This window comes from Carassius gibelio, chromosome B3 (genome assembly GCF_023724105.1).
Source record: "Carassius gibelio isolate Cgi1373 ecotype wild population from Czech Republic chromosome B3, carGib1.2-hapl.c, whole genome shotgun sequence".
Classification (NCBI taxonomy): domain Eukaryota; kingdom Metazoa; phylum Chordata; class Actinopteri; order Cypriniformes; family Cyprinidae; genus Carassius; species Carassius gibelio.
Window position 1 is genome coordinate 27,784,005 of NC_068398.1, and position 72,089 is coordinate 27,856,093.

Genomic DNA, 72,089 nt, shown 5'->3' on the forward strand with positions numbered 1-72,089 from the left:
CCTGAGGCGTTCCCCATAGCGTCGTTGACGTATTGTCTCGTTCCCTGTTCTCAGGGAACCAAGGTTACATTTGTAACCTGAGACGTTTGCTTGTATGTTATTAATATAAAAAGTTCATTACAAATGTAAACAGCTCAAACAAATTGCATGAAGCATGTGAAGCAGGAGAAGAAAGATTAACACTATTCAGCAATAATAAAAATGATGTGTCATTTTTGCTTGGTATGATTGAATTGGATCATCGAAGATCAGTAACAAACACATGGGTTAATAAAATGGGATTAAATACTTAATAATATTTGTGTTATTTAACAAATTTAACTATCACAGGTTTGTATAATATTCTGTATCATTTTCACTGTATTCATTCTGAGAAATTCTGAATCTGTTCTAGTGCAGGTGAGAAGACTAAATACATGTTCACATTGTTGCGCTAAGAATTTTGAAAAAGTACTTTAGGTCTTGGTAAACACCTGTTAGCAAATTAAAAAAAAACTTTACCATCCAGAAACAAATATTTTACCACAATGTATATTTTAGTCAAAAATTGCATTTCATTTATTTTACACACTTATGTGCATCGGCACAGATTCAGTGCAGTCTGTGTTTAGAAGCCACTCACTTTCTGCCAGGATGGGCCATTATGAAAATTGGAAATGCTTTCTAACATGTAGGTCTCAAATGCTGTATTTGTCAAAGAATTTCAAGTTCATTTATTCATAAAGCACATTTAAAAACAAACACAAGATTGACCAAAGTGTTGAACATTAAAATCAAACCATAAGCACATAAAACAGAAAGAATAAAACATACGAATTTAAAACCAAAGGAATGATAGATAAACAAGACCATAATACAATATAAAAAGAATGGGATTTTAATAGGCCAGATCAAACAAGTGTGTTTTTAAAAGTGACTTAAAAATGGATCAAGAAAGTGCCACTCTAATCCAAAAGTGGCAGATTGTTCCATAATTGAGGCCCAACGGCAGAAAAAGCTTGATCTCCTCTACATTTTTGTCTGGACTGAGGAAGTAAAATGAGATTCTGGTTACTGGATCTTAGACTAGTGGGAGTATAAAATGAGAGATAACTAGGGGCTTAGTTATATAAAGATTTATACATCAGTAAGAGAACTTTAAAATCAGTTCAATTATTTAAAAATTCAATTATGGGGGTGATGTGGTCATTTGTGACCATTTTAATGACACATTTGTAAAACCTAGCAGCAGCATTTCAGGAGAGTAGTTTTTGACTTTTAAATATTGCAATATAGTGAGTTGCAATAAAATAATCTTGAAGTAATAGAAGTGTGGACAGCCATCTGTAACGTTGGACCATTTAAAAAGTGTTTGACTCTAGACAGCAAGGGGAGTTGGTAAAACTGCAACCAATTAAAGAAGAGATATGTTTGTCCAATTTTAATGACTCATCAAGAAGGACACCCAGATCTCCCACATGAGAAGATCTGAAGGCCGATAAGCTTCCCAGATCTAGAATTCATTCATTTAAGGGTAAAACATTTTGAGTTAGCCAGACTTTGAACATGTCTTATGACCTTAAAAGTGAAAGTTGTGACTTTTGGGGTTCAGTGCCTTTCTCAAGGGCACATCAGCTATGGGTATCAAGGGAGGGGAGAGCACTGTTCATCCACTGCCCACACCCACAACTCCTGCCGGGATTGAGACTTGAACCTTCAACTTTCGGATTACAAATCTGGCTCTCTAACCATTAGGCCACAGCTGCCCCTGTAATACTTAGTAAGGTACGAAGTCTTAATAGGAGATTAAGATTTCTCTTAACAGGAGACACCCCATGCCTTCTTATAATGGAAGGAAGCATGTACAGAGAAAGAAAGGAGGGTACCAATATCGAGCCTTGAGGTAGGCCACTGGTGAGAGAAGCAACAGAGGAAGAGAAGTCACCTAGTTTGACAAAAGAATTTCTGTCAGATAAAAATAATTCAAACCACTTAAGGACAGTACCTTTTAAGTTCACGTCTGATTCTAATACACAGTAGGTATCAAAATAAAGTGGTCCACAGTGTCAAATGCTGCTGATAAATCTTAGAGATCCAGGACCACAGAATAACCAGTGTTGGTAGCATAATGTAAGTATAATGTATAACTCTCTGACAAGGGCTGTTTCAGTACTATGAGCAGATTTAAAACCAAATTGAAAAATGTCAATTAAGATTTAGAAAGAACTGCAGTTGGTTAAACACTTTTTTTTTAAAGCCTTGTCCCTTGAAAGAGTGTCAAGGATTAGGGGTGAAAATGTTCCCCGAAGAATTGGGACACCCCCAGAGGTGGGTAGTAACGAGTTACATTTACATCATTACATTTACTTAAGTAATTTTTTAGGGTAACTAATACTTTTTGGAGTATATTTAAAGATGGGTACTTTTAGTCTTACTTGATTAAATTTTTTGGGAAAAATATGTACTTTTACTTCGTTACTGTGAGCAACGCTCCTCTTGTTACTTTATCTTAATTTCAGAAGTTCACACTTACATATAATTAACTGAAGTATTATAATGCATATATTATCCGGGGAAGGGGCTCCGAGCTCGGGAATGGCCCGAACCTAGAGTACCCCCCGTATATAAAAGTGTAAAATGAACTCTAGTGGAGGAGATGGGGTGGAGGGGGATGCTGATAAACCGTCAATGGAGACAGGTAGGCTGATTCAGCTGTATTTATACCCTAAGGTTGATTATCTTAAGTGGTTCCACCTGTGCTAATTAGGCTAAGTATCTGACGTGCTTCTCCCGGACCTTGTTATGAAACTACATTTCACGAGTTCACACTTACATATAATTAACTGAAGTATTATAATGCATATTTGGCGTGCTGTCCGGGGAAGGGGCTACGAGCTCGGGAATGGCCCGAACCTAGAGTACTCCCAAAAAGCTAAAAAGCAGAGGACAGCCACCGAACTAAAACCCCCCCCCCAAATGAGTGCCGCGTTTGGTGGGCTGGCATCTCGAGAAAGGGTCTGAATGTTTGTCCAGTGGGCCCATGATGGCGGCTCACTGTACCTGGACTGACAGGACCTGCTGGCCTGGAACGGGGAGCAATTGTAATTTGGAGTGACCGATCAGGCGAGTTTGTGCCTTTCTCCTCTGTGAGACCATTGCTCGCTAGACAGAAAGAGAAAACAGGAAAGAGGAAAATGAGAGCTTGACCGGGAGATTTTCCACAAACTGCGTTCACTGTGAGGCCCTATGCTCACTGGACGGAAGAGAAAAAATAAGTGCTCTACCAGGAAAGTTCTCACTGCGTCCGGTGTGAGACCCAATACTCGCTGGATGAAAGAGAAAACATAAGTGCTCTACCAGGAAAATTCTCGCTGCGTCCGCTGTGAGACCAAATGCTCGCTGGACAGGAAGAGAACACGAGAAAGAGGGAAATGAGAGCTTGACCGGGAGATTTTCTCACACTGCGTCTACTGTGAGACCCAATGCTCGCTGGACCGAAGAAAAAACGTAAGTGCTCTACCAGGAAAGTTCTCACTGCGTCCGTCTTGAGACCAAATGCTCGCTGGACAGAAAGAGAAAACGGGAAAGAGGAAAATGAGAGCTTGACCGGGAGATTTTCTCACAGTGCGTCCGCTGTGAGACCCAATGCTTGCTGGACGAAAGAGAAAATGTAAGTGCTCTACTGGGAAAGTTCTCGCTGTGTCCGCTGTGAGACCAAATGCTCGCTGCACAGAAAGAGAAAACAGGAAAAGGAGAAAATGAGAGCTTGACCTGGGAGATTTTCTCACACTGCGTCCGCTGTGAGACCCAATGCTTGCTGGACGAAAGAGAAAATGTAAGTGCTCTACTGGGAAAGTTCTCGCTGCGTCCGCTGTGAGACCAAATGCTCGCTGCACAGAAAGAGAAAACAGGAAAGAGGAAAATGAGAGCTTGACTGGGAGATTTTATCACGCTGCGTCCGCTGTGAGACCCAATGCTCACTGGACAAAAGAGAAAATGTAAGTGCTCTGCTGGGAAAGTTTTCGCTGCGAGACCAAATGTGGGTTTATTTATATTATATATATATATATATATATATATATATATATATATATATATATATATATATATATATATATATATATATATATATGTATATTATATGCTCCTGGGAGCAGGCACTGCTGTGGCAGTGAGGAGATACAGAAAAGGCTCCTGTGGGAGCAGACACTGCTGCGACAGTCAGGAGGTACAGGAAAGGCTCCTGCGGAAGCAGACACTGCTGCGGCAGTGAGGAGGTACAGGAAAGGCTACTTGCTTCGGCTGCTGTAGATGTTGGCTGCGGGAAGAGTAAAAAGGGTTAGTAACATATGATGGGGCAAGCTAAAAATGGAAGGGTAGCGTACTGTGTTACCAGCTTAGCAATTGGTTGCCTGATTTGACAATTTCTCAAGCCTTGTCCACATTATTATGTTACTGTTGGAAAAGCATCTTTCCTCTCGTTTGGCCTCCGGGCTCTTAGGCGGTCTCCAGGGCGGATACGTTTGGAAGGCTGTTTTCACGTTGTAGTATGGACTGTGGCAACAGAGGCTTTTGGAAATGATGAAGCATGTTTAGTCTTGCAAAACATTGTACCGAAAGACATGATTATAGCAGTAACGTACCAGTCACCCCCCATTTTTGGCATGGAGACAGAAATTACATACCCCAAAAAAAATGTTTCTGCTCATGATTCTTTCTGACTAGATACATGATCAACATTTGTCCACGAGCTGACACTTCTACGTTTTACCGTTCAGGAATAGGAATCGTATTCCTGACATAATTTACTAAATAACTGTCACTGAAAAGATGTTTTATCGAAATATTGGTCAAATATCGAAGCCAGAGTCTTTAGACTTTCAACTGATGCACGGTTTATCCAGATCAAATAAGAGTGATGTTTAACGTGCTGTGGAAGTGAAACGATAATAAACTGGGGCCGTTGGCGATGCTTGCAAGCAAATGGGTTAATAGCAGTTATGTGCTATTCGCTTCTAAGTGGTTTCTAAAAATATTTACTTGCTTGTTTTTCGTATTACGGTCCTGAAAAGGTGACAGTAATTTTACTCCCACTTGCTATCCTGCGTCAAAACACGAGGGCAGATGAGTTTTAGATGAATTTTGAGTGATCACGCCTGTGAATGGAGAAATAGGTCCCTAAATAATTTGGTCCTGCCAGAAAACTTGCATGGAAATAAAAATGTAAAATTAAATTAAGCATTTAGCCGATGGTTTTATCTGGCAACTTTTTTTAATTTTTATCATGGAACTTATGTCTGTATAAATTCAATGAGGTTTAAATGTGCACGGTAAGGCAAATGTAATGTCTTGGACATTTCAGTGTGGAAATAGTGCCTTTGCTTCATGGTTAATAGTGGCATCATCATCCGACGGAACTAAATTTGTATCTGTAGTCCAAATCTATGCGCACTCCACACTCCAGATCAGCAGGTGGCGGTAATGCATCTTTACGCTGGTTTTCCAAACCACCACAAAACACTAGTAGAAGAAGACGGAACTGCGTCATGACGTCATTTAACAAACTTTAGCCGCGAACCTGCTTTTAGATGCAACACTTTGGATGCCAACTGCCGTAAAAATCCAATGAAGAAGAACCTGCTTTTAGCGTCTTCGCCTGAAAATGTGTTGGTTAACGTTGCGCGGTCTGCGCCGCTAGAGGAAGCGGCCTCAAACTGCCACTCGGCCGGAATGCCGGTGTCATGAGAAATCGATTTCTCATCACACCAGGGTGAAAGGCTGAGCCACGGCGGGAAGTGAGAGGCTTGCTGCGGGGAGAACTTGGGTGGTTGGATTCCAGCTCGAGGAGAGCTCGGTCTCGGGCGGCACGATCATTGTGTCGAGCGAGGCGAGCTCGGAGCTTGCACGGTCTATTGGCCACGACTTGTGGCTTGGTGAGGAGAGCAGCTGTCGCGATGACGCTTAATGCTGCTCAATGGCCGTGTTTGACTGGGTAGGAAAAATCGCAGGTCCAGCAAAAGCAGCAGGTCTTATAAATCCCCGGTGTAGCTCTCTTCGCTGGTACGAAAAGTGGGTCTGTGGTAAGGTGACAGACGAAGCGAACCAGCATGCTGATAAACCGTCAATGGAGACAGGTAGGCTGATTCAGCTGTATTTATACCTTAAGGTTGATGATCTTAAATGGTTCCACCTGTGCTAATTAGGCTAAGTATCTGACGTGATTCTCCCGAACCTTGTTATGAAACTACATGTAATAAATGTTATAAATGCTTCAGTTTATTCCAAATGCCCCGTCTACTTTTCTCTGGACAATGAGTGATGCCCATTCATGAATGATTAATTCTTTTGAGTCAATTCTGTTCAAAGGCTTGATCAAACCAATTGGCAAACGAGTGAATTGGTTCATGAATCAGTTTGAATGATTTGTTCAGTATCCTGCCGCACGCGCTGAGCATCTGAAGCGGTTCACTCAGAGTTGTAACGTTTAAGAACATCAGCAGCATTGAAAACGTGGCTATGGAACTGCACTGAATTGAAAGCAAATCTGCAAAGGCTATTGTGGCGAGTGGGGCGGGGCCGAGAGGCGTGGGAACGAGGAGTGAGGCTAGGTGTAGTGATTGGAGATGAGCTACACCTGCGCCCCACCGCCAGTATCGAGTCCCACGTAGGAGATGGAAGGATCTAAAACTGGAGTGACGACCGTGAAGGACGAGAGAGGACCAGGCCTGGGACATTATTTTATGTTTTGGCTTTTATTTGTGCGCGTCAGTCGCCGTGAGGGGCTGACGCGCTGTTTTGTGTTTATTTTGAATAATTAAAGTTTCATTTTGATTGTGTGCCGGTTCCCGCCTCCTTCTTCCCGATGAGTATGGAGTTTTTAATATCGTTACAGTGGTGCCGAAGCCCGGGAGAAGGAGGGACGCGCTGCTGAAGATCCCTCGCTGCTGTGGTGAATCCGCGGTGCCCTCGAGCAGGCGAGGTATGTGCTGCCAGGGACGCTCGAGGCGGTGGGCTGGAGCGAGTTGCCGGGGACGGGCGAGCTCGCTGCCGGCCGCCCATGATATGGAGGGGCGGCTGCCGTCCGTGAGGGAGCGGAGGAGTCGGCGCCGTTCGCCAGGGGGCCGGAGCCTGCTGCCTCCGCGATTGAGTCCGGAGGGGCAGGGAACGGGGGACTCCTGCCGCTGCCCAAAATCGGAGGAGCCGTCGCCGTCCATCGGGCGGCGGAGGAGTGTCGTGCCGTCCGCCGAGGGCCGTCCAGTGCCACCGCCAGGCACCGCGGAGGAGATCACCCAGCCGGTGGAGGGCCGAGCAGCAGTGCGTCTGGGAACCCGAATTATTATTATTTTTTTTTCTCTCCCCTCTCTCGTCCTTGTCGCTCCTCCTTCCATCTCCTTTTCTCTCGCCTCGTCTGTCCTACCCCCAGGTTCCTGCAGGTCCCCGTGAGCGGTCGAAGAGAGGACCAGGCCTGGGACATTTTTTTATGTTTTGGCTTTTATTTGTGCGCGTCAGTCGCCGTGAGGGGCTGACGCGCTGTTTTGTGTTTATTTTGAATAATTAAAGTTTCATTTTGATTGTGTGCCAGTTCCCGCCTCCTTCTTCGTATTTTAATATCGTTACAGCTATTTTTTGCTTGCGATGGAGATCCTTATTAGATGAACACCGCATGTGCTGTCTACTGTTTTACAGGTAATAACTTGGGCTACATTCGATTACAGTACACAATTACACTGTAACATTAGTTTGTTGTATGTGTTTGGCTTATAACAGAGGGGGAGTCAAGTTGAATGCAGCTTCCAAAAGACAAAAAATAGCGATTAAGTTTTATTAATTTAATACAATCACACCGGTGCGAGTAGTCATATCATCAGCTGCCAAATTCAGATCTGTGATCGCTTGCTGGCGCTGAGCCAGAGTTTTTACAGCGCTGCGCATTATAACCAATCACACAAGATTCTGTTGAGCTTTTGAATGCAATGCCCAATCAGAAGCGTTCAGATGAACCATTGCTAAAATGCCGGTGCTTCCCATAGACAGTAAAAGAAATGGACACAGCAACCCAATCGGATTCAACGGAGACAAGTGAAGTCAATTAGAAGCACTTACTTCCTGGGGGTCGGGCGTACTACGCAGACTCAAACTGAGCTTGATGACTTAGATGTCACGTGAGCAACGTGTAAATCCTCTATCCACTGTGCCAAGAGAAATCTGAATCACCCACCGAATATCCCAGAGAAGGCGAGTGTGAACAGGAGCTAATTTTGGTAAATATTCTGATTAATTATCTCCCTTGACTTTATGCCTCCACGTCCCCCCGATAGCTTTATAGACAGTAAAAGATTGTCTGTGAGCTTCTCCTCCTGTCCATACGGTAATTTCTCTACTGTGCGACACAGAGTCGCTGGTTATGACGCACTAGTTAGCCAATTTTTTTTCCCAAAAACTGCTTCTATGGGACCATAACGTAAGATACAAGGTAATGGAGCCTTTTATACATTTCCGTGTTTCTTTAGAAATAATAAAGTTATTCGCTGTCAAAGTGACGGCAAAATGAATGGGAGTCAATGGAATGCTTACAGCAGGTGGGTGTCCGTTAGCCAATGGCGCCCAGGGGTGCTTCAAAAAATATGAAACCCTGCCCCCCTGGTGCTTCTTTCACTCTCGCTTACAGGAGACCTCTTTCTGGCAAATTCTCTCGTCAGAAACAACAAAGTACAGATGTGTGTATGAATCTATAATTAAGATGTTGATTTCACAGTGTTAACAGTTTCAGTGATTTTAATGGGAGTTTCTGAGAGTGAGTGAACTCTAGATTGTGAGTGAAAATGATCTTTGATAATGTAAATGTTATTTGCTCTCTTTCTGAACATTGAAAGATTAGTAGCAATTTTTATATCACATTAACTTTCAATGTTAAATTCACATCAGTCGTATTAAAAAATATGTTATGGCATAACACCTATATCTGTTACTTAAGTAAACAGACAGGGTTTTATAATAAATTAAATAAATTGGAGTAAAGGCTGATGAAATATATACATTTATACACACACACATACATTACATACATTTTATCTATATATCTAAATAAAAATAGGCTCAGTATATATGACCCAAAGTAACTAGTAACTAACTACTTGAGTAGATTTTTTTTATCCGATACTCTTTTACTCTTACTCAAGTAACTATTCAGACTAGTACTTTTACTTTTACTTGAGTAAATATTTCTAGAAGTACTTTTACTTTTACTTGAGTACAGTTTTTGGGTACTTTACCCACCTCTGGACACCACTACTATATACGTTATCATAAGTCATCTAGCTTCTACAATACACACATATACTGGTGTGCATTAAAGTCTTTAATTACCGTTCTATATTAATGCTCTGCTTACTGACACAAACACATACACATACACACACACATACACAACATGACACACATATATTGGAGATTGCGCAGCTCACACATCCAGGAGAAAAGAAACTAGTCAATACTGACCAAAAACTTTTATTAATAACAGTTTTTACTAAATTGCTACATTATATTTTCCAGGAACAAGAGTATAAAATCATTGTTTTTTTAAGTAAACACTCTAAAAAGGGAAACGCATAGATGCGCATACACTCAACTTTGATCCCTCTCTCTCGAATTGGCAATATTTAAAAAAAAGTGGTGGGGGGACTAGCGCCCCTCAATGTCTACCATAGCCCATTAACGCCCTTATCAGACATGAAAATATGTTGTGGCACTATCATGCAGTCTATAACGATACAGTATGACGTTAGCAAATATAAGAGTTTTTTGCTAACATTTCTTTGAGTAAATATGAACTTATATGAGGGACTGTCTGGCCCGTCCCCTACCCATACCCCTACAACCAAAAGAAACCCCTACCCCTTCATGTGAACCCACGAAACGGAGGGGAAGGGGAAAGGGGTAGAATTGGGGGTAGAAAGGGCTAAGGGGTAGAACTGAAATTGGGCCTTTGGGTCTCAAATTAGAGATTTTATCAATTAAGTGTTTCAAGCATCCACATAGAGCATCGGAAGCAACAGTCACTGTGTTAACAAAAGGAGTAACAACAGAATTAATAACTGAAAACAGAACTTTAGGAGTATAGGGTTTTGAAAAAATAATTAAAATCATAAAAATAAGTAGCCTTAGCAGACTAAGCAGCAGACTAAAAAGCTGATAAACTGTCTTTAAACAACTGAAATTAAATAGATAATTTATCCTTCTTCCGTTTGTGCTTGGCCTTTCTACAAGCTTGTCGTAAGAGTTGAATATCAGAATTTTGCTACTGAAACAACAAACAGTGCAAGTTGTTAGAAGCACTTACTAGAAAAACATTCTTAATGCAAACTTTGGTCATGCAGCTCACTTTCTGTCCTCCGCCGTTAGCATTATCCATTAGGTGACATGACTGGCAGATGTTTTGTGATTACGGTATTTTTCAGACTACAAGTTGCACCTGAGTATAATTCCCATCAGTCCAGAAATACATCATGACGAGGAAAAAAACATATAAAGGTTGCACTGGACTATAGGTCACATTTATTTAGAACCAAGAACCAAGAGAAAACATTACCGTCTACAGCTGCGAGAGGCCGCTCTATGCTGCTCTGTGTAGGCTACAGGAGCAATGAGCAGCACATAGAGTGCCCTCTCACGACTGTAGAGGGTAATGTTATCACTTGGTTGTTTTCTGTTGGTTCATGTCAAATTAATTTTGTTAAATAAGTCGCACCTGACTATAAGTTGCAGGACCAGCCAAACTATGAAAAAAGTGTGACTTATAGTCAAGAAAATACGGTAATCGATAATCAGATTTGATTGATTGTTTACTAATTATTACTAATCAGTACTTGATATAGTTAAGATAGTTCTTAAAGAAATGGTGAGCCAGTTTTTGCTCTTTTTCAATTGGTCCTTGATTCCTATAAATGTCATATTCATCCTGTGCCCGATGTGTCTGGTGACCAACAGAAAGGCCTTTACAAGAAGCAACCATCAGCTTGCCAACTCCATCAATGAAGAACTCTGAAGTCAGTGGTGATCATTCAAAGATGAGACATGGAAACAAAGAATGAATGGACATGGGAAGACATTAGAAGAATGAAATGTGCTTGGAATCAATCAATGAAGATGGTACACTTACCGGTGTGAGCGACTCTTTTGAGGAACGGATCAAAGCCAACCCTTCGTACAGCATCAGTCCTAGCTAAGAAATAATTCACAACACCATCCACTAGAAAGCAGCCATCATAACCTGGAAGTGGTTGATGAAACTCTCTAATACGTCTTAGGCAGCCGCCGTCATTCTCATCTCCCTCGTCATACTCCAGAACAAAGTAGAACTGGTCCCCTGAAACCTCACCACCAAGCTAATCACAGAAAACAAACTTTTACAACAAGTATATATTGCTAAAAGACTTTTCTCTAGTTCGTAAAAGAATATCCATTCATACTTACAACATCTAGTTCCGGAAGCGCTTCCATAATCTCCACAAATCTCTCGATCCGTGTCTCACTCAAGAACTCAAAGTCGTCATCAACCCACAGGAAGTATTTAGTTGTGAGTTGAGATACAGCCAGATTTCTGCCTGCAAACCAGCCCTGAGAAGATACCAAAATCATCAGCAGTGATAAATTACCAGGTCATCAACACTTGGTGTCCACAGGTCAATTTACAGCGAACTAGCAAACAGCAACAGACATGTTTGTGGAGTTTTGTCAGATCAGTTTGTTCCCTCTGTTGGTGCATGATATAAAGAGCTGACAGTAGGCACTAATTTTCGCCTATTGAACATGTGTAAGTGATGACATGTTTACCTGTGCAGGAGGCATGATGTAGTGCTCAATGTTGTTTCCAGGCACATTTTCAGGTTTCAGGCTGTCATCCGCAACAATGATCTTGATCTTTGGGTAAAATTTCCTGATACTCTGGATAAGGACACCCAGCTCCTTATACCTCAGAAAGGTCTTGGTTATTATGGTCACTTGTGAGTTGATATCTGAGAGACAAAAGAGTTCCTTGGTTTAACTGTGCACAAATTTGAACTATGTTTTACTCAGGACAATTTCACTTGTTAAACTTACATATCACATTACATTTATGTAAGCATATCCAGTGTCATAATCTTTTTTTTTTTTTTGTGGTGGTCTCACCTGTAAGAGCCAATTTTACGTTTCAATAATTTGTATGGTATTGTTTCTTGGAGTGTTGATTTTAAGCATAAACTGAATATATCATATTTGTATCTTTCTTTCTGAGGTAGTTCTGTTTTTTCCTGTGTTTATTTTATATATATTTATATATATATTTCAATACTGTTCCTATTCCTATGTTTTCTGATGTACAGGCTAATTTCTGTTCTGTTTCTTTAATGGTTACGCCCACTTGGGCGGAAGATTGAACTGGGTAGTTGTTCGTGTATAGGAAATGAGGGAGAAACAGTTTTCTTACCGTTTTCGTCTGTCATAAAAAAAATAACTCTTGTTTAAACGTTCAAGGTAACAACAGTTAAAGGTTTAACAGGTGAAACCATAGGAAAGGCTGCAGGAGCCATGCATCAGGATTTTGTATAGTTTTGTAATTTTGTGTTTGGATTAAACTTGCACTTTTTTGATTGACTTCTGTGACGAGTAAGAAGCTTTTTTCCTGTTCCAGTGAAGTTAACATAGGACTTTGCACCTACATTTAAAGTAAGAAAACTTCTCTTTTTCGTTTGAAGCGAGCAATATTTTTGTTTTTAACGAGAAGATTATCGAGTGATTCACGCAACATCAAAGACCATAACGTTACTTGGATATTAACGGACTATCGCGGGATTCTCGGCTGAGATTCTCCGATGCCATTTGGATTACATACACTACGGATTTTGCTGATCGGACTTTAGTGAGCTTTCACAACTTTTTCGGAAGTTTTGGGGATATTATTGGACTTTGAATATTGCTGAACTTTGCTGCGTCATGGTCCCGCCATGTTTGCGTTTCCACACAGCATCGCAAGAGGGCGATCTCATCTGCTTTCGTGATGAACGCAATGCGCGCTTTGAACACGAACATTGATTACTATGGAAACAGAGGAATTGAACGCGGCCTCTAAAAGAGTGCCGAAGATGACTGTTAAAGCACAAGAGGAACGGCTTCATCACTTGTTGGGAACTAGAAGAGACAAGCTGGGACATTTAACAAGGCAAATGAGAGAAATTGAAGCTTTGCTTGAGGACTCTGGTAATGTTGACACTGTGTATGATTGCATAAATGGTGAGTTTGCACAGTCCTTTGCTGCATTCCAAGACATTAATTATGCAACCAGAGAACTTATGTCAGATGATGAGGCATATTTAGATCAGTTACATTGGTTCGAACCGAAGTCTCAAGCAGTTAAGCACTTTGTAGACAAGGTTAAAGACTGGGTTGAAAAAGTAAAACTCCAATCCAAGGAGGCAGAGCAATGTGATGCAGAGGTTGAATGTAATGACAGTGCCTCAATGGTTATATCTTCTTCACAACTGCCTCTCTTTCCAAAAAATTCTCGTAGTCAGGTGGCTTCAGGTGTTTCATCTACAGCTTCTTCTAGGCTGAAAATTGAAACTGAAAGGGCAGAGCTGTTGGCACGAGCTAATGCGTTATTACAGAAACAAGAGCTTGAGAGAGAGGAAACTGAGCTCAAAGCAAAGAGGGAAAATTTAGAGCTCCAAACTGCTATTGCTGCGGCTGAAGCCAAACTTCAGGTTTTGTCTATGTATGAACCAGCTCGTAGTGTTTCTGATGCATCTGGTAATGCAGCTAGGGCTGCCACTATTGCAGAAACCCTTAAAGCTACACCTAATCAAGTAGTACGGCCAAAAACATTTTCTCGTGAGCTAGCACCTAATACTGATTCAGTTCCAAGAGACAGTGATGTGCATCATGATTTTGCTAAATCACAACCAACAAGGTCAGATGTGAGAATTCCTTCACATGTTGATACAGGAGGCTTGTTCAACATAATGCAACGTCAAAATGACATTGCTGAGATTTTCATAAAACAGCAGTCTTTATCTACTCTTCCGCCTATAGATATTCCAGTGTTTAGTGGAGACCCACTGGATTTCACATTCTTTATTCGAGCCTTTGAACATGGAGTAGAGAATAAGACAACAAATAACAAAGACAGATTGTACTTCTTAGAGCAGTTCACCAAGGGGCAACCAAAGGTTCTGGTACGCAGCTGTCAACACATGCCTTCTGAAAGGGGCTACAAAGAGGCTAAAAGACTACTCTACCAACATTTTGGCAATGATTACACAATCGCCACTGCCTATACAGAAAAGGCATTGAACTGGCCAGCTTTAAGGCCTGAGGATAATAAAGCCTTAAATGAGTTTGCTCTTTTCCTTACTGGTTGTTGCAACACCATTGACAGTGTGGAATATGTTGAGGAAATGGACAGTCCAAGCAACATGCGTGCAATTGTATCCAAGCTTCCTTTCAAACTGAGAGAAAAATGGAGAGCAGTTGCCTGTGAGCTTCAAGAAAGGACTGGCTTGAGAGCAAGATTCCGTGACTTGGTTAGTTTTGTAGACAAGCAGGCAAAGATTGTTTCGCATCCACTGTTTGGCAATATTCAGGATAACACGATGGCAAAAGACAATCTCAAATTCAAAACAAACAGATCAAGTAACTTGCAAGTGAAAGAAAGGAAAACCACATTTGCAACAAGTGTGACACCTGTTCCAGAACCCAAAAAACAAAGAACAAAGGAAAAGGATGTAGCAAAAGCAAGCCATGAAACCCTCTGCTTATGCTGTAATAAAAAACATGGATTGGACGTTTGCAGCATTCTGAAGCATAAACCACACAAAGAAAAACTTGACTTTCTGAAATCTAAAGGCTTGTGCTATGGTTGTTTATTACCAGGTCACATGAGTAAAGGTTGTATGCAAAGACTAACTTGTCAAAAATGCTCATTAAAGCATCCGACCATTCTTCATCTCCCAGAAAGGAAGCCAGTGCTTCCAAAATCTCAAGATGGAGATAGCTCCTTAACTGTCACTGACACTGTCATCAGCGAAACTTGTGGCTGCACTGGGGCTGGTCATTTGGTGTGCTCTTTAGCCATAGTACCAGTTAGAGTTAAGTCCAAAAAAAGCAATCAGGAAGTTTTGACTTACGCCTTCTTGGACCCAGGAAGTTCTGCGACATTTTGTACAGAACAGCTAATGAAGGAATTAAAACTAACTGGCAGGAAAACAAACATCCTACTGCGTACTATGGGACAGGAAAGGTCTGTTAGTACACATGTTTGCACCGAACTGGAAATAAGTGGACTGAACGAGAATAATTTTGTGGATCTCCCTCAGGTGTTCTCTCAAAAAGAGATTCCAGTTAAAGGAGAAAACATTCCGCAACAGAAGGATGTTAAGAAATGGAAATATCTTGAAGAGGTGCATCTTCCTCAGATCGATGCCGGTATTGGCTTACTAATCGGAACAAATGTACCTAAGATTCTTGAGCCATGGAAGGTCATCAACAGTAGAGGAGATGGGCCTTATGCTGTCAAGACCATCCTGGGCTGGATTATAAATGGACCTTTGGAGAGAGAGAACATCCAAACTAACAGAAACACAGGATGGACACAGGTGATGGCAAACAGGATTTCAGTGGTAACTTTGGAGAACCTAATCCAACAGCAAATGAGGTATGATTTTCCTGAATGTGAACAAGCTGAAAATTTGGAAATGTCCATTGAGGATAGACAGTTTATGAAGTCTGTATCACAGTCCATAGAGCTTGTAGATGGGCATTACTGCATTGACCTTCCTTTGAAAAAAAAGGATGTAATGTTTCCCAACAACTATGTTGTAGCTTCTCTGCGTTCACAATTTCTAAAAAGAAAATTCAAAAGAAATTCAGCTTTCTACATGGACTATTGTAGTTTCATGGAGGACATGCTACTCAAAGGTCATGCTGAGAAAATCCCTGCAAGTGAAATTGAAGGAACCCTTGGCAGAATCTGGTACATCCCACACCACGGGGTGTATCACCCACAAAAACACAAACTTCGAGTGGTGTTTGACTGCGCAGCTACCTACCAAGGAAAATCACTCAACTCGCAACTGTTGCAAGGACCCAACTTGAATAATTCTCTTATTGGTGTTCTGGCGAGATTCAGACATAAGCCGATTGCCCTTGCAGCAGACGTAGAAGGGATGTTTCATCAGGTCAGAGTTCCTGCTAAAGATAAAGATCTGTTAAGATTCCTTTGGTGGCCTAAAGGGGACACTGCACAGGAAGTGGAGGAATACAGAATGAGTGTCCACTTATTTGGTGCTACATCCTCCCCAAGTTGTGCAATCTACGCTTTGCAAAGGTGTGCAAAGGACAACAGTGCACAGCATAGATCAGAGGTAATTCAGACAGTCCTTAGGAATTTCTATGTGGATGACTGTTTGACGTCTGTGGCTACTGAACAGCAGGGTATTGCTCTAATGCATGACTTAAGGGAGATGTGTGCATCAGGAGGATTTAATTTGACCAAGTGGATGTCCAACAGTCGCACTGTACTTGCATCCATAAGTGAGGAGAGCAAAGCTAAGACCGTGAAGGATTTGGACCTGGAGAAAGACAAGTTACCATTGGAAAGAGCTCTAGGGGTTCAGTGGTGTGTTGAGACAGACACTTTGCAGTTCAAAGTAACCCTACAGGAAAAGCCTCTGACAAGGAGAGGTATATTGTCCATGGTCAGCTCCATTTATGATCCCCTTGGAATACTTTCTCCAGTTATTCTTCCTGCAAAGCAAATACTGCAGGAGCTTTGTAGAACAAAACATGACTGGGATGACAAGATTCCAGAAACTCTCAGACATCAGTGGAATCTGTGGCTGGCTAGTCTTCAGAACTTGAATGACTTTCAGGTTGAAAGATGCATGAAGCCACTTAACTTTGGTGAAATCACCTCAGCGCAGCTGCATCATTTTGCAGATGCCAGTGAGCTGGGGTTTGGCACAGTGTCTTACTTGCTCATGGAGAATCACAGAGGTAACCAACATTGTGCATTTGTTATGGGTAAAGCAAGGGTTGCTACAGTAAAAACAGTTACCGTGCCACGTCTTGAGCTTACTGCAGCTACAATGGCTGCTAGAATGGACAATATGCTGAAATCTGAATTGGACTTGATTCTTCAGGAGTCTGTATTTTGGACAGACAGTACTTCAGTCCTGAAATATCTCAACAACGAAAGCACACGGTTCCGTACATTTGTGGCCAACAGGGTAACTGCAATCAGAGAGCTCTCAAAGGTGTCGCAATGGAGGTATGTGAATTCTTCTTCCAACCCGGCCGACATTGCCTCAAGAGGACTTACTGTAGATGCTTTCCTTAAAGCAAATTCATGGCTCACAGGTCCATCCTTTCTGACAAAGCCAGTATCAGAGTGGCCAAAAATGCCTAGTCACACCCTTAAGTTATCTGTTAATGATTTGGAAGTTAAGGAAGTCTGCGTAAATGCAGTGAGTGCAGATAATTCTGACTATACTTCTCAGTTCTTTTCACACTACTCAGATTGGTACCGTTTGAAAAGAGCCATTGCATGGTTCCTCAAGTTTAAAAGCACTTTGAAGACGCTAATGGAAAAAAGAAATGAGCTGTGCCACAGTCTAAGAGACAATCTAGCAGTGAATTCTGAACTTCAAAACTTCAAATCTTCACTGTCAGGGGTTACATTGACTGTAAGTGACCTTGAAAAAGCTGAGGAAGAGATCATTCGCTACAGCCAAACAATCATGTTTCCAGAGGAAATCAAAGCCCTCCAGCAAGGTAAAACTGTAAAACACAGCAGCGCTCTCTACAAGTTGTCACCAGTTTTGCAAGACAAAATTCTAAGAGTAGGTGGCAGACTAAGCAGGTCATCTATGCCTGAGGAGGCCAAGCATCCTGCTATTTTAGCAAAGGACCATCCTGTTTCACATCTGATCTTAAGATCAATTCATGCAGATGTGGGTCATAGCGGCCGTAATCACATGTTGTCAAAGTTACGGGAAAAATACTGGATTCCAAAAGCACAAACGGCCATCAGAAAAATCCTATCTCAATGCACAATTTGTAAACGCCAGCGCGGCACTACAGGCAAACAATTCATGGCTGACCTTCCCCGTGACAGGCTTTTGCCAGATGAACCCCCATTCACAAATGTAGGCATTGATTATTTTGGCCCATTTGAAATCAAAAGAGGAAGGACATTGATTAAAAGATATGGGGTAATCTTTACTTGCCTGACGTTAAGAGCTGTTCACATTGAGGTCGCCAGCTCTTTAGATACAGACTCGTGCATTCATGCACTAAGGAGATTTGTTTCTAGAAGGGGTCAGGTTAAAACAATCAAGTCCGACAATGGGACAAATTTCATTGGGGCAGAAAGGGAGTTGCAAAAGGCCATACAAAGTTTAAATAATGACAGAATTCAAACCACAATGCTTGCAAAAGGTGTACAGTGGATTTTCAATGCTCCAACTGCATCCCACCATGGAGGAGTTTGGGAACGTCAAATACGGACTGTCAGAAAAATTCTCAACTCCATTGTAAAACAGCAGTCTCTTGATGAAGAAAGTCTTCAAACACTCTTATGTGAGGTGGAAGCAATAATCAATAGTCGTCCCATCACTAAGGTGTCCAATGACCCAAACGATTTGGAGGCCCTTACTCCAAATCATTTGCTGCTGTTGAAAGTAAAGCCGTCCATGTCTCCTGGGGTTTTTGACAAAGCAGACCTGTATTCCAGACGTAGGTGGCGCCAAGTTCAGTATATGGCTGACATATTTTGGAAGCGCTGGATCAAAGAATACTTACCAGACCTGCAAGAAAGACAAAAGTGGCAAAGCCTAGTACAAAATCTCAAGCCTGGGGACGTTGTATTGGTTGCTGATGATTCCGCACCACGAAACTCTTGGGTAATGGGACGTGTGCTACAATCATTCACAGACAACAAAGGTCTTGTGCGGCAGGCCCGAGTGAAAACAAGCACAAACATTCTTTTACGTCCTGTTACTAAGCTTTGTTTACTTTTAGAGGCAGACTTATAGTCTCCTATCTGTTATGGGTTTATCACCTAAATTCAGGTTAACATCTTAGTGGGAAAAAAAAAAAAAATTTGGTGATTCTGTTGAAACTATTTGGTATCTTTCTTTTATGTAATTTGTTTGGCTCTTTAGTATAAATAGGTTGTTAATTGTTTCGTTAAACACAAAGACAATTAGGGGCTGGTGTGTAAGAGCCAATTTTACGTTTCAATAATTTGTATGGTATTGTTTCTTGGAGTGTTGATTTTAAGCATAAACTGAATATATCATATTTGTATCTTTCTTTCTGAGGTAGTTCTGTTTTTTCCTGTGTTTATTTTATATATATTTATATATATATTTCAATACTGTTCCTATTCCTATGTTTTCTGATGTACAGGCTAATTTCTGTTCTGTTTCTTTAATGGTTACGCCCACTTGGGCGGAAGATTGAACTGGGTAGTTGTTCGTGTATAGGAAATAAGGGAGAAACAGTTTTCTTACCGTTTTCGTCTGTCATAAAAAAAAATAACTCTTGTTTAAACGTTCAAGGTAACAACAGTTAAAGGTTTAACAGGTGAAACCATAGGAAAGGCTACAGGAGCCATGCATCAGGATTTTGTATAGTTTTGTAATTTTGTGTTTGGATTAAACTTGCGCTTTTTTGATTGACTTCTGTGACGAGTAAGAAGCTTTTTTCCTGTTCCAGTGAAGTTAACATAGGACTTTGCACCTACATCACCTTTTCCTGGGTCATACAAAACAGGAACTGACGGTCTCCTGATCATGATTGGAAATATGGCCTTGTGGTCCTCAAAAGTGAAATAAACTAAGGAAAGAAGATAAAACTAATATTTACAGATATCTAAATGAGCCTTTATTAAAAAGAAATTCAAAGAACAGCAGACATTATGCTATGTTATCACTCCTCTCTTCTGGGATTATTAGCCCACACACTGCATTAGCGGTGGGGATTTGTCAGTGACTTTTCTTCACAAATTTATCCCAATATACGGCAAAAGTATCTATCTTTATGAGTGAATCAACTAATCATTCACTCAACAGATTCGATCAAAACACAAATTCAGTCAAGAATGAATCATCACCACTAATTAACTTGCTCAGAGAGAGGAGATATGGTTTAATCTGCTGTGGCTTTGTCAGAGGATAAAGAATAGACCGAATAATGCATAGGACAGCAATATTGTGTGTAAAAGGTGAGTAACAATATTAAGTTTTGTTTACTGAATGGTTATAAAAGCAAAATCACACCAACAATCCTGTTTCGGTTTCTTGCTAGCATGATATCCTGTGAGTGTTTTGTCTCGTTTTCTCATTAGACTACTGTGTGATCATCATTGCTAGGAAAGGTTTTGGTTTAAATTGTGTTTGTCTTACCCTGGTAAATACGTGCTGAAAGTAGCGCTTGGTTTCGCGGGACTGCCCATTTTCAATCTGCTAAATAGTGAGGCATGGCCAGCTGACATCAATCACAGGTAATCAGGCAAATACAAAAGCGGTAGGTTTCACCGCGGCAGCGGTCGTGGCAACCCTCGTGTGAAGACCGAGTGTAAAGACAATAGACTCTGCGCGACTCCACCGAACAAGGACACCGACACGGCACTTGATTATTGCACCCCCCCCCCCTTTCTTTACTTTTTGTATAACTTGTTCTCAAATATATCTTACACTTGTAGTCACTATGTGCTTTCAGATCTCTACTATCACTACTAACACTCGAAGAGCACGCTACGTACATCGCAGGAAGGCCTGTCTGACAAACCTACAGTCTGTCCCTCTGACCTCTACTACTACGCTCTCTATTCCAGTTGGTCGCCATGAGAGGGCGCTCTATGCTGCTCATTGCTCCTGTTGTGACACTCGAGTATGGATGACAGGAGACAAAAGCAAGTAAACAGAGTTTATTAGACAAGATGAGATGATGGAAGGTCGGAGAATGACGCAGGAACCACGATGGCAGCACAGACTGGTGAGTAGACGAGTTGAATGCGCTGATGACGATGACGGTGGTGATAAATCCAAATGCGGTGATAATAATCCGTGCGTGAAGGTAAAGGTCCAACAGAAACCAGACAGGAGACAAAGCAAAGCAGGAACACACGAATCAGACATCAGCCACGAATCTACAAACAACGATCTGACAAACAGGAGACGAAAGATAGGGCATTAAATAGGCAGTTGGAATGAGTAGCACCTGCCACTGATCAGACGATCAGCGGCAACACCCACATGAAACAATCAACATGACGTAACATGAATACAGCTGGAGACGTGCATTCATGAACCGTGAAACCTGTAGCCTACACAGAGCAGTTGAAACTGCCAGTCTGCAGTTAACAAAGCAGACTTAATTTCATCTATTGCTTCTCATTCCGGTCTCAACCTCATGGCACTGACTGAGACTTGGATCACACCTGAAGATACTGCCACCCCTGCAGCCCTCTCCACTAATTTCACTTGTTCCCACACTCCTCGTACCACTGGGAGGGGTGGAGGTACGGGTCTCCTTATATCAAAAGAATGGAAATTTGATCTTCAGCCATTACCTACAGGTACTGGTTCATTTGAATCACATGCCATTACTGTAACCCACCCTGTTAAAATATACTTTGTGGTGATTTATCGTCCCCCAGGTCAATTGGGAAAGTTCTTGGAGGAGTTGGATGTGCTGCTATCAAACTTTCCTGAAGATGGTACTCCTCTGGTACTGCTTGGTGACTTCAACATCCACCTAGATAAACCCCAGGCTGCTGACTTCAAAACTCTGCTCGCCTCATTTGATCTCAAGCTAGTGTCTACTACAGTGACTCACAAATCAGGCAACCAACTGGACCTCATCTACATGCGCTGTTGCTCTGTATACAACTCTTCAGTTGCTCCACTGCACACCTCAGACCACTTCCTCATTACTGCTAACCTAGCACTTACTCCTGAAGCGCCTCACACTCCAACGCAGGTCACCTTTCGACAGAACCTATGCTCACTCTCTCCATCTCGCCTATCTTCTGTGGTTTCATCCGCACTTCCTGCACTCTCTCAGTTTTCAGTTCTGGACCCGAGCAGTGCTACGGACACTCTGTGCTCCACTTTAACATCTTGCTTGGACAACTTTTGCCCACTGTTGACTAGACCAGCACGCACCGCCCCATCTGCCCCTTGGCTGTCCAAGGTTCTCCGTGAACATCGCTCTAAACTCAGGGCTGCAGAGAGGAAATGGCAGAAATCAAGAAACTCTAACGACCTCAGGGTGTATCAGTCTCTCCTCTCTTCCTTCTCTGCAAATGTCTTCACGGCTAAAACATCCTACTACCACAACAAAATTAACAGCTGTTGTGACGCTCAGACACTCTTCAAGACTTTCTCTTCTCTTCTTAATCCGCCACCACCACCTCCTCCTTACAGCGGACTCTTACAGCGAGCTACTTTGCAGTTTTCTTCACAAATAAGACAAGAACCATCAGTGACCAATTCTCCACACCGCAGACTGAGGAAATCTTCAAAATGACAGACACACTCTCTGTCTCCTCCTTCTCCCCACTCTCAGAGATGGACGTCTCCAAACTTCTGTCCAATCATCCTACTACTTGTCCACTTGATCCGATCCCCACTCACCTCCTTCAAGCGATTTCTTCTTCAGTCATACCTTCGCTTACTCACATTATCAACTCCTCTCTTCACTCTGGAACATTTCCCTCAGCATTCAAGCAGGCTCGGGTAAGCCCACTGCTCAAGAAACCATCTCTAAATCCAGTGCTTCTTGAAAACTACAGACCGGTATCCCTTCTTCCATTCATTGCAAAGACACTTGAGCGAGCGGTGTTCAACCAGCTTTCTATGTTCCTTGTACAGAACAACCTCCTTGACAGCAACCAATCTGGCTTCAAAAGTGGCCACTCAACTGAGACTGCTCTGCTCTCGGTTACTGAAGCCCTGCGACTAGCAAGAGCAGCTTCAAAATCCTCAGTACTCATCTTACTGGACCTGTCTGCTGCTTTTGACACTGTTAATCACCAGATTCTCCTTTCCACCATCAGAAAGACGGGCATCTCTGGAACTGCACTCCTGTGGGTTAAGTCCTAACTCTCTGACAGATCCTTCAGTGTGTCTTGGAGGGGTGATGTTTCAAATCACACTACCTTACTACTAGGGTTCCTCAAGGCTCAGTACATTGGCCACTTCTCTTCTCCATCTACATGACGTCATTAGGATCTGTCATTCAGAAGCATGGCTTTTCTTATCACTGCTACGCTGATGACACCCAACTCTACTTCTCATTCCAGCCAGATGACCCGACAGTAGCTGCTCGCATTTCAGCCTGTCTGAGTGACATTTCTAGCTAGATGAATGACCATGACCTTCAGCTTAACCTTACGAAGACAGAACTCCTGGTGATTCCAGCTAACCCATTGCTTCATCACAACTTCTCTATACAGTTGGGCTCATCAACCATTACTCCTTCGAGGACAGCCAGAAACCTAGGAGTTGTGATGGATCATCAGTTAAGCTTCACAGACCACATTGCTACAATGACCCGGTCCTGCAGGTTTGCCTTATACAACATTAGGAAGATTAGACCCTTCCTGTCAGAGCAAGCCACCCAACTTCGTGTCCAAGCTCTTGTTCTCTCCAGACTGTACTATTGTAATGCTCTCCTGGTGGGCCTTCCTGCATGTACGTTCAAGCCTCTGCTATTGGTCCAGAATGCAGCAGCGAGGGTTGTCTTCAATGAGACAAAAAAAGCTCATGTTACTCCTCTCCTCATCAGGTTACACTGGCTACCAGTAGACGCTCGCATCAAATTCAAGGTACTGATGCTTGCCTACAAGACGACCACTGGCACGGCACCAACATACCTAAACTCACTGGTTAAATCTTATGTGCCCTCCAGAAGTTTGCACTCTGCAAGTGAACGACGCCTTGTGGTGCCATCCCAAAGAAGTTCAAAATCACTCTCACGGACCTTTCCTGGACTGTGCCCAGCTGGTGGAATGACCTCCCAATCTCAATTCGTACAGCTGAGTCTTAACTCATTTTCAAGAAACATCTAAAGACTCATCTTTTTTGTTTTTCTAAAACATTGAAGCAACTGGCTAGCATGAATCTTGTAACTTGAGTGTTAATCCTGCCTCTTCACTGTGTATTTGAGCAACACATAGTACATATTGTAAGTCTAAGTGTCTTTCCTGTACAAATAGCCTTTACCCAGGTCTGATGTTCTGATGTGGTAGATGGTGCTGGTGTAGGTCACTCTGGACAGCAGATCGTTGAGTTGTGTGAGGTTGCTGGATGAGATGGTCAGTTCACTCTGACCCTGTCCCTCCACCTGATCTCCATCCAGAAGATCCTCCACTGAGAGCACTCCACTCTTCACACTCAAAGACACCTGCAGACATCACTGTGTTAATGCAAATTAAGTACTTTAAATTCACATCTAGAACAGAATTTTATGGTGAAAACAGCATTTTAGAGTGCATCTATTGTGAATGAGTAACTCATACACTTCAAAAGAGAATTGGCTTAGAAACTATTTTCACCCAGAAATAGCTAATTTCATAAATTATTACATCATTTCTGTAATACTGAATTAAACATGAAATTTTGAATTTGAAAAAGTAAAATAATATTTTCTTGTAAATACTGTTTATTTTATTTACAAGTTAAATAAAATAAATAAATAAAAATGTTTCTTCTTACAGTGTATTAGGGCTTTAACCTATAATTGTCCTTAAAAAAAAAAAAAAAAAAAAGATGCACAAATGGCATTGTTTGCTTAACCTTGTACAACTCCCTGTTGTTTGTTGTTAAACCTCTCCCTTGTGTTTGAAGAGCAAGACCTGAAATGATGATATAAAAACACAGTTAACTGTTTCAAATTCACTGATCAGAGGAAAATATACTTTTGTAACATTTTTAATATTCTAAGCAACATATAAGCTGAGGTTTTGCTCCATTTACAAGGAATGTAAGTTAACCTGGTATCAAACTTTTCTTCAGAGGAGCTACCCTGAAACCTGTGATTGGATATTGGAGAGGAGAGTTGGCTGGGGCAATAATAATATCTGTGTTTGTCTTCCTCCTGAAAAAATGACATGAAAAATACCACAATGTTGGAAAAATGGTATAAATGGCTCCAAGAATGTCTAATGAAAGAATAATCATTGGAAATTTCAACTGCAACCCTTGCTTAGAGAAAATATAATGGAGCAAGTCAATCCTCAATGAGAGGTGTAACAACAAAGATACACAGATAAAAGTCAAAATGCTCTAAAAAAAATCAAATGTGCATTTAAAGTTACATTCATGACAAATGGTAACATGACGTAGGATTGGGTTGTGTTAACAGGACTGTGGGCAAGATGAAGAAAAATCCAGTTAAACCTGAGTTGATATTGCTTGTATTCATTCGCTCTGTGTTCAAGTATGTTATCCATTTCATGTGGCACAACTTTCCTCGTGAGTTTAGCTTCTTTACAAGAAACATTTGGCCCAATGAGTTCTGTCAAACTTGACAAACATATAAATATCACAGGTTAGGCAGAGCAGCTAAACTGGATCCTCTTAAGATTAATTAGCAAAATGTAAATAATACTTACCTTGAGATATTATATTGTTCAGGACTTAAGCTGTTTAACAGAATAAAGTAAGCAGATGTAATAACATTGCTTGGTAAATAGTAAGAGAAAGGAAGGTTAAGGTACAGAATCATTGTAAATATATAATGTAACACAAATAGAAGAAACTGAAAAGTTAATACAGATGAGTGTTTCTTCAAATTGACATTTTACGAGGCACTTCAGATCAATGCTGCACTGTTTTTGCATAAATCAAGTCTGTTTAGCTTCAATCATGCTGCGCAATTTAGTGCATGCATGACAGCTTACAGTTCATTCTGCATCCATAGCTCTTAGCAATAAACAAATCACTGCTATAAATGCTGGCTATCTTTTAGTGGGCTGACAGGTTTTGCCCCCCCATAAAAAAAAAAAAAATTATAGATATAGATTAATACTTTTTTAAAAATTCTATATGACCACACTGGTGTGATTAGAACGTTCAGTGCAACATATTCTGCATTCAAGCTTTGGCTGGCGTTGAGCTAGAGACATATGTTTTTACGGTGCTGTGCACTGTAACCAATCACACGATTCTGCTGAGCTTATCAATGCTATGGTCAATCAGAGCAAAAGGGTCCCCACTACAGGGCCCGGCTGCAGACTTTCACTTGCATTCTCGTGCCTTGTCCAAATACCAACACTTGCGGGGTGCTTCTCAATATCCCTCTTTGTTTCCTCACTTCTCTTTCCTCCTTCCTACGACCCAGAAACTGATAAAGCTCAGCCATCTTGTAGGACACCTAATAATTTAATCCCAAATAGATTTGCATAAGCAGGGTAAGAGTTAGGGAAGTGTACATAAAACTGTAAGCTGTAAACTGTACGAAAAGCTTTGTAAAGGTGTATCCCGAATTTCAAGCATAAGAAAAAATTGTTTCCAGCAGTTTACTGACACCCATAAGTGTAATTAATGTATTGTGAAACTGCAGCTTCATGTTAAAGCAAAATAAATATGATCTGCATTCTTCCATTTTTCTGTCATAATACTTATGGCACGTCGTTTTCGCTAAAATACGGTCAAAAGTACTGCAAGCTTGTGAACAGTGATTTGCAAGCGAAAACAACAGTTTAAAGAATTGCAAAACGGATTGACTGTCTAGAACCAATCTTTATGTTTAAAAAAACGAACTGTTTCAAATGTCTAAATTACGTGTTGTGCATGTGGGGCAAAAAGTTCCCAAAATAAACAATATGTACAGCTCCGTCTTTCTTTTCTCTGCGCTTACAATTTTGACATGATTCTCTCACTGAGTTCCACGTGGTATGGAGGTGATCAGTTTGTGGCACTGCTGAGGTGGTCTGGAAGCCAAGGTTTCTTTAACACTGGCCTTCAGCTCATCTGCATTGTTTGGTCTCTTGTTTCTCATTGTCCTCTTGAAAAACCCCATAGATTCTCTCTGGGGTTCAGGTCTAGTGAGTTTGCTTGCCAGTCAAGCACACCAACACCATGGTCATTTAACTTTTAACCTGCCCACACTGCTTTTGGCCACCTCCACCCTTCCTCCAGACTCTAGGACCTTGGTTTGCAAATGAAATTAAAAACTTGCTCTTATCTGAAAAGAGGACTTTGGACCATTGGGCAACAGTCTAGTTCTTCTTCTCCTTAGCCCAGGTAAGATGCCTCAGGAGTGGATTAACAAGGGGAATACGACAACTGTGTGTGGTTCTCTTGGTTGGTTGTGCATCTTTTTTTCTCCACACTTTTTACTTCCACTCAACTTTCTGTTAACATGCTTGAATACAGCACTCTGTGAACAGCCAGTTTCTTTAACACTGAATGTTTGTGGCTTACACTCCTTGTAAAGGGTGTCAAGGATTGTCTTTTGGACAACTGTCAGATCAGCAGTCTTCCCCATGATTGTGTAGCCTAGTGAACCAAACTGAGAGACCATTTTGAAAGCTCAGGAAACCTATGCAGGTGTTTTGAGTTGATTAGCTGATTGACATGTCACCATATTCTAATTTGTTGAGATAGTGAATTGGTGGGTTTTTGTTAAATGTGAGCCAAATAATCACAATTAAAAGAATCAAAGACTTAAATTACTTCAGTCTGTGCTCATTGAATTTATGTAATACCCGAGTTTCACAATTTGAGTTGAATTACCAAAACAAAATGAACTTTTTCATGACATCCTAATTCACTGAGAAGCACTATATATTCACTTCAATTCACTTATATGACAAAAATAAATTGCCTGTGGTGTTCCTCTTTTTTTTAAGATACTTTGAAAAAAGCTGGTGCTAAATGAATAAATGTAAATATTTTGTTATGTCATTTTAGGTAAATCCCTCTTTTTTTCAATGAACAGCCTACACAGAATATTACAACAGCTGTGTTAATAACAGGAGACCCATTTGGTGAGAGCAGCACTGCAGTCTTTCCTGGTGGTGAGGAGCTACTTGCTGATGAACCCGCCCACATGAGTCCACTTTACTATGAGTGCCTGTGTTCTTTTCAGCATTATACAGAAAAGCAATTAAAAGTGCACTATTTTTCTACTGTATCTGTTAGGCATTCAGGAGGATATCATGGCCCATTTTCACAAGACGGTCAGCGGTCATCAGCATCATAAATCATCAAAATTTTAGTATATTTTAATTTTTAAAAATTATGTCACATTTGTATCAAATTTTAAAAATCTAGTTAATGCTAATTCAAAGCTGTTTTTAATGCAGCATCTTTGGGAGGGATACTAAATTTGACATCATTCTCTCTTTTGACTGCTGTTATCAGTCTCTGTTAAAATTTTCCTTTGATTAAGTCATGAAAAATCTATCGTAGATTTTTTATTTTGCTATTTGAGCAAATGAGAATGCAAAAATATATATTTGTGGTACTCTTCCATTCACTGCTCTCGAAGTTTACCCAACTATGACGACTTCTGCTGCTGAGAAACACAGAAATGTGAAAAGGGTTTTGTCACAGTGTCTGGTCTGTGTTTCCCTGGGTGTTCACTAGTGGTCTCACTTCCCCATAGGCACCCCACTGCAGGCACTACATTTCCCACAAAGCCTTGTCCCTTCATCACAGTTAATTGCATACCTGTTAATTGCACTCAGCTGTCACCACTTTCATTGGCTTCACCCATCTATATAAACTGGTCTGTTTTCTATCTCTGTCATGGAGTCCTTGTTTTCCGTCACCCGGCTTTCTCGTGTTTCCTGTGTTTTTCTTGGTTCTTGTTTATTGTTTTGGACTGATTCTATGGTTATGACCTTTTTGCCTGTTCTGGATATTGATTTTTGGATTACCCATTAAGCACTGCTATTGGATCTCTCGTTTCGTGTGTGCATTCGTGACAGGTTTAAGCTACATACAGCTATCTTGAGGCTTATCAATTTCTAAAAATATCCTGTGTGAATTTTCCCAATCAGTGACCTCTATTTAAAACAGGAAAGAAAATGTACTATTGATTGCACTATACATACAATTTTAATTGAATGTTAATAATTGATTTTTTTTTTTTTTTGGTATATGAAAAGTTCTAAGATATTTGAGTCACATTTGTTTGTTTACAGTTTTGTCAAGGTGTAAAGGTTTTATTTTTTGTTTATAACAGTATTCACACTGATGTTTCCATGAATTGGAATTATGATGTGCAGTACTGACTATTTAAGGTGATTGTTTATTTGAAACTATGGATATTGTTGTTGTTTATCAATAAACAATGTTCCCTATCTGGTGGTCACTACAAGTTATGTCGAACGACATATGGGGTATCACCTGGGAGGCCAATCATCTCTGAGTTTAAGAGAAAACGCCGAATGAAAATTGGCTAGTGGATTTAACATATCTGAGCCACTCCCCGAGCCTATGGGTATAAATAGGTGAAATGTGCATTGTGGGCGTATGAACATGGCATAGCTGCGATCACTCCTCAAGGGGAGTGCAGCAGACCCCTCTGTTGCCTCCCATCCCGGTCTCCCTGGCTCGAGCAGGGGACCGCCAGCTGGCGCTCTGGGAGATCTGAGGATTACAGTGAGAGCTTCTCCGCCGGGCCACAGATTCAGAGGGGCTTCCCCCCTCGGGTGTTGTTACTGCTGCCAAATCTGACTAGGAGTTGTTGGCCGTGCTTGCCCGGGCAGCCGTGAGTATTGGTTTGGAGGTGACTACACCGCCTAGCCCCAAGCCCACACAGCTGGACGATTGGTCTCTTTGCACAGAGCGCGGCTCACAACCTCGTTCTGCTCTGGTTCCTTTCTTTCCAGACGTGCATGAAGAGTTGATGAAGTCGTGGACGGCCTCTTTCATTGTCAGAAGCCGCACGTCTCCCTCTTACATCCTCATCACCCTCGATGGTGGGGCAGCCAGGGTGTATGTGGACATTCCCCAGGTGGAGAGAGTGGTTGCGGTACACTTGTGCCCGCAAAACTGGGGCACGACATGCAACGGGCAGGCAGCTTCAGGGTCCTGGACAGGACCTCGACTGCTTTGGCACATCAACTGTCTGGAGTTGCTGGCTGTGCATCTAGCCTTATGGCAGTTCCTGTCACTGTTGCTAGACAAGCACGTATTGGTCCACACAGACAACACTGCGGTTGTTTCGTACATCAACCGACAGGGCAGTCTATGATCACGTTGTATGTCTCAACTCGCTCGCCATCTCCTCCTCTGGAGTCAGATGCAGCTCAAGTCGCTGCACGCTATCCACATCCTGGGGGAGCTCAAACGTGCAGCTCACTTTCCTTGGGAAATGGCGACTCCATTCCCAGATGGTTGGGTTGATCTGGAGTCGATTGGGGTAAGCCCAGGTAGACCTGTTTGCTTCCCACGAGTCCTCCCACTGCCAGCTGTACTATTCCCTGTCCCAGGCCCCCATGGGCATGGATGCAATGGCACACAGCTGGCCTCGGGCTCTACGCAAGTATGCGTTTCCCCCAGTGAGCCTGCTCGCACAGACACTGTGCAAGGTCAGGGAGGACGAGGAACAGGTCCTGTTGGTTGTGCCTTACTGGACAACCTGGACCTGGTTTTCGGAACTCATGCTCCTCGTGATAGCCCTTCCCTGGCGCATCCCCCTGAGGAGGGACATCCTCTCTCAGTGGTTGGGCACCATTTGGCACCTTCTTCCAGATCTTTGGAACCTCCACGTGTGGCTTCTGGACAGGACGCGGAAGACCTACCAGCAGTGGTAGATACTATCACTCAGGCTAGAGCCCCCTCTACATGGCAGACCTATGCTCTGAAGTGGCTTTATAATCAACAATACGGTTGGTTATACATCAAGCCATTCCCTGAAAATTTATTTTATTTCAAATCATTTAACTAACCAGCTAATATTCATTGAGAACATAGACAAAACATGTATTAATGTTATTGTCTATTGGTAATATGTTTAATCTGTTATGTATTTATTTCTATTTATTAAAAATAACAACATGAATTATCAATTTGCCACTTCTATAAATCAACTACTTAAAAAAAAAATCACAGATCCCTTTACTCTTACTCTAATATATATTACTCTAATCATGATATACTCTAATGTATATCATGATACACTAATGATTCATTATTACTTAATACAAAATTATATTTAATAATACAAAACAAGATCACCAATTAATTAATCAAATAATTTTTTAGGAGAGCTAGGCATAAGTTTAGGGGTGAAGCCCCCCTAAAAAGGGCCTAGCGATGCCCCTGCACCACTCCCTTCTGAGACCCCATGGTGAACTTGCAAGCGCTGTCCCTGGAGGAGGCAGATAATGTATCCAGCTATGACCCGTAAGAGCGCTTTGCATATACGTGGACCACAGCCAGAGCTTCAGAAGCTCTGAGCAGCTCCTGGTCTGCTTTGAGGTCAGCAGAAGGGAAACGCTGTCTCCAAGCAGAGGTTGGCCCACTGGATAGTGGATGCCATCACCTTGGCATACCATTCCCAAGGCGAGCCTGGGGATGAGGGTCCACTCCACACAAACTGTGTCCTCCTCCTATGCACTGCCGCACAGTGCATCTCTGGCAGACATCTGTCGAGCTGAGGGGTGGGCAACACCTAATACCTTCGCAAGGTTTTACAACCATCATGGACAGCCAGTTTCTTCCCATGTGTTGGGTAATAGGTAATTCACGGGAAGGGCTGGCTGGGTGTAGCTTGCTGCACCATTCCCCCAACACATGGATGCGAGTGCCTTTCTTCTCCCAGTAGAGTTCCCCGGTTGGCATACCCTGGTCGAGCATCCTCCAGCACCCTTGGCGGTCAGACTTGGCGGAGCAGTCTGTCGCCAGGCCTAGCACTGGTGTAAGCATGTCCGGAGTTCCAGTCAGCCCATATGGCTTGATTCCCTATGGGTAATCCCATTTGTGTATCCTTCCACGGTAAGGTTTCCCTCTTGGCAAACCCATGTCTTCCCTTGACAGACCTGCTCTGTCAGTCTCTTCTGGCAGCTGTTCCATCTCTACTCTAAGGTAGAACCTGCCTTTGAGGCCCATTCCACATGTAGTACTGCCCCCTGGGTCAGTCCATATCAGTATCTCCACATCAACTCCCTACAGGTAGGATGTGATCTCCATAGCCACCTTTTCCTAAGGCGCGCTTCCCCATCGTCTTGCCAAGTTGGCAAGGGAACAAATAGGGAAGATTTGAAGCAATATTTCTCCAAAGGTTGAAATCCCTTCCACAAACTTTGTGTGGGCGGAACAGCAGCGTATCCTTCTCCAGAAGCAATGTACTCACCCTTTGGCCCCTTCGGTATCAAGGTCAGTGAATTTGCGCTGGGGCTTTGGGAAGGTTACGACCTTAAGCGTAGCTTTTGTGGCGCGCCACGGCTTGCTGACAATTGCAGCGCCACAGGGTTGTGACGGTGTTCAGGTTTTGCCGTTTTCCATAGGACCCCATATGTCATTCGACATAACTCGTAGTGACTGACAGATAGCCCTGGGCTTCATGCCTCCACATCCCCCCGATAGCCTCATAGACAGTAAAAGATTGCCTGCGAGCTTCTCCTCCTGTCCATACGGTAATTTCTCTACTGTGCGACAGAGAGTCGCTGGTTATGACGCAATCGTTAGCCTATTTTTTACAAAAACTGCTTCTACGGGACCATAACGTAAGATACAAGGTAATGGAGCCTTTTATACATTTTCGTGTTTCTTTAGAAATAATGAATGGACAAATGGAGTCTTTAAACGCCTCAGATGTAAAGTTTTTCGCTGTCAAAGTGACGCCAAAATGAATGGGAGTCAATGGAATGCTAACAGCAGGTGGGGGTTCGCTAGCCAATGGCGGCGCCCAGGGGTGCTTCAAAAAAATATGAAACCCTGCCCCCCTGCCTCCTCCTCTTCCTTCCTGCACTATCAAAGGACGTTTGATAGGGTGTCGGAGATTTTTATTTTTTCCTCTTTTTTTTGGCGCACAAATTTTTTATCAGATTTTTCATCCACACGGATCTGGCATTTTGGAAGAGTGAAACCGATGTTTTGAAACAGGGTCCCAGAGTGGATATATTTGAAAACGCCGCCTTTGCGTTTCGTCTCGACGACGAATCCGTACATTTTCTGAAAATATGGCGTCACTAGCCCACGTCTCGCCCCTAGTCAAACACCAGTACATCACGTAACAGCTACAAAATGACCAGATCCTGCCATTAGCTATATAGAAGACATATCTTGTATGTATAGGGCTTATATATGGATATGAAGAAGCAATACAGGAGACCTATATTTCCTGTATATGCACATATATGCACCTCAATTTTGCCTATATGTGGCATAATATACGCATATATGCACCATATATGCAGTATATATACGCATATATGCAGTATATATATACAGCATATATGCAGCATATATGCAGCATATATGCAGCATATATATAATCATATATGTGCATATATGTGCATATACACAGCCTATAGGTTTCATATATGCGCATATATACAAGTATAGGTTCTTTCCAAGTGGGAATCAGAGACGTACAGTACTTTTATATTGATGTCAAAGAAGGAAAAGCTTCACTATCTTGAATTAACTGCTTTTATGAGGAAACAGCTTATTTATATTTTGGTTCTGATTTTATCAGAATGAGTGGACAGTTGTGTGGATTATTGTGATGTTTTCATCGGTTGTTTTCAGCAAATTTGGACTAAGAGAGTTCACATTAAGCCAGGCTCACACTACTTTATAGCAGGGGTATACCTAGTAAGACCTTGATTAGCTGGCTTAAGGTTGAAACTAAACTCTACTCTACTAATGAACAGATGAGTTGAAGAAGACATACAAAAATGTGCAGTGTTATACTTCAGGAACATAATTGAGACCTGCTGCAGAAGTTCAGAGACTATAAGTGCTCCAAGTCGAAGAAACACCCTGTTACTAAAATCACCAAAGTGCACAGGTGCTCTAAGAATAGTGTAGATCATTTTAAGAGTTTCTAAATATCAGTAAACCAATACAGGCTAAGAGCAATAAATATGAAGAAAGGACTATGCATACCAGCGTGCAAGTGTGCTTTTCTTGCTTTCAAACATGCCACTTTGTATAAAGTAGATGCCCAGTGCAGCACCAAGAAAAATCAGGAAAAAAATAAGACGGATGTACCTCATGCACCTCATTATGGGGGATGATCTGAAAGAACAGTTACACACAGCAATAAAAGTCACACTGTAACACATTTATACAGGAACTTTTTAATGAATGCTAAACATGCAAAATTAATGTAATGCTTGTAACAACACAAAAAGTAAATAATTTACATTTTTGGTGACTTAACCTAGTGTTAGTATTATAGTTAAATGGATTTAAACAGTTATTTCATGTACACATTTAGTTTTCTAAAAGAATAGTAAAAAAAAAAAAAAAAAGATTTTTTTTTTTAAACAGATTTGGAGAAATTTAGCATGTAGCAATTTTGATACATCTTGGATGGCCTGTGGGGGAGTACATTTTCTGCAGATTTTAGTGAGAGGTTTTCCTATAAGCTATATTTTCACATTTATTAGATAAAACGGAGAAAAACACGAAGCAATGGGTGAAGTGAGAAGGAACAGGGATAGGCCGAAATTAACACAGCTGCAGAACACACACTTACTATAAATGCTCCAAAGGCCAACACACACACAAAAAAGTGCATATTTCTGCAAAAAGACATCATTAATTGCATAACTGTGCTGTATTTGTTACTGCAACATATTTGAGGGCCACCGATGAGCTTATATCCCGAATGATATCAGTCCTTTTTTGAACCGTTCGGCCGTTCTAGCTTACTGCTCTGCAATTTTCTTTTTATTTCTGTACTTTTCTCAGATTTTTCTAAGATTTTTTACTACATCAGATCATGAAACAAGTAGATGCTCCCTTTGCTCAAACCCCAGTGCTCAAACAACAGATTTTTGGCACAAAAGCTAAAACTAAAAACTTTGGGACTGGAATAATTCTACAAAAAGAAGATTTTGCCTCCCATTGCTAGCAGCTTACATTCCTGAGACGGCGACGGGATAACAACTGCCTACATTCAAACAGAAGAGAGAGAAAATACCTCCTGTTGGATCTACTTGTTTCATGAACTGCTGCAAACTTCTACAAAGGATTGTGATTCTTCAAACAAAGTTACTTGCTGGACTTCCAAAACAGATGGAACACTTAGCAGCAATTTTAGACCAATATCTACTGCATCACAACACAGAGACAGCATTCATTAAGATAATAAATGATATTCGCTTAAATTGTGTCTCTGGCAAAATATCGGTGCTGGTATTGCTAGATCTCAGTGCTGCGTTTGACACTGTTGATCATAACATACTTCTACAGAAACTGGAAAACTGGGTTGGGCTTTCTGGGATGGTACTCAAATGGTTCAGGTCATACATAGAAGGGAGAGGCTATTATGTGAGTCTAGGAGAGCATAAGTCTAAGTGGACGTCCATGACATGTGGAGTCCCACAAGGCTCAATTCTTGCACCGCTCTTGTTTAGCCTGTATATGCTTCCACTAAGTCAAATAATGAGAAAGAATCAAATTGTCTTTCACAACTATGCTGATGATGTCCAGATTTACCTAGCCATATCTCCAAATGACTACAGCCCCATTGACTCCCTGCTGCCAATGCATTGATGAAATTAATAGTGTTCCTTTAGCTCAATTGGTAGAGCATTGCTCGATTCCCCGGGAACACATGATAGGTAAAAATTGATAGCCTGAATGCACTGTAAGTCGCCTTGGATAAAAGCGTCTGCTAAATGCATAAATTTGTTAACATTTATTTTTATTTATTTAATAGTTGGATGTGCCAGAACTTTCTTCGGTTAAACAAGGAAAAAACTGAAGTAATTGCATTTGGAAACAAAGATAAAGTTTTCAAGGAGAATGCATACCTTGACTCTAGGGGTCAAACAACTAAAAATCAAGTCAGGAATCTTGGTGTGTGTGACGAGTGGGGCGGGTCGAGAGCCGTGGAAATGGGGCGAGGCCAGTGGAGTGATTAGAAATGAGCAACACCTGCTCGACCAACCGGTCTCGAGTCCCATGGAGCAGATGGAAGGATATAAAACAGGAGCGAAGACAGTGAAGGACAAGAGAGGACTGGGCCTGGACTTTATTTTATGTTTTGACAATCAAATTAAACTTTAATAATAAAATAAAGACAAAACAGCGCGTCAGCCCCTCACGGTCTGGAGACAGACCTTAGTTTCAGTAGTCATGTCAAAACAGTAACTAAATCAGCATACTATCATTTAAAAAACATTGCAAGAATTAGATGTTTTGTTTCCAGCCAAGACTTGGAAAAACTTGTTCATGCCTTTATAACCAGCATGGTGGACTATTGTAATGGGCTCCTCACTGGCCTTCCCAAAAAGAGCATTAGACAGCTGCAGCTCATCCAGAACGCTGCTGCCAGGTTTCTGACTAGAACCGGAAAATCTGAGCATATCACACCAGTCCTCAGGTCCTTACACTGGCTTCCAGTTACATTTAGGATTGATTTTAAAGTACTTTTACTCGTATATAAGTCACTAAATGACCTAAGACCGAAATATATTGCAGATATGCTCACTGAATAGAAACCTAACAGACCACTCAGATCACTAGGATCAAGTCAGTTAGAAATACCAAGGGTTCGCACCTTTTAGTTACTATGCCGCCCGCAGCTGGAATCAGCTTCCAGAAGAAATCAGATGTGCTAAAACACTGGTCACATTTAAATCTAGACTCAAAACCCATCTGTTTAGCTGTGCATTTATTGATTGAGCACTGTACAATGTCCGAACTGAGTTTTTTATGTAAAATCATTTTCTAACTGTTTTTAAATTCATTTTAAGTAAAAATTTTAATAATTTTAAAAGTTTTAAAATTGCTTGTTTTATTTTTGTTGTTATTTTTCTTCATGATTATTTTACTTTCTTTTATGTAAAGCACTTTGAATTACCATTGTGTACGAAATGCGCTATATAAATAAACTTGCCTTGCTTTGCCTAACATGCCTGGCAGCCACAGTTTTTTTGTTTATTGACCGTGGATCTTACATGGTCTGTACTAAAGACCAAAAGGAGTTCACAAAATCAAAATCTAAGCATGAAAGCCAATGGTCAAAGCATTCAAAGCAGTCATTAATAAACACAGTAGCCTCAAAAGCCATCATCGTCTCTTCTCTGTACTCGTATAGATCCAGCCTCTTTTGTACAAACTTATGAATTAGCAAAATGACAAACACATATGGAAACCAGACAAAAGTGAGATGTACTGTACTTACCAGTATAAAATTACCATTCCAGAAGAGCAGTAAATTCGAGTCTTTTTAAAACCTCCCAATCTTAGCTCCTTTCTCTTTCTAACATTTTGAGATATCCTGCTTTTTCTTTTTCCAGTGAATAGAGCTGATCACTTTACACCACACCTCCAAGCTAGACGTAGAAAGTTAATGTGTATCAGATCTCTTGAACATCAGCATAAATGCATTTAAGAATTGAAGCAGTGGAAAATCTGCAGAAAGTAAGGGGCAAAGAACAAATAATTATGAGTAGAGCCACCTGAACCCCAGACTCTTTTATACAAAAAAAAGATATTTATCTCTTATCAGCTGTCATGCGTTGGGTGTGCAAAATAAAGTGCTCAACGAAGGAGTATAAACAAAGAGTTATTTTAATAATCCACAGGAGAGAACAGGCAATAGCAAACAATAGCAGACAAAGGAATCAGGGGAGAACCAGGACTTATTAACAGTGAATTTAATAAAAAAAGAACAGAAACAGGTGTAGAGCTAATTAATCAAAAAAACATGGAAACTAACTAGGGAAGGATAACAGAGACGCATAAAACTAATCCAATACAGTTCATACATATGACAGTTCGCTCCCTCCCGGAAAGGCACATCCTCGCACCCACAAACAGTCCAACAGAAGAGGGAGGGTGGGGGGTTCAGGAGGCGGGCGTGGAGCAGGCAATCGGAAAGGGTCACAGTTCATAGGACCAGGGTGGAGTAGATTGAGGGAGGAGCCAGGGAGGAGCCTTGAGCAGGAGGATCCAGGTGGAGATCCAGAAGCCAGCCAGGTTTGCGGCCCATGGTCAAATCGATGGTGGGAAGAACCATGGTGGAGATAGGACCAACAACACCTGGGGGCCGACTGACAGAGAAGATGCAAGTGAAGTAGGAGCCCAGGATGGAGCAGAGCATCTGCAGAGCCAGGTTGACACAGAAGATCTGGAAGGCCAAGGCAGAGCAGTAGGGTGAGGTGACCGAGGCAGCAGCGGGGCTCCGGAAGACCACGGTGGAGCCTTGTAGCTTTTCTTTGGCCTCAGTCTTAACAATACGGTTGGCTATTCACTACAACATGTTCATAGAAAATGTATGGTGTATCTGCATTATCTACACAGTTTTTCTCACCCATATTTACAAGGAAATGTGTACAGGTTAGCAGGCTTTCAATACGCCAGGCATATTACCAGTTTAACAGCCATGGCCTAATAATTTTAGGAATATTCTTGCAAGTTCTAGTTTCCTTCACATTATTCTCTTTCAAAACATAAGATATTAGATTGCAAAAATTGAAATGCTTTTGCATTACATTGTTCACATCTTTGGTTTCTAAAAGGTTTTTTTAACAATTGGATATCATTAATAAGACCTTAACGACGACCTTAAAGGGTTAGTTCACCCAAAAATGAAAATTATGTCATTAATAACTCACCCTTATGCTGTTCCAAACATGTAAGACCTCCTTTTATCTTCGGAACACAGTTTAAGATATTTTAGATTTAGTCCGAGAGCTCTCAGTCCCTCCATTGAAACTGTGTGTAATGTATACTGTCCATGTCCAGAAAGGTAAGAAAAACATCATCAAAGTAGTCCATATGACACCAGAGGGTCAGTTAGAATTTTTTGAAGCATTGAAAATACATTTTGGTCCAAAAATAGCAAAAACGACGACTTTATTCAGCATTGTCTTCTCTTCCGTGACTGTGTGAGAGAGTTCAAATCAAAGCAGTCTGGATATCCGGTTCGCGAACGAATCATTCAGTTCACCAAATCAAACTGAATCGTTTTAAACGGTTCGCATCTCTAATACGCATTAATCCACAAATTACTTAAGCTGTTAACTTTTTTAATGTGGCTGACACTCCCTCTAAGTTCAAACAAACCAATATCCCGGAGTAATTCATGTACTCAAACAGTACATTGACTGAACTGCTGTGAAGAGAGAACTGAAGATGAACACCGAGCCGAGCCAGATAACGAACAAAACATTGACTCGTTCACGAGTCAAGAACCGTTTCTGTCAGACGCGTCTGATTCGTGAACCGAGGAGCTGATGATACTGCGCATGTGTGATTCAGCGTGAAGCAGACCGACACACAGAGCGACTGAACTGAACTGATTCTTTTGGTGATTGATTCTGAACTGATTCTGTGTTAGTGTTATGGGCGCGGGTAAACCGAAGGCTTGAATCAAGGGCAATCATCGCAAATGACGCCATTACGTCGAGCGCAAAAGAACCGGTGAACCGTTTTCTTCAACCGGTTTATTGAATCGAACTGTCCGAAAGAACTACTGGTGATCTGAACACCGATGCAACCGGTTCTTCACTCGTGAACGAGTCATTCTATTGTGCGTTATCTGGCTCGGCTCTGTGTTCATCTTCACAGCAGTTCAGTCAGTGTACTGTTTGAGTGCATGCATTACTCCGGGATATTGGTTTGTTTGAACTCAGAGGGAGTGTCAGCCACATTAAAAAAAAAGTTAACATCTTAAGTCATTTGTGGATTAATGCGTATTAGAGATGCGAACCGTTTAAAACGATTCAGTTCGATTTGGTGAGCTGAATGATTCATTCGCGAACTGGATATCCAGACTGCTTTGATTTGAACCCTCTCTCACAACAGACACGGAAGAGAAGACAATGCTTTATAAAGTCGTCGTTTTTGCTATTTTTGGACCAAAATGTATTTTCGATGCTTCAAAAAACTCCAACGGACCCTCTGATGTCACATGGACTACTTTGATGATGTTTTTCTTATCTTTCTCGACATGGACAGTATACCGTACACACAGCTTCAATGGAGGGACTGAGAGCTCTCGGCCTAAATCTAAAATATCTTAAACTGTGTTCCGAAGATAAAAGAAGGTCTTACATGTTTGGAACAGCATAAGGGTGAGTTATTAATGACATAATTTTCATTTTTGGGCGAACTAACACTCTAAGCTGGAATACCACCAAGTCTAGTCATTTAAAACAATTTGGTAACGATAGAAGCTACTAAACGTGGCACTGTGGCATTCCCCTTAAGAGTGTTTAAACATTGGACTAAAACAGTTGGACAATGTCCATCACAATGGGGTTGAATTTCCCATTGCATCCATAACCCCAAAATGTTTCAACATTTTGTCAAAATAATATTTTAGGCCTAGGCATGCCATTATTGAAAGAACCAATTTTTGAAACCAATTCCTGAGATATAATTAATCTGTGTACTTTAGTTTAGTCTTTACTAGTTACTATTTACTAATCCTATTGGAATCCTGGCACATCAATGTTTAGCAGCTTTACAAGATGCTCGGTCATTACATCAGAGTCTTAACTCTCTCTATGTTTCACAGTAAGTCCTCTCTATGCTAAATCCAGTCCAAGTTTTAGCGGTTTGAGAAATCAAGCAAACAGATACCTTCTTTCATAAGGTTGGACTGGTGCCTATTAAAAGAATGCAGTGTATTGTTAGTTGAACAGATTAGAGAGTTGCAAATTAATATGATAAAAAAAAATCTAAGGCAGTCTCTGTAGTGATCATTCATTGCTTGTGCAGTACCTGCCCACGAGGGAAAATATGAAAGTCTCTGATATCATTAGTTAGTTGAACATGTTTTGGCTGTTTTAGTCTCTCTCTCTCTCTCTCTCTCTCTCCTCATGCTCAGATTTTTCATGTCTGCATTGTTTCTCAGCCTTTCTCCATTCTAGCCCCTCTCAGTAGTGTCAGATTCCTCTTACAGGGGGTGTAGCCAATCGCCCATCAGCTTTTCCTATTCTCCACAGCCATGTTGTATCGCTCATTGGCAGCTGTCCCTGAAGTCATCTGGTTTCTATGAAATGAACACTCAGGAGAACCGCATGGTACATTTTGACCACAGCTGCATACAAGCAATCTCTGCTATGGTCAGTATCTTCTGCAACTGTCCAAAATTGTAGGTATCTCATCCAGTTAACAATATATATATATATAGCAGTTCTTTATTTCAATAAGCAATTCCTTCCTTGCAGAATGCAGAAAAAATTAGTAATCTATTCTGTCTGATGAGCATTTCATACTTCTATAATTCTTATAAATACATCAGTATGATGCATTGCATCATAACTTCAGACTGAAATCTTGTAAATAGTCTACCAACTGTGACAACCAAAGTAAAGAAAAAATAATTTCCCTCTTTTTCTTTTTATTATAAGCTGAATACGGCCATTTAAAATAGTCACTCAATCTTGTTCTCATTGATCACAGTGCACAAGTTATCTTAGTTAAAGGAACACTCCAACTTTTTGGGACTTTAGCTTATTCACAGTATCCCCCAGAGTTAGATAAGTCCATACATACCTTTTTCATTTCTGTCCGTTCTGTAAGTGTTATTTGACGCACCCACCTCTAGCCTATTTTAGCACAAAGACTGGATGTAAATGGATTATGGTAGCATAGTAATCCCAATAAGTGACAAAATAATGCATTTAATACAATAATGCAAAATAAAAAAAAAATTCTATTTACATGTTGTGATCTGTATAGTCACAGCGTGTACAAATAACAAGGCTATATGAGACAGAGACCATTTTTAATCGTGTAAATACTGGGAACTATATTCTCACTAGGCATATGAGCACAGCTAACGTTACTCGGGCGGAGTGGCTACTTGGGCAGAGTGATTAGCGCAGCACACGAGACGCCCTGTTGATGGTTCCGTAAACAAAACAAAAGTGACTAACTAGCTAGACGTGACTCGTGATTATGGCTGACTTTGTGGAATAGTCAGACTCAGAGGAATTTTACTGTGTATCAAACCAAGATCCAGAACCATATAGTTTTGAGTCAGAATACACAAACGAGGAGTTACAAACTTTGGAAGCTGTAAGACAAGATGCCGAACAGATTGATGTCGAAGGGAGAATCAGAACGAACACGGACTGGTGGTGTAAATGTGGAACATGCCAATTCACGTAATAGTGTCACTACTAAGGTTATATTACATTAGCATGGCACTGTTACAGCAACAGGTGATCCAATTTGTCCTGTCTTTATTATCGATGGGATGGCTGTATCCTTAAGCACACGTTTCATGGTCTGTGTGGCAACTTGCATTTTTTCAAAATAGTCGTCTACAGTAAAATGTTCAGAGCAAACAAAATAATTTGTGATGGTGTTTACAGGTGTGTTTGGAATTATACCCAGAACAAGTAGCCATCGATTCATCAGGTCAGCGTTTTTGGTTGGAATTCTATGAAACATCATAGTATTACCTGGTCTCCCCTGTTTATTGTCGCAGCTCTTTACAATACAGCGAACACCCATGATTGTACACTATAAATTTACTATCTAGTAGTTGCTGACTCTATTAATCCAACTCTGAGCGAACACTCTGCTCCTCACCACGGCACGTCTCGGGTGCTGCGCTTATTTCTATGGTTGTCTGATAAAAATCAAAAAGGGCAATAGTGAACACAGATACCATAGACATTTTTCTTTATACTATGTCAAATCCCTAGGTCTAGGTCAGAGAGAGGTAGCGTGAGGAATAAATGCTCTAAAAGAAAGACTTTGCAGATGCTCTTTTCTTTTTATTTGTCTTGCGATTTCAATTCTTTTACAAAAAGACTTAAATTAAGCAAAAATCTTCAAAAATCCTGACACCCAACACCTACACCTAAACTTTTCAGTGTTACTGAAAAGTTTATGTACTTTATTTACATGGCAAAAGAAAGCATTGGAAGGGACATTACATACAACAATCATCTAATAAGGTTTTCTCTAAGAGTGGCAAAAGAAAAAGAAAAAGAGCTATACAAAATTTACAATTTACCGATCACCGATACCTTACTTCCACACGCCCAATCACACACTTCTTTGGGTTGGCCGTGAGCCCCGCTCCCCTCAGCGACCTCAGGACAGCCCTCGATGCTGCATATGCCGCTGCCAATCATTACTAAATATAATGATATCATCTAGGTAGGCAGCCGCATATGCAGCATGGGGCCGCAGAATCCTATCGATGAGGCGCTGAAAGGTAGCTGGGGCCCCGAACAAGCCAAACGGAAGGGTAACAAATTGGTGTAATCCAAACGGCGTTGTGAAAGCTTTCTTTACTCTGGACAATGGAGACAAGGGGATCTGCCAATAGCCCTTTGTTAAGTCCAATGTCGAATAAAAAAGAGCCGTGCCTGGCCGATCAAGCAACTCATCAACCCGTGGCATTGGATACGCGTCGAATTTCGACACAGCATTCACCTTGCAGTAATCTACACATAATCGGACTGAGCCGTACGTTTTAGGAACTAAAACTATCGGGCTCGCCAAGTTACTATTAGATTCTTCTATTACCCCCATGTCAAGCATAGCGCCTAATTCAGCCTGAACTACTTTTTTCTTGTGCTCAGGTAAACGATACGGCCGGCTGCGAACTACCACGCCCGGCTCGGTCTCGATATGGTGCTGAATCAGGTTAGTACGGCCCGGTAGGGGCGAGAAGACGTCGGCGAACTCCGCCTGCAATTTCGTTAAATCAGTGAGTTGGGACAGCGAGAGGTGATCTCCACCTGGAGCCAGGGCGAGGGATTGTGGTTTGATATTTGCCTCTGGCCCGAGATCATCCTCTCCGCCAATCACCGTTGCCAACATCACTGATTCCACCTCATTCCATTTTTTTTAGGAGATTGAGGTGGTAGATCTGACGGGACCCGTTCCTATCGGACCGTATTACCTCATAATCGAGATCCCCGACCTGTCGTGTGACCTCAAATGGTCCCTGCCACTTAGCCATTAATTTGGAGCTCGACGTTGGGAGTAATACAAGTACTTTCTCTCCCAGTGCAAATTTGCGTAACCTAGTTCCCCTGTTATACAGCTGGCTCTGGCGGTCCTGGGCTTGTAACAAATTCTCCATTGATAGCCGCCCCAATGTGTGGAGTTTTGTTCTCAAGTCCAGCACATACTGAATCGTTTTTGCCCTGAGATGGTCCCTCCTCCCAAGTTTCTCTCAGTACGTCGAGCACCCCCCGGGGCTGGCTTCCATAGAGAAGCTCGAAGGGGGAAAACCCTGTGGAGGCTTGCGGGACCTCTCGCACAGCGAATAACAAGGGCTCTAGCCACCTATCCCAATTTTTGGCGTCTTCGTGAACGAACTTACGGATCATGGATTTAAGTGTGCGATTAAATCGTTTGACCAGGCCGTCAGTTTGTGGGTGATAGACGCTAGTTCGCATCGATTTAATGGCCAACAATCCGTACAGTTCGCATAACGTATGTGACATAAACGCAATGCCCTGATCGGTGAGGATTTTTTTTGGAACCCCCACCCGGGAGATAAGACGAAACAGGGCATCCGCAACACTTTTAGCGGAAATGTTGTGGAGGGCCACCGCTTCAGGATATCGCGTTGCATAATCAACTATGATTAATGCAAAGCGATGTCCTCATGCCGATCGCTCTAATGGCCCGATGAGGTCCATACCAATTCTCTCAAAGGGGACCTGCATTAAGGGAAGAGGGCACAAAGGCGCTTTTGGGGCAGCCGGTGGGTTTACCAACTGACATTCCGGACAAGACGCGCACCACCTGCGCACGTTGTCATGAATGCCCGGCCAAAAGAAACAGGCCATGAGGCGATTTAGTTTTGCGGCCTGTCCCAAATGGCCTGCCATAGGATTAGAATGAGCCGCCTGGAAAAGCATTTCCCTGCGGCCCTTTAGAATTAACAATTGGGTTGTATTCAATTTTGTCCGAGCGTCTTGGGTCACTCTATACAACCGGTCTTTTAAAATGGCAAAATACGGATAGGAGAGCGGGAGGGCAGGTTGGAGAGACTGGCCATCGATGGCGCGGACCTGTTGAAACGCATGTTTTAGTGTCTCATCCTGAGACTGCTCCATAGGAAAGTCATCACGCTCCGAAAGAATTAGTCTCCCGATTTCGTTCGGTTTCCCTGAAGCAGACCCCAGCGGCCCTGGCTCAGTTTCTCCCACCTGTACCCTCGCTGTCTCCTTCCATGCCTTATTTCCCCAAGAGGTATCCGCACATAATGAGCCCAATAACACCGTAAACGCAGGCCAATTCGTTCCCAAAATTATCGGATGCCGGAGGTGGGGACTAACTGCCACCTCTACACTATGCTTTTGTCCCCGGAATTGAATGCTAATTGGGACAACCGGATACTCCACCACATCCCTGTGTACGCACCGCACCTTAACCACGCGGCTTGTATCCAATGCCCCCGGTTGAATCAGGCTTTGATGGATTGAGGTTTGGTTACATCCTGAATCCACCAAGGCCGGATATGTACCCCCCTGGATACTCACTGGTATTTGGTACTCGCCAGCCTGACCGGGGGTGACCTGTGGGACGTCCGTGACCCGGATCATCGTCCCCACCTCCATCATTGGACACCTGTCCACGAAATGCTCCGGGTCCCCGCAACGCCAACAGGCCAGCCCAGACCTACCCGCCGCCCCAGTGGCAGGGAGTGGGTTGGAGAATTGGCGCAGAGAGAGCGGAGAAACGGAAGCACTGTCCCCTCTGGCAGCCACAAACCCCGCCCCCCCTGGGCGGGGCCCTGGGACTCGCGAAATGGCCTGGGTCAGACCCACCCCGCCCCCGGGGCGGGACACGAGGAGGGCCGGGTGGATGGGACCTAGGGAGAGGGACGCCAGAGCCAGACTTAGCTATACCACACCCCCCCGCCACAGAGTCTCTTACAAAAGTCACATGGCTGTCTTCCAGTGACCCATGTGAGTGATATCACCCTGACAAGTGGGGGCTTATAGCTGACACAGAATACACTGGGTAGCATATTCTAGCGGGACGTATGCTAGCAGGCCGCCTGCTCGTAGGAGGACTTACACATGAACTCTGAGGTACCAGCCCGCAGGGTGGAAGTTTCAACAACAGAGCTGGCAAGGTGCTTGCCAAGGGAAAGACACATGCTACGAAGAGACTTACTGTGGAAATACACATGTGGGATTGCCCAGAAAAGGGGAATCAGAACACATGGAGGCACCTAGCCCCACACGGGGCTGACCGATAGGGCATGCATGCAAGTGCTGGACATCGACAGTGCTGGAGGAACCCAGGGTTCTGAATTGAGGAACTCACCAGTGGAATGGCACAGCAAGTGGATTGACACCGAGCAGGTTCTTGCTGGCCCAAAGGGGCGAGTACCCAGGAGGACACAGGCTCTACACAGAGATTATAAAATCTCACAAATGTGTTAGGTGTCGCCCAGCCCGCAGCTCTACAGATGTCAGTTAGCGAGGCGCCATGCATCAGCACCCAGGAGGAGGCAACAATCCTAGTTGAGTGAGCTCTCACTCCTAGGGGGCATGGTCTTTAGCCTGATAAGCCAGGACAATAGGATCCACTATCCAGTCGGATAACCTCTGCTTGGAGACAGCCTTTCCCTTCTGCTGGCCTCCGTAACAAACAAAGAGCTGATCTGAGGTCCCAAGGCACTGAGTTCTGTCTACGTAATTGCAGAGCACACGTACTGGACAGAGCAGTGCCAGGGCTGGGTCTGACCCAGGTGGTGAACTAGCTTGCTAGTTCACCACCTGTTCTCTAAAGGGAGTGGTGGGAACTTTGGCCACGTACCCAGGCCTGGGTCTCAAGTTAACGTGAGAGTTGGCTGGCCCAAATTTCAGACATGCTTTGTCAACTGAAAATGCCTGCAGGTCCCTGACTCTCTTAACTGAAACAAAAGCCATCCTGGAGAAAGGAAACCACTGACCCGATCGGGCATCTCCAGGGGTCTTCACAACGTGAAGAACACCAAGTGATGAAGAGGTTCCATTTCAAAGCATAGGCATGTCTGGTAGACAAGGCTCTAGCTGAAGTAATGGTAGCTACCACCTGAGGTGGCAAGGTACCTAAACCTTCCGTGACCCATCCAGAACTCACACATGTAGGTTCCAAAGATCAGGATGCAGGTGCCAGAGGGTGCCCCGTCTCTGAGAAAGAAGGTCTTTCCTCAGAGGAATTAGGCAGGGAGGGGCTGTCACGAGGAGTACAAGTTCGGGGACCAGGTACGGCTGGGCCAAAAAGGTGCAACCATGAGGACCTGCTCCTTGTCCTCCATGATCTTGCACAATGTCTGTGCAAGAAGGCTCACTGGGGAAATGCATACTTGCGCAGGCCCAGTGGCCAGCTGTGCACCAGAGCGTCCATGCCAAGGGTGCCCTCGGACAGGGAGTGAAACAACTGGTAGTGGGAATTTTCTTGAGAGGTAAACAGGTCTACCTGAGTGTCTCCGAAGCATTCCCATATCAGCTGAAATGACTGTGGGTGGAGTCTCCATTCCTCATGGCGAGACTGCTGCAATGAGAGCTCGTCGGCTGCACAATTAAGCCTGCCCGGGATGTGAATGGCACGAAGTGACCTCAAATGCTTCTGACCCCACAAGAGGAGATGGCGAGCAAGTTGCAACATGCAGCGGGAGCATAGAACGCCCTGACGGTTGATGTACGCTATGGTCGCAGTGTTGTCCGTCCTGACCAGAACGTGCTTGTCCTTCAACAGGGCCCTGAAGCGGTGCAGAGCAAGCTGTACTGCTTGCAACTCGAGGCAATTGACATGCCACTGAAGTCGGGGTCCTGTCCAGGAACCTGACGCAGCAAGTGTCACGGGTGACAAAAATGCTCAACCAGCGGAACTGTCTTGACGAGTCACGAGTTTCCAGAGGGAATGATTTTTGTGCGACGCATCCCACTCCTGTTCCGGGTGTGACAGAAACATCGTTCCGGTCTGATTAGCGCGGATGCACTGCAGGTGCGAGAGAGAGAGGAGCGGCGATCACATAGGCTTCCTGCTTTACAAGCTAAAGATAAAAGGGCTATTCAGAGAAGTTTCAGAGAGTTGGTTTCTTTCCGGGAGCAGAGTGGGACACAAGCTTGCTCGGGGAAGTTATGGGGGTGTGCAGGTTTCCTGATGAAGTCTCCGGGGAAAAGGGTCCCTATTGAAGATGTCTGCATTAGGAGAGTACTGGGCTGTGGTGAAGCCTCATTGGGGTGAAGGCCGCCCATTGAAGTCTGCTGGAACAGAGTTCGCTTGTGGGAATTTGCTGTACTGATTTATTGATTGGATCTGCGCTGTGAAAGGAGAGAGAAAGATAAGTGAATTGATTTCATCTTACAAACATTGCGAAAAGCTTGAAGAGGAGAATGTAAATCTGACGGTTGGGGAAGCTATGTGTTTCAGAGTGTGTTGAAGAGGAATCGAGGATTGAATATCCCCCACGGGAGTGTAACGAATGGATTGAGGCCTCTGATCAGCCCTACCGTGTGAGTGAATTGCAGTGCTTTTGCCTTATTGTACACATGGATTCATTGCTGTGGATTTGTGGTGAACACGAGTGTGGTGTCTTGCTGAGAAGCGGTCTCAACCCCGACGCAAGTATCCTTGACGGAGAGGCATCCTTCCCTGTATACTCACTGACTGAGTCCTGAAGTGAGCCGCCCCATTGGTGAGTCGCCATCAAGGCGAAACTGTGACGCATGATCAGTATCTACCCGTAGCTGAAGACCTAGAGGACACTGAAGTCTATCACCCGTGTGCTCATTGATATACTGTGTTCAATAAAGATTGTTACTCCTTTGAAGTTACCTCTTGTCTGCGTTGTCCATCTGTTGCGGACCTGTGGTGTCGGCTCCTCGCGGTGGGGTCGGAGTTATAAGGGTGGCCGGTCACCCGAGGGTCCACCCCGGTGACACAAGCCTGTTGCACATGGCACCCCAGCCCGTGGCAGAGGCATCTGTTGACACCACAGCATGTCTGGACACAGGTTCTAGGGGAACACCAGCCCATAGAAACCAGAGGTCCAACCATGGGGTGAAGAATCGTAGACAGGGCGGAGTGACAGTCTATGCTCACCCTGACCCAGTCCCTCCACCTGATCTCCATCCAGAAGATCCTCCACTGAGAGCACTCCACTCTTCACAATAAAATACACCTGCAGACATGACTGTGATTAATGCAAATGAAGTGTTCCTGGATGCCAAAGCAATTTCCAACAAGGATTTAGGATTCAATCAATGCCCTTACCCACACACCAAGCCAAAAAAATTCTAATGAATATCAATGCAAATTATAATACATACATTCAATCATGGATGTAAATCTGTTATTGGCTTATTTTATATCAATACTTTTTCCATTTAAAAAATCCTATGATAAACCAGTCTTCAAACACTACAGTATCTGAATTGCAAGCACTGTGTGTTGTCAGCACTGGGATACTCTGAGTGTGTGCCATGAGCCAAACACCAACTAAGCCACCAGGGCATCATCGTCATCCTCCCATCACCATCCCTTCACAAGATCATGCCACCATCCCCACACTTTTGCCTCTCACCATCCCTACGCCATCTCCTTGTCCACCTCCAAAACCCCCTCCCTATTCTGTTTCTTGAACTTTATAATCTTCAGTCTTTGCGCACACACACAGCTATTCACTTATGCACTTTGTATAGTGCTTTTTAAGATACAAATCAATGCAAAGCAACTTTCCAGAAAATTAAGTTTCTACAATAAGTTTCTACAATATTTAGTAGTACAGGTCAATAAATTAGAATGTTGTGAAAAAGTAAATTTATTTCAGTAATTCAACTCAAATTGTGAAACTCGGGTATTAAATAAGTTCAATGCACACAGACTAAAGTATTTTAAGTCTTTATTTCTTTTAATTTAGATGATTTGGCTCACATCTCAAAAATGTGCTCTATCCAAGCATGTTAACAGAAAACTGAGTGGAAGGAAAAAGTGTGGAGACAAAAAAGATGCACAACCAACTGAGAGAACCGCAGCCTTATGAGGATTGTCAAGCTAAATCGATTCAAGAATTTGAGTGATCTTTACAAGGAATCGACTGAGGCTGGAGTCAAGGCATCAAGAGCCACGACACACAGATGTGTCAAGAAATTTGCATACAGTTGTCGTATTCCTTTTGTTAAGCCACTCCTGAGGAGTCTTACCTGGGCTTAGGAGAAAAAGAACAGGGCTGTTACCCAATGGTCCAAAGTCCTCTTTTCAGATGAGAGCAAGTTTTGTATTTAATTTTGAAACCAAGGTCCTAGAGTCTGGAGGAAGGGTGGAGAAGCTCATAGCCCAAGTTGCTTGAAGTCCAGAGTTATGTTTCCACAGTCTGTGATGATTTGGGGTGCAATTTAATCTGCTGGTGTTGTTCCATTGTTTTTTTTTTTAATGCTTCCTTCTGCTGACCAGCATTTGTAGAATCTGATTTTATTTTCCAGCAGGACTTGGCACCTGCCCACACTGCCAAAAGCACCAATAGTTGGTTAAATAACCATGGTGTTGGTGTACTTGACTGGTCAGCAAACTCACCGGACCTGAACCATGGAGAATATTTGGGTTATTGTCAAGAGGAAATGAGAAACAAGAGACCAAACAATGCGGATGAGCTGAAGGCCACTGTAAAAGAAACCTAGGCTTCCATTCCACCTCAGCAGTGCCACAAACTGATCACCTCCATTCCAAGCCAAATTGAGGCAGTAATTAAAGCAAAAGGAGCCCCTACCAAGAATTGAGTACATGTACAGTAAATGAACATACTTTCCAGAAGGCCAACAATTCACTATTTTTGTAATATTTTTTTTATTGGTCTTATGAAGTATTCTAATTTGTTGAGATTGTGTTTTGGTGGGTTTTTGTTAAATGTGAGCCTAATCATCACAATGAAAAGAACCGACTTAAACTGCTTCAGTCTGTGTGGATTGAATTTATTTAATGCACGATTCACAGTTCACAATTTGAGTTGTATTACTGTAATAAATGAAATCTTTCATGACATTTTAATTAATTGAGAATCACCTGTAGCTTAATTAGTGGTGACTGTCAGTTTATGTGCATATGACAGGAATTTTCCGAAAAATGTATACAAGACGTAGTCAACCAGACGATAAACACTATTAACAGCAATTATTATATGATGCAATAACACGTCTAGCAATATTTGTTAGTTCTGTATGTTGATTTAGGGTTAGAATCATCTGGGGTCCTCTGAGGGGTTGGAATCATTTCTCCTCAGGTGTTCTGGATCCAGACTGGAGCTTGTGTAAATCCTAGTTACCAGGGATGTAAATCCCCTGACAAAACAGAAAAACAAGTAGAGACATAATTACCGTAGCTGCTGTTCCAACTAAGTAAAATTAATTAGTTTAACCCAAGCTAAAGAATAACAATGCACATTTGATCAAATACAACTGCAGTCACAAATTATGAGATGCATTATTTGAATTCTTGGCGAAAGAGATGTGTTTTTAATCTAGATTTAAACAAAAAGAGTGTGTCTGAACGCCGAACATTATCAAGAAGGCTATTCCAGAGTTTGGGAACCAAATGCGAAAAAGCTCTACCTCCTTTAGTGGGCTTTGCTATCCTACCAAAAGTCCAGCGTTTTGTGACGTTAGGGAGCATGATGGATTGTAGCATGGTATAAGGCTAGTTAGGTATGCAGGAGCTAAACCATTTAGGGCCTTATAGGTAAGTAATAATAATTTGTAACTGATATGGAACTTAAAAGGTAGCCAGTGCACAGACTGTAAAATTGGGGTAATATGATCATATTTTCTTAACCTGGTAAGACCTCTTGCCACTGCATTTTGGACTACCTGTTGCTTGTTTACTGAAGATGCAGGACAACAACCTAAAAGTGCATTACAATAGTCCAGTCTAGAGGTCATGAATGCATGAACTAGCTTTTCTGCATCAGAAACAGGTAACGTTTCATAGCTTGGCAATGTTTCTAAGATGGAAGAATACTGTTTTTGTAACATGGAAACTATGGTTTTCAAAAGACAAGTTACTGTCTAATATAACACCCAGATTTTTGACTGTAGAGGAAGTAAAAGTACATCCGTCTAATTGCAAACTGTAGTCTACGAGATTCAGTGTACTGTTTTTTGGTCCAATAAGTAATATCTCTGTCTTATCTGAATTTAATAGGACAAAAATATTGGTCATCCAATCTTTTACATTTTTAACACACTCTGTTAGCTTGGATAATTTAGAAGTTTCATCTGGTCTCATTGAGATATATTTTTAAGTATCATCAGCATAACAATGGAAACTAATCCTGTATTTTCTAATAATATTACCAAGGTGCAACATGTACTGTATATTGAAAATAGTAGAGGACCTAGGACAGATCCTTGTGGCACTCCATATTTTACTGTTGATAAATGAGATGACTCCCCATTACAAAATAGTAGCGATCGGACAGGTAGGATCTAAACCATCTTATGCCACATTTCCGGAACAATTTTACCAGGAACTTTTTTTCCCCAGAAACTATTTTACCACCAGACATGTTGCTTTCTGCATTTCCACCGTGGTCTAAAGTACCATGAAGATTAGGCAAATAATATGGTGATGTAGGTCTGCACATGTTTCTCAATACAAAGTACGCAAATTTTGGACTTACATCCTCGGTAGTTCGGACTTTGCGCATTTGACTTGATTTGACATTTGGGGCCCTATTTTAATGATCTGAAATGCAAGTGTCAAAGCGCAAAGCGCAAGTAAGTTTGTGGGCGGGTCTCGGCGCTGTTGCTATTTTCCCGGCGGGATAAATGGCTCTTGCGCCCGGCGCAAATCTAAAATGGGTTGGTCTGAAGTAGCTTCATTAGTCATAGGTGTGGTTTGGGCGTAACGTGAAATAAACCAATCAGAGCGTCATCCAACATTCCCTTTAAAAGCAGGTGCGCAAGTTCCATTATGGATTGCTATTATTATGGCGTATTTACCAGGCGCACGCCAGGAGCGGTTCACAGCCGAGGAGACTGATGTTCTTGTAAGAGCAGTGAAAGAAAGAGAAGTTGTGTTGTATGGGGATGGGAGAAACCCACCCAAAATAGCGTCGGTTAAACAGGCGTGGGAGGAAATAGCCACAATTGTTTCATCGATTTTTTTTCCTGGTTCTTGACGGACAAACCAATTTGTCAGATGTCCTTATATACATATATGACCTCAAACAGGTCTGATCCTTAATTACTACAATTAGCCTGAATAATTTGTAAGCTAGATTTATGCCTATTTTTTCACATCTTCGTGGCACACCACAATGATTTCCGTCATCTCATGTGTTAATATTTTTTTAGTGTAACAATTTATGATTTGCAAAAATAACTGTTGCATCTGTGTAGATTACATGAGCAAAGTGTATGCGCGTTGTGCACGCTATACATTATGGTCAAGCATGCGCCCTTAAAATAGCATAATGAACAACGCGCAACGCGCCACTGACTTTAGACTAGGTTTTTTCTGGTCAGTGGCGCAATTGTTTAATGGAACAGCAAAATAGCACCAGGGATTGTTTGCGCCGGAACACGCCTCCTTTTTTGCGCTGAACCGCCCAGGGAGCGCAAGTTCATTCACTAGTTTAGCGACGTGCTTCTGTGGAGGGAAAAGCGCGCTTTGCGCGGGTGCAATATAGGAATGACACATGCGTCGGTGTACAAAGTCAATTGCGCTGGGTGCAAGATAGGGACCTTGGAGTGTGATGTCCGTGATGACGCAAATCCGGTAATTCTGCAAACAGCAGCGTACTTGATAACATCAGTCAGCTCGCCTAAGCTACCCTTACGAAAAATAAGTTTATTCAAGTGTGCTATTAGTATACTTATTTTAAACTAAAAATAGGAAAGTATGCTTTTAGTTTACTTTTTATGTACTTCTCAGAAATGGCCTTTATGTACTCCTCATAAATATACTTAAAATATAACTTGACTTATGCTAAAAAAATTCTAAATATATTTGAGCTATACATGTTTTCATTATTACGCTAGTACACATCTTCTGTACAGAATTTCCAAAAAAACACAAGTGAAGAAAAAAAAGAAACCAGATACTAACGCATGTAACACAATCATCTGACATGAAACAGCATCAAAACTGTAACGTTATGGAATAACACAGCTTCTTCAGCCTGCTGCCATCAGGGTGGAGACTGCGGAGTCTCCAGGCCAGGACCAGCAGACTGAAGCACAGCTTCATCCACCAGGCTGTCAGGAAGCACCCCCCCCCCCCCTCGCCCTCTACTGCCCCAGGCACCACTGAACTATGAACTGATAAAGCACACTTGACATGACTTGATCTGCAAGAATACTTTTCTGTTTCTTATGGGGTGAGTTTGCATAAACATCAAAGTTTGTCGTTTTGTGTTCATTCACCAAGTTTTATGTAGAAAACTAACAAATAAAATTAGCATCAATATGTACTTTTTGTTTACATAAACATTAAAATAATAACATTAAAAATGATGGCCAGATTTTAAAGGAGTGTCTTGCAACATGTTATCTACAATGCACAAGTTCAAATAGAGTTTTGACAAAAAAGGTTTTATAAAAAGATAAAACTCACATATTTCAGCCTTTAAATCTTTTTTATAAAAGTCAAAATAGATAAATTACTGACATTTACAATGCACATTATCCTTTCCATGTGTTACACATCGTTGGAAAGCTTGGAGACTACGATTTCAGAATCTGTGAATAACTCAAAATGACCCAGAACCAACTTGTGTCCCTACTTTCCGTGATTGGTCACAAATGACAGATGAAGAGGTAATAATTACAGTCAAGCTTTGGGGTGTTGATCGACTCCATTTACGTTTTGATTATCATTCTGAATCCAATTCATAGTCCTTTTTTCAGATTTTTGTTCAAAATGTTATTCCTTTATTTTTTTATGACAGTTTTTTGTTTGTTTACAAGCAGATACCCTATTCTTTCTTTGGATGTTTTGTATGTTCATATATTCATATAACAAAATATATACACATTAAAACCTAAATAGTGACATAGTAGTATACTTAAAATATTATTTAAAGTTCACTTAAAGAAAACTTATGACTAAACCTGCAGTATTAAAACTACTAGACTAGTAGTTTACTGATACTATACTTCAAAGTGTACAAATTATTTAATTAGTAAACTATCAGTTTACATATAAATTCACTTTTAGTATAATTGCAGTACAAACTACAAACGCAGAGGTAAACTATACTCAAAGCAGGCTACTGTTATACTTAAAGTATACTTAAAAATTTACTTTAATATACTAGAAAGTGGGCCAATTTAGTCCCAGGGAGTACTGAAACAGTATACTTACAAGTACTACTAGAACACTGATATTTGTATACTTGCTAAATAAAGTATACTTAAAAATATACTTGAACTTTACTTAGGTATACTTAGTAAAATAAACTTTAAACATGTAACGGTCAGTGGTGTCAAAACAGTATTGAACAGCCTCTGACAACCCTTTCGGCCACACTTGTATCTGTTTGTATCTGTCTGAACTTCCTGTTTGTTGCTGGCATGTGTATTGAGTTTGAGATCCGTCACATTATTTTTTATTGAATATTTTTTATCTTAAAAATCTATTTTATACACCATCATTTTCATTTATATTGTATTCTACAACAAAAACAATCAGAGAGCCTTATCACTAGTTTTATTTTGATTTGATTTCCGCTATTTAGCTTATAGCCAGTTTGCTTTGCCAGAGTGGTTGCCACTAATCCCGCTTGCATTGCTAATACTGTATTCACACACATTACCATTGCTTTACTGTTACTTGCTTTAATGGCGGATGTGTCTACCTTTGAGTGCAGATGAGGACACGTGCACACTCACTGTTTCCCTGGTTCTCGTGTTCTTGATGTTTCTACGCAGATCATGGGCGTAGGTTTGGTCTCAGCTTTGGTGGGGACACCCCCATACCCCCCCCCCCCCCCCCAGAATGCCTAAAAGGGGTATGGGGGTGTCCCCACCAAAGCTGAGACCAAACCTACGCCCATGCCGCCGCCAATCAAATTACGGCGTTTCTTGTACTGTCGTCATCCTGGCCGTTAGAATCGATCCAAATAGCAGTGCAAAGATCCAAATAGCAGTTCAAAGGAGCTTGCTAAATACTGGTGGGGACAAATTTGTCATCTCAAAATATTGATAGGGACTAGTACCTAGCGTCCCCCCCTAAACCTACGCCCATGACGCAGATACCCGCGATCCTGAAGGCCGATGAGAGCCCCAGAGCGGTCGTGCTTTACGCCGAGGTTAACGACACCATGCTGCGGCAGATGGAGACACTGAAGAGGGACTTCAGTAGCCTGATTGAGTATGGTGGAGCACATCATCCACAGCGACAATCATCGTGTCAGGACCACTGCCCACGTAACAACGAGGACACTAAATGTTCAGTAGAATTTTTGCTTTAAATTAATTAATTATTGTCACGGTGTAAAGAACACAAACTGCTATTTGTTAATAATTGGAATCTTTTCTGGGAGCATCCTAGGATTTGTTGCGCTGATGGCCTGCACCCCAGCAGAGCTGGAGCGAAGTTCCTCTTGGACAACATCTCCAGGGCACTTTGCTCCATATGACTAGTAAGCCAATTCTCAAATAACTACTATGATGGCTTTTGTTCTACACACTTAAATGATAGAAGTACTTGCACTGTTTAATCTGTTAAGACTGTGTCTGTTACCCGAATAGTGGGGTCAATATATAAATTTATGTAGGATCTGGAAAAAATCTTATTGTGATTAAACCAGAAAAATGTAAAATAAATGAACAAGAACAAAAACAAATTATTAAGTTTGGGCTCATAAATATTAGATCATTCACACCCAAAGCAGCAGTTATTGTAAATGGAATGACCACAGATAATAGTTTTGATGTATTCTGCTTGACTGAAACCTGGCTAAAATCAAATGATTATATTGGTCTAAATGAGTCTACTCCACCAAACTACTGTTATAAGCATGAGCCCGTCACACTGGTCGAGGTGTTGCAACAATATATAGTGATATTTCAATGTTTCCCAAAAAACAGGATACAGGTTTAACTCATTTGAAATACTTATGCTTAATGTAACACTCAGATATGAAAAATAAATCTATTGTATCTCTTGCTCTGGCTACTGTGTATAGACCACCAGAGCCATATACAGAATGCCTAAAAGAAGTAGCAGATTTCCTCTTAGACCTTTTGGTTACCGTTGATAAAGCGCTTATTTTAATATTCACGTTGATAATACAAATGATGTATTAGGACTTGCGTTTACATACTTAATAAACTATTTTGTAGTCAAGCAAAATGTCACTACCCTTACGAAAAAGTAGTATACTTAAGGAGGTGGCCACTGTCACGGTTGGTAAACCGTGATCTCGGGTTGTTTACACTTTGTGGTGAATTCTGTGTGTTCTGCGTCTGCACTGATTAGTTGTGGGCGTCTCCGTTAATTGTATCAGCAACAGCTGCCACTCATTACTCATCTCCTATATAATGGCTTGTCTCACGTCTTGTGTTTGTGAGATCGTTGTTTCATGTCGTTGTGTTTACCCCCGTCTGGCTTCTGTGTAGTTTGCGTTTGGATGTCTGTGTTTCCCCAGAACCTCATCCACTCTCCACACGATCACTTAGCCACGGACACTTACCTTCGGCTTTGTTCCCCGCAGTTCCTGTGCCACTCTCTCCTGCTGCCTCATGCCGTTAACACCCGGACTCCTCACCTGCACTCCATTACCGTCTGGACTTCTCACCGCCTTAATCATCCCTCTGGAGTGTTCCCGTATCATCGTCTTTGTGTGTCTTTGTACAATATCTCCTCATCTCATTAAACCTTGTTAACTCGCTATTGTTTCCAGACTGTCCTTTCACCAGCCATCACAGAACGATCTCACCAACATGGAAGCAGCGAGCACCAACACCCTCACCGATTTCATGCACCACAGCGTCAAGAGAATGGATCAGCAGCAGGAGAGCATCTCGAACACCGGACGCGCTGTCCAAGCGCTGGTGGCACAGGTGTCCGAGCTCACCCAGCAGATCCATCAGCTCACGTCTCCCACTGCGCCCATCGCACCGCCTGCGCCGACCGTTCCCCCAGGGATTCCCCAGGACCACTTCCGGCCAGAGCCACGACTTCCGGCACCGGAGAATTACGCTGGTGAGCCAACTTTTTGCAGAACATTCCTTAACAAGTGCTCTATGCATTTTGCCCTGCAGCCCCGCACTTTCGCCACAGAAGAATCCAAGGTAGCGTTCACGCTCACCCTTTTATCGGGCAAGGCTGCCTTATGGGGAACGGCGGTGTGGGAAAATCAACATCCGTGCTGTGCCTTGTTCCACCTCCTATCTGACGAGATGAAGAGAGTTTTCGACCGGGCCGCGACCGGCAGGGAGGCCGCCCATCGCCTCTCGGAACTCCGACAAGGACATTCATCTGTCACCAAATATTCCATCGAGTTCCGTACCCTGGCGGCCGCGTGCCAGTGGAACGAGGCGGCGCAGTGGGATAGATTCCTGCATGGGTTATCCGACCGTGTTCAGCAGGAGATCTACCTCCTCGAGCTGCCCCCTACTCTCAACGAACTCATCGACCTGGCGTTGCGGGTGGAGGCCAGGTTTAATCGCCTGGGCCGCCAACACAGTCCTTCCAGACTTCCATTCTCTCCCAGTAGGGGGCGCTTGAGTCGAGAGAACACGGTCGGTTCTGTCGACGATCACGAGCCCATGCAGGTGGGTCGAGCTCGGCTGTCCCGGAGGGAGAGGGAACGGCGGAGGTCCCAAGGACTATGTTTATACTGTGGAGGCTCTGATCAGAACAACTACTCTTGCCCGGTAAAAGAGTCAGCCCGATAGTAAACCTGAGGCTACTATCGGGTGGGATCTCCGCAGAGAAATCCTCACCCACATCATCGACCCTCCTTCCGGTGAAACTGCGGTGGAAGAATCACCATCATGAATGCCAAGCTCTTCTGGACTCCAGAGCCGAAGGTAATTTCATTGATTCTTCACTTGCACATCACCTGAACATTCCTGTCCTTCCTGTGTCTCTCCCCATCCATGTCACCGCACTCAACGGCCAGGAACTGCCTCATGTCACCCACCATACTGAACCCATCACACTCATCACATCCGGCAACCATCAAGAAACCATATCCTTTTTTCTCATGGACTCCCCTGTTGCTCCCATTGTTTTAAGTCACCCCTGGTTGTTCAAACATAATCCACGAGTGGAATGGGGTTCTAACACTATCACATTGTGGAGTGAAAGTTGTCATGAGTCTTGTCTGGTTTCTGCCTGTCCTGTTGTTCCTGTTTCTGTTTTTCAGAAGAAGACCATGGTGTTGCCAAACGTGCCCGTTGAGTATCTGGACCTGAAGGAAGTGTTCAGTAAGTCCCGGGCTGCTTCTCTTCCTCTGCATCGTCCCTACGACTGTGCCATAGACTTAGTGTCAGATAAATCTCCGCCTAAAGGCAAGTTATACTCTCTTTCTAGTCCTGAGAGGGAGGCCATGGAGAAATATATTTCTGATTCCTTAGCCTCTGGGTTCATCCGTCCTTCCTCATCTCCAGCGGGGGCGGGGTTCTTTTTTGTGGGTAAGAAGGATGGTTCTCTGCGACCTTGTATTGATTACCGAGAGCTGAACAACATTACTATTAAGAATACTTATCCATTACCACTCATGTCTTCAGCTTTCGAGAGGTTGCAGGGAGCATCTGTATTCACAAAATTGGATTTACGTAACGCTTATCATTTGGTCCGCATCAGGAAGGGGGATTAATGGAAAACTGCCTTTAATACCCCTAGAGGGCACTTTGAATATTTGGTTATGCCATTCGGGCTCTCCAACTCGCCCGGGGTTTTTCAAGCACTCGTGAATGATGTGTTGAGGGATATGGTAGATCAGTTTATATATGTTTACCTGGATGACATACTGATTTTTTCTTCATCTCTCCAGGAACATGTTCAACACGTCAGACGAGTGCTCCAGAGGTTATTAGAGAATGGGCTTTTTGTCAAGGCGGAGAAGTGCGTATTCCATGCACAGTCGGTCCCCTTCCTAGGGTTTATCGTGTCGTCTGAGGGAATACGAATGGACCCTGACAAGGTAAAGGCTGTGATAGATTGGCCATCTCCAGATTCCCATAAGGCCCTACAACGGTTTCAGGGGTTCGCCAACTTCTATCGGCGTTTTATTCGTAATTACAGCCAACTAGCCTCACCTCTGACAGCCTTGACCTCCCCCAGTACTCCGTTCAGGTGGTCTGACGCAGCTGAGACTGCATTCTCTAACCTGAAAAACCGCTTTGTTTCAGCTCCAATCCTTGTCGCCCCCGATCCCACACGGCAGTTCGTGGTGGAGGTCGACGCATCAGAGGTGAGGGTAGGAGCAGTGTTGTCCCAACGTACTGCTTCAGATGATAAGGTCCACCCTTGCGCGTTTTTCTCTCATCGATTATCTCCTGCCGAACGTAATTATGACATTGGCAATAGAGAGTTGTTGGCGGTCAAATTAGTGTTGGAGGAGTGGCGCCACTGGTTAGAGGGTTCAGGGGTTCCCTTTATTGTTTGGACCGATCATAAGAATTTAGAGTACATTAGAACTGCTAAAAGACTCAATTCCAGGCAGGCTCGGTGGGCACTTTTTTTCGGCCGTTTTGAATTTACCCTATCGTACCGCCCGGGTTCCAAAAATGTTAAACCCGATACTTTGTCACGTCTTTTTGATCCCTCCGCACATTTCATTCCCTTGCCCAAATTACCGACAGCCAAGGAGACAGCAGTTACTGTTTTAGATCACGTCTTTCGGCTCCATGGCCTCCCGGTAGACGTGGTTTCAGACAGGGGATCCCAGTTCATATCCAAATTTTGGAAAGAGTTTTGCAAGTTATTAGGAGCGTCAGTTAGCTTGTCGTCGGGTTATCATCCCCAAAGCAACGGACAATCTGAGCGAGCCAACCAAGATTTAGAAAGGACGTTGAGATGTTTGGTCTCCAAGAATCCTTCTTCCTGGAGTCAACAACTCTCTATGGTGGAGTACGCCACAATTCGTTGCCAGTGTCAGCTACGGGCCTCTCTCCGTTTCAGTGTAGTGTAGGGTACCAGCTACCAGAGTTTCCCAGTCTGAAATCTGAAGTCGCGGTCCCCTCCGCTCACGCGTTTGTCCAGAGGTGCCACCGCACCTGGACCAGAGCCCGTGAGATTCTGCTCCAGGTGAGGGAGCGCACTAAGGCCAAGGCCGATCGCCACCGGTCAAAGCCTCCCGTCTACGTCGTGGGTCAAAAAGTGTGGCTTTCTACCAGTAACATTCCATTGCGATCCGTTTCTAATAAACTTGCTCCCAAATTTATCGGCCCGTTCACTATCACCAAGATCATTAGTCTGGTGACAGTCCGCCTCAAACTACCTCCTGCGTACAAGAGGATACACCCCGCCTTTCATGTGTCCAAAATTAAACCCGTGTTTTATGCACGTATTAATCCGCCTACTCCGGTTCCCCCGCCGCCGCGTCTCGTAGATGGGGAACCGACATATTCGGTGAATCTGATTCTGGACTCGAGACGGAGGGGATGAGGATTCCAGTATATCCAGGAGGAGTTAGCATATTTCATCGACCAATAAAAGAAAAGTGTTTTTAATACAAAAAAAGTCAACCTTCAAATAATTATGTTCAGTTATGCACTCAATACTTGGTCGGGAATCCTTTTGCAGAAACGACTGCTTCAATGCGGCGTGGCGTGGAGGCAATCAGCGTGTGGCACTGCTGAGGTGTTATGGAGGCCCAGGATGCACCGATAGCGACCTGGGGAGTGCGGCACCTGTAGCCCATTTCCTGCACATGCCTGTGCACGGTGGCTCTGGATGTTTCTACTCCAGACTCAGTCCACTGCTTCCGCAGGTCCCCCAAGGTCTGGAATCGGTCCTTCTCCACAATCTTCCTCAGGGTCCGGTCACCTCTTCTCGTTGTGCAGCGTTTTTTGCCACACTTTTTCCTTGCCACAGACTTCCCACTGAGGTGCCTTGATACAGCACTCTGGGAACAGCCTATTCGTTGAGAAATTTATTTCTGTGTCTTACCCTCTTGCTTGAGGGTGTCAATGATGGCCTTCTGGTCAGCAGTCTTACCCATGATTGCGGTTTTGAGTAATGAACCAGGCTGGGAGTTTTTAAAAGCCTCAGGAATCTTTTGCAGGTGTTTAGAGTTAATTAGTTGATTCAGATGATTAGGTTAATAGCTCTTAGGGGAACCTTTTCATGATATGCTAATTTTTTGAGATAGGAATTTTGGGTTTTCATGAGCTGTATGCCAAGATCATCGGTATTAAAAAAAAAAAGACCTGAAATATTTCAGTTGGTGTGCAATCAATCTAAAATATATGAAAGTTTAATTTTTATCATTACATTATGGAAAATAATGAACTTTATCACAATATGCTAATTTTTTGAGAAGGACCTGTATTGATAATATAACAGTCACAAAGACCATCACTGTCCGAGCCAACCAGAAGCCGTGGATGACAGGGGAGGTCTACAGACTTGTGAAGACGTGGAACGCTGCCTTCAGAGCTGGAGATAAGGTGGGCCTGAGGACAGCTAGGACCAACCTATCCTGCAGCATCAGAGAAGCTAAAAGACAGTACTTCAGGAGGATAGCCCATCAGTTCTGCGACAGCAGAGACTTTGTAGTTTGTGGCAGGGGATACAGACTATTACGGACTACAATCCCCAACATGGACCTGTGACGGCACCATCTCCCTCCTGAGCAAGCTGATAGCATTCTTCGCTCACTTTGAAGCACAAAACAGTACCACTGCACAGGAGATTCCACCTCCTCCCGGCGACCTGGTGATGATACTGTCAATGGACAGAGTGAGGAGATCCCTCAGCTGGATCAATGCAAGCAAAGCTCCAGGTCCTGACAAAATGTCCTGGGCGTGTACTGTGCAATGGAACTCACTGATGTCTTCACAGACATTTTCAACATTTTCAACAAGTCAAGCTGTTGTCCCCACATGCTTCAAATCTACCACCATCATTCCAGTCCCGAAGAAGCCCTCAGAACTCACATATATAGAGAAAAAAGACTCATACGTCAGAATGCTGTTCATAGATTTCAGTTCAATATTTAACACAATCATCCCTCAACAGCTCATCCACAAACTGGTCCAGCTGGGGCTCAACACTTCACTGTGCAACTGGCTGTTAGACTTTCTGACTGGAAGACCTCAGGCAGTACGGGTTGGCAGCAAGACACACCCAGCACCATCACACTGAACACTGGGGCCCACCAAGGATGTGTGCTGAGCCCCCTCCTCTTCACTCTGCTGACCCACGACTGCACACAGTCACACAACTCCAACCTCTTTATTAAGTTTGCGGATTAAAGGAGCGAGGTGAGCCACCTGGCAGGGTGGTGCAGTGACAACAATCTCTGATCTGCTCACTACCTCATTCAGCATTGGCACTTTGACCAGCTCTTTTGCACTACAATAATTATATCTGCACTGTTTACTTCACTGGTTTGAACTCTATCTGACATGTGCCTTGTGCTGCTTTACTTATCTTTCTTTTTTACATGACATATTTGTATAGTTGCACTTTATATTTTATTATGTTATCTGTATTTAATGTTCAACTGTTAGTGTTATCTGTATGCACTAATGGTCTGAGAGTAACACAATTTAAATTCTCTGTATTTATGTACTGTACATGTGGAAGAATTTACAATAAAGCAGACTTGACTTGACTTGACTGTTGCCCTCCCCACACACACAACCATGAGGGTTTAAAATTTAAATGTAATATGACATACACCAGGGTTATTCAAATCTTGCCCTGGAGGGCCAGTGCGGTGCAGAGTTTAGCACTAACCCTAGTCAAACACACCTGAGCATGCTAATCAATGTTTTTGGGATCATTAGAAAATCACAGGCAGGTGACTTTGATCAGGGTTGGAGCTAAACTCTGCACCGCATTGGCCCTTCAGGGCAAAATTTGAATTGCCCTGACATACACCAACTGCACATTTTAGAATTCTCCCTATTCAAACATACCTGATTCAACACATCAGCTAATTAGTGAAGACTCCATGACCTGTGAATTTGTGTGACAGATGTGATGTTCCCAGGGGCTGGTGTACTTTATTATTTTGTCCAGTAGGTGTCTCTAGGTAACATTTTTTGGGTCTCCAGGTTAATTGCTGTGTCACAGGTGTGGAGAATTGGTTGATTAACAATGTGGCTGATAAGATGCTGGTTTTGAGGGTGCGTCGATCGTTTTGGGTCGATTGCCACGGTGGCAGTTTGCGGGCGGCGGTGAACATTGCTGAAGAGGAAAGTTTTGGTTTCAAAGTATTTTCTGTTTCAATACATTTATATAGTTTGTTTTTGTAGCGGGTTCATGGCATAATCTGATTTGTGACTGGATCAAAATGGCAAATTATAGTGGATTTTCTGAAGATGAAGATATGCAGATGGGTTGGGAAAAGAGTACGAGTAGGAAAGGAGGAGGGAGAAAAGAGTATAGGAGTAGTCAGATGACAAATAAAAGAGCGTTAGAAGAGGAGGAAGAGAATCGAGAGGGGAGGAAAAAGATTATGATGGATGAATTTAAGATCATTCTTAAATTTAAAGTGGGGAATTAAATTTCATCAGCAGAGGTGGGTAGAGTACCCAAAAACTTTACTCAAGTAAAAGTAAAAGTAATTCTAGAAATATTTACTCAAGTAAAAGTAAAAGTACTAGTCTTGAATAGTTACTTGAGTAAGAGTAAAAGAGTATCGGATAAAAAATCTACTCAAGTAGTTAGTTACTAGTTACTTTGGGTCATATATACGGAGCCTTTTTTTATATAGATATATAGACAAAAAATGTATGTAATGTATGTGTGTGTGTATAAATGTATATATTTCATCAGCCTTTAATCCAATTTATGTAATTTATTATAAAACCCTGTCTGTTTACTTGAGTAACAGATATAGGTGTCATGCCATAACATATTTTTAATACGACTGACTTTATTTTAAATGTGAATTTAACATTGAAAGTTAATGTGATATAAATATTGCTACTAATCTTTCATTGTTCAGAAAGAGAGCAAATAACATTTACATTATTAAACATAATTTTCACTGACAGTCTAGATTTCATTCACTCTTAGAAACTACCATTAAAATCACTGAAACTGTTAACACTGTGAAATCAATATCTTAATTATAGATTCGTACACACATCTGCACTTTGTTGTTTCTGACGAGAGAATTCGCCAGAAAGAGGTATTCAGTAAGTGAACGAGTGAAGGAAGCACCGGCATTTCAGCGATGACTCATCGGAACACCTCTGATTGGCCATTGCATTCAAAAGCTCAACAGAACCGTGTGTGATTGGTTAATGCGCAGCGCTGTAAAAACGCGTCTGTCTCTGGCTCAGCGCCAGCAAGCGATCACAGATCTGAATTTAGCAGCTGATGATATGACTTGCTGAACGTACTCGCACTGGTGTGATTGTATTAAAATTAATAAAATCTTAATCGGCTATTCTTTGTCTTTTGGAAGCTGCATTCAACCTGTTATAAGCCACACACGTACAACAAACTAATGTCACAGTGGTATCGTGTACTTAATCGAATGTAGCCCAAGTTATTACCTGTTAAACAGTAGACAGCACACGCGTTCATCTAATAAGGATCTCCATCGCAAGCAAAGAATAGCCTTTGCAGATTAGCTTTCAATTCAGTGCAGTTCCATAGCCCCGTTTTCAACGCTGCTAATATTCTTAAACGTTACAACCAGGGGCGATTCTAGGGTCAGAGCTTTAGGGGTGCTGAGCACCCAATGAGCCCCACTGCTACCACCCACCCTCTTTCACACAAAAACAAACAATATGTCAACTGTTCTGTCTTTCCATCCCTGGCCTCATCAGCCATAATGGCATACATATTTGCTCCCTTTATCTCAGGCTTGGTGGTCTCTATGTTGCACTCCCTCTGTCTCTTCATTTCTTTCACTAGTCAATTCCCTCTCATCCCTTATGGACTCTCCCTGTTGTTTTCCTCCTCCTTTATTATGAAAAAAAATGTGGTGTAAAATAATGTAAAAAAAAAAAAAAAAGTAATATAGGCTACTTAATGCCAATAGGTTTGTATAGGAGTATGAGTAGTTACTGTTTTGCTTGCCACCATTCACTATATGTCAATTTATTGTTGTTGTTTCCTCACCTGGTTCTTCCTCCATGCTCTCCCTTTCCCTTTCTCCTTCGCCATCTCCCTCTCTTTCCCTTGGCACTGACAATCATACACAAATATATTGTAGGCAGGAGAGTTGAGGTCAGTTTGTCATGTCACAAAAATGAGACCATTTGCAGATTTTAATGACATGATCAAAAGGCACACAGAGGCGTGTCATTTTAAATGTCTTTATTATTATGATTATTATTATTATTATTGGGCTTAGAAACTTTTTTAAATGACAAATTCCTTTCACAAGAGAAGCTTGTGAGTTTGAAAAAAAAATTATAATAATATAAGCAGGGGACCATTGCCTAGATAAGTAATTTGATACAATAACAGCTGGTTTGCATTCTGTTACTTTAGCTTAACACTTTTCAGAGAAAAAAATAAAAAATAAACAAATAAACAAAAACAAGACAGAGGTCATTATGGACTGTCCCTAGTCTCTCACCTGGATCTGTCTTTTTTATTTTAAAGAATTTTCGTATGTCCATTGCTCACTGCCAGGCCACAGACACACACACACACAGAGAGAGAGAGAGAGTAATGCTAGGAGTTCAGGACTTAAGCCTGGTTCAGGTTAAATGTGTGATGAATGAATAAATAAAGCAAAAGAAAAACATGAAACTTTCTTTTATTGTCTAGTTTGAAAGTCAACCACAACTGAAGAATAACAGGTATAAATCTAGGAACTAATAACAATTCATTTAAAAAGCCACAGTGAGTGTTTTCAGTGATACGTCGTTTGTTTTCACTCCAAACGCCAGGGCTTCATGTTTCCATGACGACTGACCAGAAAAGACGCAAATGACGTCACGTTTACATGACTCCCGATTGTTAAAATGAGTATCAAATTAACGATAAACTTTAACAACAGAGACACATGTACGCACTACACAGGTACGCAGTTTATTTGTCGCGCTTCTGTTTTTGTTTCACGCTCTAGCAGTTAAGAAACAGAACTGCATGCGTCTTGCGGAAGAACATTGTAACCGGCGTTACTTCTCTCGGTTTCTTTTACTGTCTATGGGTTTATGACTATGGACGAGTCACCCAGGTCCTGTGCTACTCCACAGCGGCGGCGACCCGCCGGACTAAAATAGTCCGAAAATAAACACTTATTATAGGTGTACCACCATGGTGATTCAGGATACTGACTCCAGTACTCACCGATATGGTTTCGGAATCGGAACAATTCTAGGTAAAAGGAAAGAAGTGTCAGACACAGCTTTGGAGTAACTTAGTTGCATCACGGGTTCACTCTGCGTGTGTTTCGCGCTGGATGACGGTCGTGCTGCTGAGCGGTGCAGGTACAGAGGAGAAGTAGAAGAAGAGAAGAGGATGACACCATTGCTATGCGGGGATGTTTTCATTTTCTTCCTTAACACATACATTTTAAACCACAAACTACGGAGTATGTTTTGGACATTATTTAACTGTGTAAAAGACGAACAAAAAATTTAGAATAACAAAATTTCTCACTCCAAGTTTTAGGGGTGCTGAGCTCCTTTTTAGGGGTGCTGAAGCACCCCTAAAAAGGGGCTAGCCTCGCCCATGGTTACAACTCTGAGTGAACCGCTTCAGAGCTCAGCGCGTGCAGCATGGAACTGAACGACTCAATCAAACTGATTCATGAACCAATTCACTCGTTTGCCAATTGGTTTGATCAAGCCTTTGAACAGAGTTGACTCAAAAGAATGAATCATTCGCGAATGGGCATCGCTCATTGTCCAGAGAAAAGTAGACGGCGCGTTTGGAATAAACTGAAGCATTTATTGCATTAAGATAAAGTAACGAGAGGGGCGTCGCCCACAGTAACGAAGTAAAAGTACAGATTTTTCCCAAAAAATGTACTCAAGTAAGAGTATAAAGTACCCATCTTTAAATATACTCCGAAAAGTATTCGTTACCCCGAAAAATTACTCAAGTAAATGTAACGAAGTAAATGTAACTCGTTACTACCCACCTCTGTTCATCAGTTAGCCCAATCACTCTGACAACTGGATTGAAGAAAGCGATTGGGGAAATAGAAATGGCGAAGGTGTTACGTGATGGGAGTCTATTGGTGAAATGCAAAAATGCTTAGCAGAAAAATAAAACTATGAAATTGCAAACACTATGTAAAAAAATGTCAGCGGTATCGACATACTGTACATGTATGTAAAGGGAAGCAGAGATGTGGAAGATGTGGAGGAGATCACGCATAAGGAGAATGTGGGAGCAGGGACGTAGCAACCGGGGGGGACGGGGGGGACACGTCCCCCGCACTTTTAGAAACAGGTGATTCTGACCCCTGCTATTTTTTTTTTTTTCAGGATCCAGCGTGAATATTTCCTGTAGTGTTCTCTGATTTGTTACTTAGATTTGAGTGAAGTAACATTCAGCCAATCACAGAGCGAATCATCTCCTGGGCGCGTCTGCTATGAGCTTCAAATCTCTTGTTGCTCTTCTGAATTTTTGTTAGTTCGTTTGTTCACTTTGCTATTAGGCCATCTGGGATAAAATGCACCCCAGAAAAAAGCAAAGGACGATTACATCCTTTTTTCAAACACACACTGTAAGTATGTTACAGTATGTCGCGATGACACGAATCGCGCGATAAAGTTTTCATGTTATGATTTAACCTATTGAACCCGTATGGACCTCGTCACGTCGCGCCGGATTCAGTGTGTTAAATGCTCTCCTAATTGTCGCTTTGGATAAAAGCGTCTGCTAAATAAGACGTAACAATATTATGGTTTCTGCTGTCTTTTGTTTGTCTACGTGCTGCTCGCGGAGTAAAATTATCATTTCACAATAAATCATATTTGTTTTGCAACTAATATCTTAAAATACTTTATCAAATTTTATTCTTTTAATTCATAACTGTTACTTTATGTCCTAACTGGTCTGTAGGAAAGGCAGGCTGTGACGTCACTGGCAGAGAGAGGGGGCAGTTGCTCAACCTCTCCAGAATGTGTACAGGTGAGATTTGTATAAAAAAAAGCAGATTGACTATCTTAAAGCTGCGGTAGGGAACTTTTGACGCTCTAGCGGCTAATAAACAGAACTGCTTGCGTCTTGCGGAAGAACATCGTAGCCGGAACTACTTCTCTCTGTTTATGTCTATGAAGAATCACAAAGGTACTGGGTTACTCCGCCGCGGTATCCCCGAAGCAATCTAAAATAGTCCGAATATAAACACTTATTATAGGTGCACCCTAGTGATTCAGGACAAGCCAAAAACACGGTTTGGAAAATGGATTCATGGTGTACTCGCTTATTATATAAAATTTTCTACATTTTGAACACAAACAAAGTTACGGACCGCAGCTCTGATTGGTTATTTTTTACCGGGAGTGATGTATTTCTGCAAATGGCAATAGGACCACTGGGAGGAGCCGGAGGAGCTTGATTTTTTCGCAGATTATCGGTCTCATATTTTTCATAAAATGTATGTTGTATAAAATTACTGTAGATGTAATCTGTATACTCATTTAACACCTGTTTTTGTCCAACTGTTAAAAAGAAAAGTTATTGTTCAAATGTAGTGCAACTGAAATATTGTAAATATCATAAAATATCTTTATTTCATAAAAAATTAATTATAGATGGTCTCCCATTGGTCTCAAAGTCCTGCAGTATTTTTAAATTTTGAGTATGATTTAACAAAAATAGGTTCCTGTAAGCTATCATGTCATGTTCCCAAATTTGATAAAGTAAAATGCCAATTGGTATTCTATTTAGAATTTATTATGAACATCAGCTTTGGGTCAAATCACCATACAGCTGTCCCCCCCACTTTTAAAATGGCTGCTACGCCCCTGTGTGGGAGTAATGTTACAATAAAGTGTTGTAACTGTGGAGGAAACCGTACTGCAGCGTACGGGGGTTGTGAAGTCCGGAAAAAGGCAGTAGAGTTTCAAAAAGTAAAATCAAATCAGAAAATAACATATGCAGAAGCTGTGAAAATATGTAATAAGGAAAGAGGAATAGAAGACATTGATATGACTAAAGAAGGAACGAGGTCAGGGCAGGAAAACACAGGAATAGTAATGGATAGGATAGTGCTGTTCTTAGCATATGTCATATATTGCTCAGAACAAGTAAAAACGTCTCTAGGTTACGTATGTAACCCTAGTTCCTCGAGGGAACGAGACGCTGCGTCGAAACGCTTTGGGGAACGCGTTTAGCATGAGCGACTCTGAATATGATATCTAATCTGTCTTATAGAAGAGTGTGACGTCACGGGCGAGGTGACGTAAGCGACCAGTAAGCTATAAAGGCACGAGCCGCACAGCTGGCTTCAGCTTCGAGTACCAGCAAGCCCCGGCAGGGGTGCCGGGGGTATGGCCTCGAGACGCACCGTCTCGTTCCCTCGAGGAACTAGGGTTACATACGTAACCTAGAGACGTTCCTCTTCAGGAACTCGAGCTGCATCGAAACGCTTTGGGGAACGAGTACCAACGCTGCCAGACTACCAAACCCCTGCCTAGTGTGTATCCGAAGAGCACAGCTTAGGACGAGGGGACTGAAGTGCCTGGAGTGACTGGCATGTCTAAGCCATAGATTCTTTCAAAAGTAGAAGGCGTGGAAACCCCGTAGCATTGCAGATGTCCAGCATGGACGCACCTGCTAGAAAGGCCTTGGAGGCCGCCATACCCCATGTAGAGTGAACCTTGGCTCCCGACAGCGGGGGACGACCAGAGGGCTCAGAGTGGCGTTGATAGTCTCAACTATCCAATGACTAGTAGTCTGCTTAGAAGCAGGGAAACCCCTCTTGGGGGGACCGCAGCATGCAAGCAATTGGTCCATTTTTCTCCACAGGGCAGCTCTGTGGGCGTATGCATCCAGCGCTCGAGCTGGACACACACAATATAGCTTCTCTTGGTCGGGCTCCCGAAAGGGAGGAGGACAGAAGGCCTGCAGCACTAGAGGTTGTGGTGTGATAGAGGGCACCTTAGGAACATATCCTGCTCGAGGGTATATGAACACTTTGGTCATGCCAGGTGCAAAATCAAGATAGGTAGGGGCCACTGAGAGGGCCTGTAAATCTCCTACTCTCCTCAGAGAGGTAATGGCCAACAGAAAAGCAGTTTTAAGAGTCAGATGTCTATCTGAGATATCTTGAATCGGTTGAATGGAGATTTGTAAAGAGCCTCTAACACCACACCCAAGTCCCACGGGGGAATACGGGACCGTACTGGAGGTTTCAGCCTCAGCGCACCGCGGAGGAAACGTGTAACTAGGGGGTGTCTTCCCAAAGACTGGCCATCGAGAAGGGCGTGGTAGGCCGCAATAGCCGCCACGTAGACCTTCAACGTGGAGTGGGTCAACCCTGCAGAGAGCCTAGCCTGTAGAAACTCCAGAACTGTACCAACCAGGCAGTTTGCTGGGTCTAACTGGCGGTCTCTGCACCATGAGGTGAAGAGTTTCCACCTCAGGGCGTACAGTTTCCTCGTTGAGGGAGCTCTGGATTAGAGAAGGGTCTCAACAACCTCGGTTGAGAGACCGGCTGCTAAAAGTTGCGCCCCCTCAGGGGCCACACCCACAGCTTCCACAACTCCGGGCAAGGATGAATTATCGTACCCTCCGCCTGCGAGAGTAGGTCTGTCCTGATCGGTATCTCCCACGGAGAGCCGTCGAGGAGCAAGACTAGATCTGAGAACCATACTCGGCCCGGCCAGAATGGGGCTACTAACAACAGACGGACCCCGTCCCGGCGTACTCTCGCCAGAACTCCCG

At 42.6% G+C, this 72,089-nt stretch overlaps 1 protein-coding gene across 2 annotated transcripts; it reads right to left on the bottom strand.

Moving 5' to 3' along the window:
- Nucleotides 1-9,485: 9,485 nt before the first annotated feature.
- Nucleotides 9,486-37,460, bottom strand: LOC127953621 (beta-1,4 N-acetylgalactosaminyltransferase 1). 2 transcript variants are annotated; one of them, XM_052552853.1, is made up of 10 exons: nt 37,348-37,460; nt 34,095-34,226; nt 25,016-25,119; nt 24,819-24,877; nt 24,246-24,426; nt 19,765-19,851; nt 11,812-11,993; nt 11,452-11,595; nt 11,138-11,363; nt 9,486-11,019 (listed from the first exon to the last, which is right to left on the bottom strand). In XM_052552853.1, exons 2-10 carry the CDS (start codon nt 34,211-34,213, stop codon nt 10,838-10,840), a joined length of 1,284 nt encoding a protein of 427 aa, XP_052408813.1. In that variant the 5' UTR covers nt 34,214-34,226; nt 37,348-37,460; the 3' UTR covers nt 9,486-10,837. The 2 variants fall into 2 exon arrangements, with proteins under 2 accessions (XP_052408813.1, XP_052408814.1); XM_052552854.1 differs by lacking the exons at nt 34,095-34,226; nt 37,348-37,460 and adding an exon at nt 25,422-25,999.
- Nucleotides 37,461-72,089: the final 34,629 nt, after the last annotated feature.

What these genes read in the sequence shown, in the direction of transcription:
- LOC127953621 (XM_052552853.1), bottom strand. Translation starts at nt 34,213, where the DNA reads ATGAGGTGCATGAGGTACATCCGTCTTATTTTTTTCCTGATTTTTCTT. An exon ending in GAAGAAAAGTTTGATACCAG is followed by an intron (nt 24,878 to 25,015) that starts GTTAACTTACAT and finishes TCATCATTTCAG; the next exon opens with GTCTTGCTCTTCAAACACAA. An exon ending in ACAACAGGGAGTTGTACAAG is followed by an intron (nt 24,427 to 24,818) that starts GTTAAGCAAACA and finishes TGATGTCTGCAG; the next exon opens with GTGTCTTTGAGTGTGAAGAG.